Source organism: Pagrus pagrus, assembly GCF_965226575.1.
Source record: "Pagrus pagrus genome assembly, chromosome: 14".
Classification (NCBI taxonomy): Eukaryota; Metazoa; Chordata; class Actinopteri; order Spariformes; family Sparidae; genus Pagrus; species Pagrus pagrus.
In genome coordinates, this window is record NC_140198.1 from 1,429,311 (window position 1) to 1,490,258 (window position 60,948).

Sequence of the window (60,948 nt, forward strand, 5' to 3'; positions counted from 1 at the left end):
GCAGCTGGTGGTTGTCAGTAATGCTTGTTTTCATCTACCTCAACAGTTTTAAGTCTGACATCTCGTCACTACCGTCTAGTCTGTTACCGACATAAGGATGACGGTGCGTTATTTGCCTGATTTAAACCACCGACAACTGCGGTTTCACTTTTCTTTCTGATAGAAAGACACTTGGGGTCAGTGTGGGGGATGTTTGATAGACCTGAATCCTACTAATGAACCAACCTTCTCGGCATTTGTTTGGTAATAATTATAAACACCAGTGATTTCCTCACCGTGGCGTCGGTACTACCATCAAAATAGAGATGGACCGTTCATCTTAAACTGATGTTCTGTTGAGTTGTGGGCCCATATTTTTTATCGTCTTTTAGCTGCCCACCATGTCACAGTTTTTGTTCACTCTCACCGCTCTCATGGTGTTTTTTCAGTAGCAACAGGCATCAGTTTTCAGCAAAACATCTCTAAAAAGTCCCTGTAGACAACCTGGTGGCAGCGAAAGAGACAGATATTTCCCTCAGGAGGTGGTGGAGACCCAAAACAGAGCTAAAAGAGAGGGAATATTAGATTAACATCCACCAGGTGGGCAGAAACATGGTTAGCTAATTGTGTTTTCGGGCCTCTTTTTCGCTCCACATGGACTGTTTACCTGTGTTACACCACAGTCTGCCCACGTGATTGGTCAATACTACTTGAACGACACAACAGCAACCAGGACGTCACCAAAATCTGATACCAAGATCTCCTCAGTTGCCAACAGATTCTACATTCATAGACAGAAATCTGTTTAAATACTCACAGGACGATGAAATGTCAGTGTTTGTGTTCCTAACTTGTTTCTGTTGAATCCAACTGGCACAAAAATGATTTCTGCATATAATTGTTACTGCAGGTTTAAAGAGCGTGCAGCTCTGGCCATCGTTTCCATTCTGTTCAATAGAAATCAGCCAGGATTGGATTGGATTAGATTTTATGTACAACTACAAGTTTTGCCACATTAATCGTCCACCGTAAACATCCGTCACAGTTTAGACTTTCTGCTTCAACTTCGACCTGTTGTCACCTGTACACAGTTTTCCTGTGTAACCAGGGGTTACCATCGTTTCAGGTGTGATCCTGTGATCCTAATCCTGACTTTCTGACTTGTTTTCAACCTGCCTGTTTGTTGCCCAGTAGATTTCCTTGTAGCGAAGCCGCCGTGCTTCCAGATCTAAGCAGTTACCTTTTTAGTAAAATAATACCAGTTGAGCATGAGGCCCAAAGCTGCAATAAACCAGAATTTTCCTTAAATGAAGTTTGTTCCTGCAGCGTCAGTGGTCAGGTGAGAGCTTCTGGAAACAGTGAATGCTGCATCATTTTAACCACAAGAGAGAAAATCACATTACATTCATTTGCCTGATGCTTTTATCCAAAGCAACTTCCAATAAGTGCGTCCTACCTCAGAGGGAGGAAAGAAAGAGAAAACTGAAAGAGAAAGAACTGAAACGCAAACGAACGTTGAAACTTCGGATGTGATGAAGTCGCTGTAGACTCGGTACTGTAGAAGCTGCAGCAGAGCGAGCGGCAGCCTGCAGAGCCGAGCCCAGTGTGGAGGTGGGGGGTTGGTGATGATGTCTGCTGTGACCCCATGTACCCACACACACACACACACACATGCACGCACACTTCCCGACCCCACAGCCAGGCAGGGGGCTTCAGTGGGTCGCTGACCCCAGGCATGGGGCCTGGTTACTGGGAGAGAGGGGTCGATAGGCCCGGCTGCGTGGGGGAGAGGGTCAATAAGGGTGAAAGCCAGAGAAAACGTGATTTTCATTTGACTTATTGTCGTGTTTTACTTATATTCTTTAAAGAATAATGAAGCTTTCCAATCATTGAATACATTATGTGTAGTTTTACATCAGTTTGTCATTTAGTATTTTGCAACAATGGCCGCCATCCACAAGTGTAAATAAAGCATAACTCATCTCACTGCAGGGCTTTACATGGATTATTGTAAAATGTCTGTTTTCATGCATCAGTATTTCTCTAATGATTGATAAGGCAGGACACTTTTAGTGCATATCTGTTCCTTGTAGTATGAATGTGTCAAATTTTCTACAAATAGTTTCTTGTTCATCACTTTCGATCAGCAAAACAGCCTGAAACCAGGAGCCTGTCTGTGTGTTTGCATGCTGATGTAGCTCTAATTTAAATAAATAATTACACATATGCATGTTGGTTTGGTTAGTTGGTAAATCAGACAGGTGCTTGTTTTGATTTTTCTTTCTTCTAGTTGATGTTTCGCGACACGTCCTCAAGACTTAAACATTCTGATATTTGTACTTCTCTCTATTATTTGTTACAAAAAATAAGCAATGGCGTGAAAAGAAAAGAAAAGTTATCTTTATAATCAGTGTTTTTGCAGAGATGAGTGAAGTTATATCTGTTTTCTCTGGTTGTCAGGAAAACTCAAAGTTCAAACTCCAGCGGCCACGTCTCTTTGAGAGTCCGAGTTTTGATCCGATCTCCACGGGCTTCATCACACACTGGAGTGGTGGAGCGTCAGGCTGACTGATGAGGGTCAGTGGGCTTCATAGTTAAATGGTCTCAGTAAATGTGATTATTGCTATAACGACACCAAAACTACTTGGTTAGGTTTGGGGAAAGATGATGACTTGGGTTAAAATCAGTACACTAATATAAGTCTGATATGTAATTTAAAATTACTCAGTGTTGACTTTTGGTTTCACAGAGGAAACGAACAGCAGTCTCACTGGTCAAAGTCTGGGTCAGTCTGATTCATCCATCCATCCCTCTTTATTCTGCATCACCTGACTTCCTCCTTTGCTCCCGTCATAATAACTATGGCCACCAGAGGTCGTACAGCCGCTCGCACAGACGACCAAATGAAATGAACTCTCACGTCTCTAAGTATAATTTTAGGAGGTTGTTCAGACTTTAGAGCACAAACTGGTCTTTTCTGTGCGTTTCCACCTTTTGTTTTGCAGTTCTTTTTTTTTTTTTTTGCCAATATTAATATCATACTCCCATTCATGCCAATAAAGCATATTGATCTGATTAGAGAGAGAGAGGGAGAGAGAGGCAGAGGCAGACTGGAGTGCGTAATGGGGAAGCATTGATTATGGCTGTTAACTCTGGCTCTTTGATGTGGATAATGCAGTCTCTCTCTTCCTGCCTCTGCACTGCCTTTACACTCTAAAACCCCCGGGCCTCAGAGGATATTGGGTTTACAGAGAGAGTATACATCAGACGGGCTGCGTATGCTTGAATGTGACAGAAAGAAGCTGTACATGCTGGACAGAAAGATGGAGACACAGGGCCATGTGACCGTGGACGACGTGCAGATTAATGTGTGGACTCGTGTTTTTATGTAAAAGAGAAAAGTTGTCGGAGAGAAAGTTGGAGATATTCCTCCCGAGAGAAAAAACAGCATTTTTAGATTCAGAAAAAATTCCCAAAAGCAGAATATGTTTGGACTCGAGGGACGGCACATCGAGCGATCGTAGGAATTAGATTATGAGTCCATCGGGAGCAAAGAGGAAATAAAGTAACGTTATTAAAGAGTCCACAGAGAGAGAAGAGGCCGGGGTGGACGGGTCAACAGTGTCGGACTGAGTTCTGTTTACTTCCTGATCTCAACTGTTCATTTAACCTCCACGATTGTCCCATAACGTTAAACTGCTGAAACAAATGTGTCATACGTTATTATTTAGATATATATTAACAATAAACTGCTTATCAGCTGTTTTCATTAATATCAGAATGCAGACTGTTGGTTTGTAGCCCGTCTGTTCCCCTTTTCTTCCGATACCTTCATGTTTTTTAAAATCCCAATTGCGATTTGAAACCTCAACCTCCAGGCTAGCAACAAAGTTACTCTAACACTAGCCTGTTCGCTAACGGCATGAAAGCAAACAAGCTCGCAGCTTCTACCTTTTTATTTTGCAGGGATTTAGCAATGATAAGTTTCCCCTGACAGTATTTTACAGAGCCGCCGCCCAAGACAATTGTGATTTCTGATTGTTTAAAGACATAACAACAAAAAACACTGTTTTTCCCCCATATACCAGAATGAGACTCAGTGCAGCCACAGCTCTCTCCAGCGCCGACACATAAAACATAAAACCCTTCTGTTTCAAATGGGACAAGAGTTTAAAAGATGAACATCACGCTGTAAACTCATCAGGAAACTGTTACTGAGGTCATAAATCAGGTGAAGTAGGTTTATTTTCTACTTTTTTAAACCAGTGGAGTCGCCCCCTGTTGGACATTAGACAGAATGCAGCTTTAAGGCACTTCTGCATTGGCTTCCCTTTTCTCAGACCCTAAAGCTCCATTCATATTTTAAAAAAAATCAATGATTTAGAGGAAATAACTCACTTTCATATAAAAATGGCATGAAGCTTGAAATGAAGTGACCCCTTTTAGCTCATACTTGTATTGTTTGTATTATCTTATTTCTTCTCGACATCACACGACCTTCATGAGAACGTCCATCTGATGCTTCATCGCATCAGGTCCGACACGTCAGATCGAATTCAGAGTTCAGACAGTCGAAGCAAAACTTTTCTCCTTTCCAGCTTCTTCACTTTGCTTCTGTCATACAAATCATATCATCCTTTAACACTGCACAGTATTTAAAAACATCTGAGGTCATTTCACAATTTAATCCAGGTTTAAATAACTTAAAATATATTTTTGTTTGTGTTGTCTTTCAGTGCGAGTCCTCATATTTAATTCATGAGGCCGACATAGGACGAGCTGCACAATCGATTCAGTCAGAAATGTGTCGGTGAGGAGAAGAGACGTGAAGGAGGATTCAGACATCGTGAAGTTGTAATAATAACAGATTTTATCAGGACATGTTGTCGACATTTCGAAAGAAGAAACATGAAAATCTGTGAGGCACAAAGATAAAACAATACACAGGAAGTTTAACAAGACTGAAAGAAACAGGGCAGAAACGTCTTTAGGGACAAATGTAATGATCTGTTAACTATCTCAGTTTTTATTCATATAATCCAATCTGAGGAGTGAAACTATATTTTTATATTTTTACTCTTTCAAATCCACTTTTGTTCAGAGCTTCAAGTCATCACATTTTTATCCTCTGAAAACAAAACACACACAAAAAATCATCTTTCAGGATTTTAGAGCTCCGTACTTTTTGATATTTCCCCAAAATGTTCATCCTCAAATATGATTAATTTGTCGACAGTATGAATTAATTATTGATCAGATTCCTGTAATCCTTCTGCATGTAATCTGTTGTAATCTCATGTAATCTGTTACTCCCTGGCTGTATGACAGCACAGTGATGATGGTCTGTGGCCATGTGGGCTCTGAGAGCAGCGACTGAAGTCAAAATGGTTGACGAGCAGCCAACTGAGCCGAGCCCTACAGAGCTGCTATGACCTCATTCTGAGTCTCTGCTCCATCAGCTCCACTCAGTGACCCTGAGAGAGGAGGAGCAGCCGAGGAGCAGCTGAGGGGAGCTGCCTCCCTCTGCTGGACTCTCTGTAGAAGCACGAGTGGCTCGGTGACTGCAGCAGTAGACAGTTATGCAGACAACAAAGGTGTGGAGGTCCAGTGATCCCTCTTTTAGCTCCACCTTTAGTCTCCTCCATCTCCTGAGGGAAATATCTGGTTCTCCAGCTGCTAACTGCTCCGCTGTGTTAATCCCTAACAGCCAGACATGACTCCTCAGCATTGGGTCAGAACTGGGCTGCACCACGCATCATTCTGCTGCGGGGAAAAACTGTTTCGACTTGTTTGTATTTCTTTAAACCAATCAGTGACAGCCATCTTTTGCGGTGCAAAGCCCAGGATGCAGCGGTGGTGCTCCTGCAGAAGATGGCGACCGCGGGGGGAAACATGTTTGAGTTAACTTGGAGACTGCTCTGTGATTTACTCTCTACTGTAGCAGCCATGTTGGTGTTCAGGTAACTTGCCATTTTCACGTTATGTTTCTAGTTTGGAGGTTGAAGTCGAGACAGGGACTTTGAAAACAGTAGCAGGAAGTGTACGCTGGGTGTTTATGGTGTTTTGCAGAAAACAGCTGATGCTGTGGCTGAATAATGATGCTATGAAAGTAGAAACTCGGCTCTGTGTCCACTGAACAAGTGAATAAAGAGGAGAGAATGGAAGAATGAGGGATGACAGACAGATAAAATACAGAAAGCAAACATTTCAGCATTCATCAGTCAGTTCTTGACCTTTAACAACAGCTCAAAGGTCCATTTACTTCAGTGGAGATGAACTTTAAAATCTACAGAAGCTGCAAACTGAACCATTACATTATATTTGAAACACAAAAAGGAAAAAGAGACGAGAGTGAAGGATAAAAGTCCTCGAGCACGACTGTACTGTGTTAATCGTGCAGTTCTCATCACGCTTCAACTGTCAGTAAGTAAAACACAAAACAAGTGAACTTTTGTAAAGACACAGAACTGATTTTAATCAAATCTATCACAGCGGAAACATTTTATCATTGGATAATATTGGACCGGACCGAGGCGGCCCGAATCCTGTTGGAGCCGAAAACAGAGAAAACAGTTTGCATACGAAAAAATATATTTAGACTCTTTATCTGCAGATTAAAAAACTACAACCAGTTAATTTAGCTCGACATACATCTTATTCTCTGCTGACAAAGAAAGGCAGGACCTGCTCCCCTCAGATTATCACTGATAACAGGCTGATGTGACGGCCTCTGATGCTGCGAATGAAACAATCAGTTTCCAGATGAAGATATTCTGTCACCCAAACAGTGATGCCGGCCCAACACCAGCTAACAAGCTCACACAATAAGGCACCTGAGGTCCCGTCAACATATTTCTACAGGCTTCGAACAGAAACTCGGCTCCGTGTCCACCGGGCTGCTCTTTCCTCTCAGCAGTGTTCATCAGATGTTCAGGTGAAACTTTTCTCATGTTTTAAACATTTTAAAACCCTCTGGCGGTTTGGAGCTGCTGCTGCAGCCTGTTGAGCCTCTGACAGGACATGTAGCTGTGAAGCATCACTATTCTTCTGTAAAACTAAGTGACAAATTAAATCTCATCCTCTCGTCTACCAGCAGTACAATCCTGTGAGAGCTTTCAGCAAAATGTATGATTCAAAGCAACATGTCAGTGCAGCACTGAGCTGATGAGCTCCAGCAGCTTTCTCTGATCTGATGTTGCAGTGCATTAGCGTTAGCATTAGCATTAGCAAAGGTGTCCATGTATTGCAGCTTGACTTTAAAGTCAGGTGGGAACTGGAATCAAACAGTTTCTAAACACAGATGTGATGAAACGTTCGTCTGGTCAGAACAGAGACGGGTCACGATGACTAAACATTGAAAATGTTCAGGACTGTGTTGGAGGGGTTGTGTAGCTCTCTATATAAAATGGGCTTGTCCAAATCTGCAGGCGTATTCAGAGGATGTTAAAAAGGAGTCGGAACTTAAATGGATTTAAAATTAAATCTTGACCCAAATGTCTCCTACAGCTGCAGCCACGACCACAAAACATAAGGCAACTGCAGCAAAAGGTGGACGAGGAGGTCAAAGTTTAAACACAACTGAGAGGGGCATTTTTTGGATAAATGATACAAAAAGATGTCAAAAACAAAGAGATAAAAAAATTGAAAATTCTCAAAAGTCTCCAACTCTGTCTTCAGCAGGCTGAATAATAACAAACACCAGCGCAGCAGCAACAAGAGCCAGAAGCTTAAAACTCACAGCTGAAACTGTGTGTATGCACAAAGACAGAAATACGCTTCTTGTTGTCAGATGTATCATCTCGTGCGTACGCCTGAATCCTTCGTGGAAACATGTGCACGAGCTTCATTCCTCATTTATCCATAAATGGATGCACAAAAACACCCTTAAACATCTTTTTGCACGTTGATATCTGCGCCCTCTGCAACATTCATCAGACCTGGAGACCAGAAAATAAGAAGCGTAACGCAGCTGAACTGATTCAACAGCAGAGCAGCTGCTGTCGTTACGCCCACATGTGCCTGTCAACCATCGTCGCTGTCATATCTCAATAATCATTATGAAACGTAGGAGAGCTGATCAATGACTCATCTACAGAGCTGAAACACTCTTTACAAAGTGGGTCACAATTCAGGATCAATACAAATATCATTAACAGGAAGTAATGTGATAAAAATGATAAATAATTTAAAATTAAGATTATAAAACGCACAACTGAGTGTTATTTTACTGACCTCAACAAACTAACGTTACGTCCCTCAGCTGATCGTCCGTCCTCTTAATCACCTGCAGTTATCTCTCGAAAAAAACATGTCCGCTGCTCTGAAACGTGTGTGACGTGCACACATCCACATTCTTCAGTTATTGATACCAGTTCATGTACGTGTGGTCTTTGTGCATACACATCTGTCCCCTGGTCTGCAGGAGGGTTTCATGTTGAAGCTGCAGTTTCTTTAAAATAGAAAGAAATCTGTAATAACTCAGGAAGGTGAAAGTGTCTTTACGTACAACTAGTTCAACTCTTTGGCGACACGGAGCAACAATAAATAAAGAGGCAGCTGTAAACTTTCTACTCTGAACTTTAATCAGACTGCAGGTCAGTGAAACAGGCTGCAGCGCGTTGAGACGAGCACCCGCTGGACACGAAGCCGTCGACACGCAGCTTTAAAATAAAACACTTGAACAGAGAAAACTCAGAGAAGAACTCAAGAAACAGTTTAACATTATTATTATTATTATCATTGTGCTTTAAAATCTCTTCCACCATCATAAAACCCACAACATCATGCTCCAGGTCCAAACATCCACCCCTCAACCCCACCCGCCCACCCGCCCACCCACAATGCATCACACCCCCAGGAGTCAGAGTCAAATACAAACATGTGAACAGGATGTACCCATGCACCTGTGAGACTAACAAAATAAAAGCTTTTAAAGACAATAACACACAAAATCTACCAAAACAAAAGCGAAAGCAAAAACTCCCCTTTCAGAACATTTTTGTCAAATGTTCTTCTGAACTGTGTCGCAGGACGGCTGCTCTGCAGTCACACGTTCACTGAGCATGCCCAGATTACAAACACATATTTATAAATATTAACATGCGAGTAGCGATCAGAGTCCTCGTCCCCGGGGCTACCGTGGCTGTGGTGGCTTTCTGGAGGATCTCATGCTAAACGCTGGATGGCACCGGGCTCGTCTAAACGTGACAACTGGAAGCTGAGGCGGCGACTTTAGCAGTGTTCGGCTCCACGTGAGCACGTCGTCTTTCCTGCAGCGAGCCCTCGACTCGACTCTGCTTCAAAGTGTTTGTCTTTTGACCACAACTTCTCCTCAGTGTGACGTTGATCAGATAATGAGCAGTTAAGAACTGACACGAGTCAAACTACAGTGAGAGAGTAGCACTGACTGTTTGCTCACGTGTGAAATCTTGTTAACTTCTTTAATTCCTTGTCAGATGGAGGTGAAGCAGAGGTGTGACTCTGATTCATGTGCTCACTATTGTTCTTGACTCTTGCGTTCACCTGCTCCTGAGAGGTCGTTCATGTCAGATTGTTGGAGCAACATGGACGCCAACAAGAAGTTGTTTTGCATTTTATCACTCAGAGCGTTTAAACGACATGTTCAACACTGTTTCCAGTATTTCAGTGACAAAGAAATGGATCATGTGAGCCGTGAAATATATTTCACAAATGTATTACCATCAAGCCGATGTTTACTTTCATCCACCAACTCGGCATCTCGTGTACCGTAATTTTCTACGACTGTCCGAGTTGTTGTTGTGACTAAAGAGCGCATCATGTGAATTTTACTGGTCAGAAAAACGTCTTGACGATTATTCTGACATCATACGAATGGCTTCATTTGGTCACTTGTAGTACAGCAGCACAGTTTGGACCTGAGACAGCCCGTCAGTTTCACCGTCTCCTCAGAGATTCACACTTTTGATTGGAGGGAAGACGACGTCCACGTGGAGCTCGATCTGCTTCACTGTTACTGTTTAATCTGCACAGCTGCCAGGTAGAGATGAGACAGAACTGATACAGCAATATATCACAACACAACCTCCTGTGATACTGAGATGGTCTTTAAACTAGACTTTAAAGCTGAAATCTTCTCATGATCATAGACTTTCCACATATTCAGCCATGTTTGTGCTGTTCACCCTCTGTAATGTATCACAGGTGACTGTGTTGCAGTATATGACAGAAATGCAGTGTATCATGACTTCCCATCCCTACAGCAGAGCGCATTGTGAGCCGTGTTTCAGTGTTAATGTACGAGTCAGACTGACAGTAAGTGTTGAATTTAGTATGTTAGAGTAGAACATACTTTTATTTTAATGATTTCTCAGATGACATTTAGCCAATCACAGGCTGGTACGGGACACAGACGGTGTTTTTCTTAGTTAATTGTGACATTTATTGAACTTTAATTAATCAAGCAGAATTCAGTTCTGAAGGTGAGACTTCTGTTCGGACCGTCTCAGCTCTGAAGACGGTCCGCCGCTCAGCCCAGTTCCCAGTTGTCATGATTGTTTCGACACAGCCACCTTAATCCACTGCACAACCAAGAGGCTGCAGCGCTCTGAACAGATTTGGTTTTTGATTATTTGTTTCATAAAAAGCCCAAATAAAAAAACCCAAACAAGCTCAATTTGTTCAAACCCAGGATTTGAACCAATGATCCCAAATTTAGGGAGGGAGAGGGGGGACCTGAACCACCACCGACCCCTGGGAGCCCTGAGGGGGAGGAGGGAGGGGAGGGACATGCAAGCAGGGGGGAGGGGAGGGGGTGACGTCTGGCTCTTCTTGTCATTTCAGTCATTCCTGTCGGAGAGAAGCAGTGTGTCTTTAAGGTGTTGTAATGATTTCCTGTTCCGAAATAAACAGAACACAGACGCAGTCGTTACAGCGTGCGAGCCAAACGTTCAGCAGGTGAAGAACACAACAGGAGATGAAGATGAAGATGAAGATGACTGGATGCAACATGAACAACTTTTCATTTTTTAACAATTTAGTTTGATGTCGACTCAAAGAGAAATCAGAGGTTAATGTTGAACGTTCAGTACTCACCGTACACGTGTGCACTTTTATGACAGTTTGAATATTATTTGCAAGTGAAAAAAATCTTTTCACCACATTTGAGTGTGTTTACAGTTTACGACTGCATACGTGAAAAATGTAGTATAAAGTCTTTAGTGGCTCCAGAGGAAGCTGCATGTAATCTGATAAAGAAAAAGTGGCTACGTTGCATTGTGGGTAACGTAGGCTCCAGATTTTGTCGCTGGACTCGTTATGGAGAGTTTTAATTATTCTTCCACACATTCTTCTTCACTTTCGAAAACCTTGAGCCTACATTACCCACAATGCAACTGAGTGACATCACTCGACATAATTCATCAAAACATTGAATTGCAAGTTTCTACATGAAACCTGCAGCAGCACCTTTTTTACCACAAGGTGGCGCCAGATCATCTGATTACAAGTCAGATGCATCGAACAGGTTTCTCCTTCACTGACCAACAAACAGCTCAACACAAGTCTGAATACTAATATCACTGTCGTCGACCTACAGACCCAGCACCACTATGAAAAACTAAATTAACCTCATTAAATCTACAAGTACAGATGTAATCTCTGAATGTAATCGTACTGCAAAATGTTCTTTCTTTCAAGCGTCGTGTTTCATGTGGTGCCACAAACCCGTCGCCTTCACTGCGACCTTCATCATGTACGTGTTGAATTTGTCGAGACTTGGTGAGAGAGTTTAACACGACGCCTCGAAGCCGACTGAATTAATCTGCTCAGCATCACGAGACAAACACTCACAGCTGCAGCAGGGCTGAATGTTGGTAATATGGAGGACGTGTGATGCGTTCAGGCCCACAGCGTGCTGAGCAGCAGCGAGCGGCTCATATTGATATCACCTTTTCTGCTGCTGTTACCTGTTTGATTATCTCTCCAGTTCTCTCGATGACGATGGTCTTGGCTTCTTTGACGGGCGAGGTGAGCTGGTAGTCGTCGCTCAGCAGGCCGAGGATGGGGTACTGGTTCCTGTACCTGCACACACAGACACACACACACAGATGTGTTGAGATGAGGCCTGGACAGACAGATGTTGGTGGACAGTTTTAATCCTGCAGGTGAGGTAATAATCTGTTAGGCTGATGTTTCTCCTTTTGTCGGTTCACCTCTTTACTGTTAAATCATGTGTTCAGTACGTTTCAAACAATTGTTGCTTCTCCAGTTTGTCATTTATGAACGACAATAGTTCCAGAAGTGCTTCTTCAGCTGTGTGGAAACATACTGAACATAAAGGTTCAGCAGCAGACGGGCGATTAATGCTGCAGAGAGGTTTGAGAAGTTTCTGTGGACACTTTGAGACGTTTGTGTCCATCTGAAGTTATCGTAACGCTGCGAATCCAAACTGACAGCAGCTGCTGAGCAACTACGTTCAAAACTTTCAGAGCCCCAAAATCAAAATCTGATATTTTTCCTCTTCATGTTTTTGTGTTTCACCGTGCAGGAGGAAGTTTGCATCATCTGGTGGACGGGAATGTTACAGCTGCTGAAGAGGACGACATTAATGTTTACAGCCCGTGCTGTCACGAGCGCCGTCCTCTCCTCCACGGGTGGATGCAGCTTCCTCCTGCACCGTGATACAGACAGAAAATAGTTCCTAGATGAAACTGTGGACAACGAGCTCTGTGGATTATCTTCAGTAACCTAACCCTTCGTCTTTAAAATATCAAAATACTAAAAAATGTCCATGGCAACATCTAAAAACGTCTTCTGTTGTTCAGAGTGTAAAGATATTTAGGACGAGGACGAAGTACAGTCAGCAGCAGGAACCATCACATATTTGACATTAATGCTTGAAAAATGGCCTGAATACTTAATTTGATATGAAAAAAGTAAATGTTGCGTTGTCTCCGCTCTGCAGCAGAACAGCATGTGATCCAGTCCGGACCGGTTCTGTGGTTTCGTACCTCTTGGTGATGATGGTCTTGGTGACGTTCTTGGAGCTGTCGTTCCTCTCCTGCATCAGCTTCCTGATCTCCTGAGGGTCCCAAGAGGTCAAAGGTCAGCAGGCTCACAAACTCAACGACAGTCGGTGACTTTGTATTCAGGCTCATTAACACTAAACATCTGGATGTTCGTTTGTGTTTGATCTGAGGCCCAAGTGCAGCGTCTGTCTCTCCTCCTCAGGTTTTTATCATCACGTCTTTAGACTGCAAACCAACTTCAACCTGAACTCTGTGTGTGTGTGTCTGTGAGTGTGTGTCTGTGTGTGTCTGTGTGTGTGTGTCTGTGAGTGTGTGTGTGTGTGTGTGTGTGAGTGTGAGTGTGTGTGTGTGTGTGTGTGTGTGTGAGAGAAAGTCAAACAGCAGGTCGTCACAGCAGCAGCCTCAGGTGACACAAACATTCCTGAGGTAAAGTTAACTGACAGCTCGCTTCAAGTGAAACACACAAAAAAGAGAAGAATGCAGTCGGACCTGAGGGGTGAACACTAGTCAGTGTGTGTGTGTGTGTGTGTGTGTTGTGTTTTATGTGTTTGTTTTGTGTATGTGTGTGTGTGTGTGTGTGTGTGTGTGATGTGTTTGTTTTGTGTGTGTGTGTGTGTGTGTGTGTTGTGTTTTATGTGTTTGTTTTGTGTATGTGTGTGTGTGTGTGTGTGTGTGTGTTGTGTTTTATGTGTTTGTTTTGTGTGTGTGTGTGTGTGTGTGTGTGTGTGAGTGATGTGTTTGTTTTGTGTGTGTGTGTAAACAGATCAGAATTCTGAAGAAGAAGCCAGTCAGCTTGATTTGCATGATTTATGTGTCCTTCCAGGTAAGTCACGCACTTTGTTTCTGCATGACCACACACACACACACACACACACACACACACACACACACACACACACACACACACAGACAGAGGATAATTCTGTGGCTCTTATTTCACAGTTTTGTCTGTCGGGTCAGAACACCCACTCTGTGCCAACAGAACCTCACTGTCTCCCTGGATGATGTTAGTGTCTGCGTGTCGGTGTGTTTGTCAGACCTCCTCCTGTCGGGTGATGGTGGTCTGTCGCTGCTCCATCGTGGAGAGCAGCTCGGAGATCTTCAGCTGGAGGCTTTTCTCTGACGACGACTTGGTGGTGGTGACCTCCGTCTGCATCGTCGTTATCTGGGTCTGCAGGCGGACGGAGAGAGGCGAGGGACAAACAAGTGAAAAGACAGCGCAGGTATGTAAATGACAATATTTTACATGAAGACACATTACAAGAACCTGTTCTGCAGGATTTTATCTTCCATGAGAGTATTTATAATGTTTTGGTCTTTGAATCTTCAGTTTATAACAGAATGTACGTCGCACATCACAAGAAGCCGTGAAGGGTCCGACATATTACTTCCTCCGTTCTCCTGCGATAACAACTTAAATTGTATTCATTTTCAAGACATCACACGTGTTGTTTCCCAAGATAACGAGATCATTAATGATGAGAAAATGACTTCTCATAAGAAAGGACAAAGACGCACACACTGCTCTGTGGGCTGGGTTTGGACCGGAGCCACGACCCTAAGGGCTTCTGTGGAAACAGTCTTTTCTAGTTTTTTCATCAGAGCCTGATGAAGACGGTACCAGCCTGCCTGTCTTGTCCAGTCTCCATCAGAGGGTGGTGCAGCCCTGATGCCGACCGGCTAACAGGCAGGCTGGTGCCGTCTTCACAGATACAGAAACTCTTTGCATATTCATGCTTTACATCGGCCGACTGGACAAGAGCTGTTCAACTTGTTTTAGAGAGTCAGAGTGCTGTTAGGCTCCTCTATACGCTCATGTGCTCACAATGACGAAGCATTAGCATGCTAACGTTTGCTAATTAACACTGAACAAAAAGTACAGCTGAGGCTCATGGGAGTGTCGTTAGATGGCTCCAGATAAAATTCCTCAGATTTTCCAGATATTTGGACGTGAATGTTTGATTCTCACCCGCAGCCTCTGAATCTCCAGGTCTTTCTCTTTTCTCATGGAGCCGAGCTGGTCCTGGTACTGACGGGACAGCTCCTCCGTCTTGATCTGCAGGGTGGAGCTGCTGGCCTGGCCCGCCAGCTGAGGGACAGACGGAGGAGAAAGAAAATCATCATTCCTGTTGCAGAGTTGACATCGCTCAACAAGGGCAGAAAACACAAACAACTGAGATGTTCTGGTCCGGATGGATGTGCTCATATGTTCTGGTCCTGGTGCTTCACCTTCTGTCGCAGCATGTCGTTCTCCTTCTCCAGCACTCTCATCCTTCCCTCCACCTCTTTGAGCTTGAACTCGCGGCTTGAGTCGGTGTTTTTGGTGCTCATCAGCTGACTCTCCAGAGAGCGCTGGGCCGAGGTGGTTTCCTTCAGAGACAGCTGGAGGGAGAGCACGCACACGCACACGCACACGCACACGCACACGCACACACACACACACACACACACACAGATCAACAATCCTGCAGTAATGACCTGTTGTTTTAATACTGGAGTCTTATTTGTCCACAGATTTATCAGTTTGTCTGAACCTCTCACCTGTCTCTCTCTCTCACCTCTTGCTCGCCCTCACCTGTCTCGCTCTCTCACCTCTCGCTCACCCTCTTGCTCGCCCTCACCTGTCTCGCTCTCTCACCTCTCGCTCACCCTCTTGCTCGCCCTCACCTGTCTCCCTCTCTCACCTCTTGCTCGCCCTCACCTGTCTCGCTCTCTCTCACCTCTCTCACCCTCTCATCTCTTGCTCGCCCTCACCTGTCTCGCTCTCTCACCTCTTGCTCGCCCTCACCTGTCTCCTTTACCTCTCGCTCACCCTCTTGCTCGCCCTCACCTGTCTCGCCCTCTCATCTCTTGCTCGCCCTCACCTGTCTCGCTCTCTCTCACCTCGCGCTCGCCCTCACCTCTCGCTCGCCCTCACCTGTCTCGCTCTCTCTCACCTCGCGCTCGCCCTCACCTCTTGCTCGCCCTCACCTGTCTCGCTCTCTCACCTCTCGCTCGCCCTCACCTGTCTCGCTCTCTCACCTCTCGCTCGCCCTCACCTGTCTCGCTCTCTCTCACCTCGCACTCGCCCTCACCTCTCGCTCGCCCTCTCATCTCTTGCTCGCCCTCACCTGTCTCGCTCTCTCACCTCTCGCTCGCCCTCACCTGTCTCGCTCTCTCACCTCTCGCTCGCCCTCACCTGTCTCGCTCTCACCTCGCGCTCGCCCTCACCTGTCGCTCTCTCTCACCTCTCGCTCGCCCTCTCATCTCTTGCTCGCCCTCACCTGTCTCGCTCTCTCACCTCTCGCTCGCCCTCACTTGTCTCGCTCTCTCACCTCTCGCTCGCCCTCTCATCTCTTGCTCGCCCTCACCTGTCGCTCTCTCTCACCTCTCGCTCGCCCTCTCATCTCTTGCTCGCCCTCACCTCTCTCTCACCCTCTTGCTCACCCTCACCTGTCTCGCTCTCTCACCTCGCGCTCGCCCTCACTTGTCTCGCTCTCTCTCGCCCTCTCATCTCTTGCTCGCCCTCACTTGTCTCGCTCTCTCTCACCTCTCGCTCGCCCTCACTTGTCTCGCTCTCTCACCCTCTTGCTCGCCTTCTCATCTCTTGCTCGCCCTCACCTCTCTCTCACCCTCTTGCTCACCCTCACCTGTCTCGCTCTCTCACCTCTCGCTCGCCCTCTCATCTCTTGCTCGCCCTCACCTGTCTCTCTCACCTCGCGCTCACCTCTCTCTCACCCTCTTGCTCGCCCTCACCTGTCTCGCTCTCTCTCACCTCTCGCTCGCCCTCTCATCTCTTGCTTCCCCTCACCTGTCTCTCACGCCCCTACCCCTCATACTCGCGCACACACACACACACACACACAGTAGAGTTGCGTTGTTGTCGTACCTGCAGCTGTCTGTTGTTGTCTCTGACGGCCTCCAGCAGACTGTCGTACTGTTTGGCCTGGTCTGCTTTGAAACTCAGATCTCTCTCCAGAGTTTCCTTCTCGGCCTCCAGACGCTGAAACATCACACGTCTTCATGTTAGCAGACACAACAACAACAACAACAACACAACAACACGGAGCTTCTTTTTCCTCTGGACACGACTCTCCTGTTTCAATTGTTCCTGTTTTTCTTATCTGATTAAAAGAAAACTTTAATAAAACAACAACACATCTTTACGTTTGTTCATTAGTCTGAGATGATGATTGTAAACCTGCCTGAGTCAAACACTGGTGACAGTCAGCTGCCATCATCTGACCCGACGCCGGCTATTTAAACATGTCTGTGTCCTCTGTGGGGACGAACTGTTCTGGATCGACATGTCGGTCTGTGTGCAAATGTTTTATTTATATAACTAATCAGTCGGCTGCTTTGTTCACATGCATTCAGCTAAAAACTGCAGGAGTGGAAGATTTCTTACTTTCACAATGTTTTAAAAATATCAAATCAAACGAAAGTAAGAGTCATTCTACTTAACCCAGACATTTACTTGACAGCTTCAGTTATTAGTTAAAAATCTATAATATATAAAAAATCACCTATTTTATTTTGCTGTAGCTGAAATCATCCACCATCGAGGACAGAATCTGCTAAAATCCTGATCAATACAATAAATTATTTATTTATTTATTGGCAGTTTGAGGCCTCCGTATCCACCACAATGTAAAATGATTCATTACTTACAGTTCATGCTTCAGTCATAATAATCCAATAAGTTACTTGATGTGATTTTATTACTTTAGTAAATCATCTGAATCCTTCATGCACCACGACATTAGATGAATATAATAAAGGATTTTCTTTGTTCTGTTGGGTCGTTGTCTTTAGTCGACCGGTCTCATGTTTGTTTGTTTGTTTCCTGTCATGATGGATTTAACCTGGAGGCTCCACAGAGCTGAACGCTCATCTGTAATCATCCAGATGTGGAGGTCACCTCGTGTTGGAGGCCTCAGACTGATGTTCTTACCCTCAGGTCCTCAGACATGTGCAGCAGCTCCTCTCTCAGACTGCTGAAGGTGGACAGCAGCAGACGCATGCTCTTATCTGCAGTGAGACGGGTCTGAAACAGAACCACCCAGAAGAATCAACACCAGAGTCAGACGGACCGAACTGAGATCACCGAGGAATAATACAGATGAAGCTCATCACGTTACGAGCCTCAACAAACCACTTCTTCCTTCATTTTCACCCTCCTTCTGTTTAGTATTCATTAGCAGCATATAAGGAATTATTAAAATGTTTATAAAACAATATAACGTTGCTGTAAACGGTTAATAATGTGTCAAAGGTCGTCTGTGTGTACGCTGGTATCACTATACACATCTGCAGTGTGTCGGACCAACAGTCCACTACTGCTTGTACACCAGTTATTATTGTTGACAAATACATTATGAACATTTTAACTACACAACACTGTGATAATGTTTATCATCACCTGTGTTTTTATATCGAGGGGTTGGTGTGTTACCAGATATAAAGACAAACCAGTTATAGAAAAAGCAGCTGAATAAAAAAATGTGAAATACTAAATGGAGGATTTAAAAAAACAAAACAAAGGTTGGAAAATCTTGTGTTTTCTTGTAATTTAATGTGAGTGAAGTGTTTGTCAAATAAAAACATCCATCACCTGTTGATTAAATGTGACAAGAACAGAACGAAGCCCAGCGGTAAGAATACAAACGTATACAACGTGCAGGACACCAGAGAGAAACACATGATGAGTGTTACAGTCACAACATCTGATCCAGTGATGTTTCTCTAGAGCAACGATCAGAAACTCACCTGCAGCAGGTAGCGGATCTGTTGTTTGGTCAGTTCAGTGGCTCCTTTAGGAAGCAGAGCCTCCACCTCCTCTCTCTCCACCTGGACACACACACACGGACACACACACGAACACACACAGGAACACACACACACGAACACACACAGATAAAATGGAAAGAAATTAATAAAATTGTCACTTGAAAACTAAAGAATTGAAAAATTTCCTCAGATTTTGTTGTAATTACTTTTGGAACTGACAGAAAAACAACGTAAACAGTCTGAATCACGTTTAAGATGTTTCATCTCATATTCTTGATCAAACGTCAGTTTGAATTCAGACTAAGTTTCTCTCTGACCACAGAGGAAGTCGTGTCTGCTGACCTCACATCAGATTTATTTATCAGACGTGTCGGTGTCTCACCTTGTAGTCGCTGCTGGGATCCAGCTGGTGTTTCCTGTAACACACAGAGAGGAAGACGAACAATGAGGACGGCAGCGTGACTGTGTGTGTGTGTGTGTGTGTGTGTGTGTGTGTGTGTGTGTGTGTGTGTGCGTGCGTGCGCTCAGTGACTCAGCTCCTGTCTGCAGACACGTGGGCAGCAGAAGTTACAGGATTTATTTTAGGGTTAAGACGGATTATAAAGAAATATTAAATACTGTTCGTGATCTCGTCTTAATAATTCCTTTAGTCCAAAAAGATTTTGTTAGACTGTTTGACTTTTCCTCTCCTGTGATGAGTAAAAGTAGAACATGATTCATAGCATTATTATTAATTATATGAATATCAAGTAGATATTAAAACAGAGTTTACAAAGTCGTCAGGTCTGAGGTTCAAACAAGAAGGCAGAACAACACATGTAAAAACACAGAAGGTCAATATGAGTCAAACAAATAAAAGTGATGAAACAGGCAAAATCACAGAAAATCAAGAGAAGAAAAATAAATACAAAAATAGAAATAAAAGAATAAAAACGAAGACGATTAGAGACATTAGGTGACATCACATCAGAGGAATTAAGAACATAAAGAGATTATGAGCAGTAAAATGAATAAATAGATTAAAGATAACGAATAAAAACAGTAAAGAAGAAGGCATCACAAGGGAGGAATTAAAAACAGAAATAGTCTAAGAGCAGTAAAAGTTATGAAATTCAGGTAAAAAAGGACGAGTTCATCTATAAAGTAGAATAAAAGTGAGTCGGCAGGACGGTGTCGTTGTGTCGTGTTTGTTCAGCTCCTCGTCCTGAACATGGATTTCTGTCTAAGTTCTCTCACAGTTTGTATGAAACACTGACTCAGTAAACCAGCTGATGTTCGCTGAGCGGAGAAACGTACGTCACTACGCATCTACGTCAGGACGGAGGTCATGTGTAGAGAGAAAATCAGGTGTAATTATTTTGATTGGTTTATAAAAAGGTTGAAACTGCTCTTCTCCAACTGTTTGGTTCTGACTGAGGTGTTTTGGAGCATTTTTGTTCTGTTTGGGCTTTTAAACAGATTATAATCAGAACGTTAAGCTCCATGTAAACACGGACAGTGTTTTTAATCTGATTGCTGATATAAATTAATTTAGAAATGTTCCACTTTGGCTCTGATGCTGCATGAGATCTGTAAAGTAACCATCAAATAAATGTATTGGAGGTATAAAGTAGCAGCATCTGGAAATACTCGAGTATAAATACCATTTTATTGCATCAAAGAAATCTACAAATCTACTTTTTCAGACGTTAAGAAACTGGTGTCAGGTTTTCATACGGTGAAATCTGAATCTCTTGACTTCAGAACACAGTTCAGCAGTCGAGCTCCATGTTTCCACCCGCTGCGTCTGCAGGAGGAGACGAAGTGAAGCAACATCGATGGAAACAAACCAACCGAAACCCGTCGCTCGCCTGTCGCAGCACGCCGCTCATGGTGCTGATCCAAGACGCCAAACCCAGCGTCTGTCTCCATGACAACCTCCCACTAACCTACTGTACACAGCAGGATCGTGACCCCAGACTGAGTGATGTCATCACATAAAGACTGTTCAGTTTAATGACAGCGTGATGGAAACTGTTTGTAGGAGGATCAGAGTCTGAGTCATGAGATCTAAACTGCCAGCTGATGGTTTATTACTTACATCTGATGGTTTAATGCGACGTCTGCAGGACGTCTGGAGGAGTTTGAACTTACTTTCCGCGGATCTTGGTCACGTGCTCGGAGATGCAGGAGTGGATGTCGCAGTTCTTCCTGTAGACGTCGGCCAGCAGCTCGCCGAAGTAACGCGTGTCCATCTTGGTGGGCTGCGGCGCCTCCCTCAGCTCCCTCACATCGATCCTGGAGATCTTCTCGATCGCCGGCTTCTGCTGGACGATGTTGACGATCTCCACCTCCTCCACCTCCACCGTTTCCTCCTCTTCCTCCTCCTCCTCCTCCTCCTCCACCTCTTCCTCCTGGAGGAACACAGCAGACACAGATTGTTAATGTAACTCGTTAACATGGTTGTTTTGTATTATGAGCTTTGTGTACAACACGTGTGATGAACATGTTTCAGTCACTGCTGACTCTAACGAATCTGTCAGGTGTTATTGATCCTGATAAACAAACTGGTCACAGACTTCATGGTGACTCATTAACAGAACAAGGAAGTCAAAACTTCCCCCACAGATCTCTTTCAAACCAAGATCATTAGTCTGAGTGTTTTCACAGCTAACGAACGAACAAAAGAATAAAAGAAAGAAAGAAAGACCACAGCTAACAAAGCATTTCACAGTGAGATTCAGGACAACAGATTCTTTTTCACTGTGTTTACAACGATTTCATTGAGATATTTAACGAAGGTCTCTGTTTTAAAAATGATATGTCTCAATGAGCAACAAAAAGGTAAATGGTGATGACAACATTTGAAAAAAAGAAGAAACTTATCTGGAAAATTTTGTTTGCAATCCACGTGATTAAAGACAACGAATGCAACAAGTCAAACTCCTGAAAAACTCCTGATGCAAGATAAAATTATAACCGATAAACTGCTTCAGTGTCTTAACGAGCGCAGCACGTTTACACTCCGGTACAGTAGGTGGCAGTGTGCTCATCACGTCAAACTGTGAATAAACTACAGATGAGGAACTTCTTTTAAAAATACAAAAATGTGCAATTATCGGTTGACTCATGGGCATCTGCCACGAGAAGCAGGTAATTTGTAGGTTGTTTCATAATCGCAGTAAAAAATAATGACAGACTTCCTTTAACAAATATTCAGATAATGACAGTTCAGACACAACAAACAACAAGCTGAACCTGAGTCAGACGTAAAGGACGACATGTTTGTTTGAGTGCTTTTACAAATGCACTTTAAACTATTTTATCCTTCTGGGTCGACGTTCCTCCAACATGCAAATAAAATGTCTTTCTTACTCGAGATCAGTCTCAGTGAACGTCTCGTCTCAGACAAAGGAATTTATTTTGAGACCAGTCACGACTGCAGAGATGTCAAGCTGCAGCTCTGCTCAGTGATGGTTTCTATAGAAAGACAGGAGTCACAAGATACGTGCACAAACGAAGGCAGTGTGTGTGTGTGTGTGTGTGTGTGTGTGTGTGTGTGTGTGTGTGTGTGTGTGTGTGTGTTTTAAAGAGGGAGTGTTTATTAAAGATGGTTACGTTGATTTCAGCTCCTTCGTGTTTGTACTTGTTGGCTTGTGGAAAACAAAGTTATTCCCACAATTCACGTCGTACACAAACACACACACACACACACACACACACACACACACACACACACACACAGTATGTATATATATATATAAATAAAAGAGGAGGACGAAGATGAATTTCCAGAGACATTTCAGGATTTCACACTCCGGTCTTGGTCGTGACTCTGTCTCAGTTTAGGTGGTCTTGACTGAAACACTGATCTTTATTCATAAGCAGTTAAGTTTTATATCAAAGAAATGAAAGGAAGCTTTGACAATTTAAAGCCTCAAACATTATCGCCTCCAGGAGAGTAAGATCACACAGATATAACAGACACGGTTCCCACAGGAGGGAGGACGTCGTGTTGAGACAAGACGGGGACGTCCCCACAATGTGCCACACAGTTACAAACACACTATTATCTAAAGTATCATTGAATGCTGGAGCATTGAAGAGTGTCAATAATCTGAATGGAGGGATTAAAACCAGGAACAGGCTGAGATTAAGTAGAAGTGCAAAAAAATATGTGGCGAGCTGCGTCCACATACTTTTGGCCACATCGTTAACATTGATAAAGGTGTAAACTACCTTAATAATCAATACAGGATGTCCACACACACACACACACACACACACACACACACACACACACACACCCTCTCTTATCTGCATGTAGCAACAGAGTCAAACAGATGTTGTGTAACCTGTTATCATCCGACGCCACGCTGCTGAGTGTGTGTGTGTGTGTGTGTGTGTGTGTGTGTGTGTGTGTGTCACTTTCACTGTGTGTAAACAGCCCTCAGTCACTGACACCTCACACACACTGGTGGTCCACACCGACATGATTTATTATATTTCTGCTGTTCAGCTGGTGTGATGAGGTCTGGCTGTGACTCAGTTTCCTGTCGGTTCCACCCAGCAGAGCTCGAGCGCCAACACGACCTCACCTGCAGCTTATCAGCCGAGGCAAAGTCCTGATTAAATCTGAGACATGATGAATGAAGTTTGGCGCGTCGATGTTTGTGAACGACGGGCTGGTCGGGTGTTTTACGGCCTCATCTTTAACCCTCTCATGTAAAAGAGTGAAAGTTATCCAGCCTGCAGCTGAAGCTTTGTGTTTTATATCGTTATCGTGTCGTTACTTTGTTTTCTGCGTGTCACAGTCGAGCCGCTGTGTCCCAGCATGCACCTGGCTTCACACAGTGAGTGTGTCTTTGATCCCAACATGTTTTTATGATGCAGGATGCTTGGTGGAAGATAAACATGCAGGTAAGTGATTTTTGGGAACAATGCCAGAACTGATAACAGGAGGATGAACATAAACAACTTATTTTTTGTATGATGAACTCAAGTTTTCATATCAGCAAACATCAGAGAGCCAATATGACGATACTGATACATGTGATAGGCAAATATCAGTCAACAGATAAAGCAGTCGGGCTCTGATCTTACGTAGACGGTAACTATGGATGTTAACCAATCATTCATCACCATTGAGAGTTTTAACTATACAAACTGTGGCTGTGCAGAGCGGTCCAACCCGATTCCACACGAGCTCGAGTGGAGGATCAGGACCAGAATTTCCCAGCCAGTGAAGTTTACATTAATGAGACCCACATGGAGCCCAGCAGCATCTCAATGTCAGGTCAGCTTTTATAATCTTTAACATGCAACTAACTACAACCTGAAAAACAAACTGTTGAGTCAGCCTCTCTGTGCCAGAGTCAGCCGACCTGAACACGATGCGCTTCATATACACGACTCGCATCCTGAGAAACACTCAGGTGTTCCTGATAAACTGGTCGTTCAGACTTACAGGAAGAGAAACACTTCAGATGCCAGCGCTCTCCGTCTGTGTTGACTCAAAGTGTCTCAGCACCTCGCCACCGTGCCCACGCACAAGAACCAACTGGTGAAAGACTCGAGAATGACGCCATCATCCCGGCAGACACAGGAGCTGAGGTTCATTTTGCAATAAAACAATCATGAACTCCACAAACGGGAAGAACAACAAAGGAGGCTAAAAGGCCGCAAAGATCTCAGCTCTGATTTCACTGAACTCCAACAAGCTCAGTGATTGTGAAACTGTCTCTGCAGAGCTTTGTGAGCAGAGCCCGACCCAAACAGGCGGAGAGGAATCTGATTCCTGCAGCGAGCCGGTTCTGTCTCTCAGGACCTTCTGCCCTTAAGGAAAACTGTGTTCACTCGTCCAAAGCCTGAATCGAAACTGCAGAGTCGCCTCAATTATCCAAAATCTACCTTTAATTTTCACGAAGAGCAGTCGTTACCGTTTCTGGTAATGAATGTATAATTACGCCTGAATGTTTTCATGCAATAATCAGCCTGCAGATCAGCTGTTACTGCCCCTATAAGCTGGAGCACACACTGGGTCCACGTCACAAGTTCAAATTTAATCACAATATGACTGGAAGTGAACACTCATCATGTTTTTCTGAGGAAATATTCAGACACCTGTGACCTCAAAATCCCCGTCTGAGAATAACGGAGGAAAACTCATATTTCCTTATTTACACTAACAGCAGATAAAATAGTCAAAAATAAGTGCTGCGATGGAAAAACTGCTCAGGCTCAGTGAGTCTCCTGTTTATTAAAACACTCATTGGCTGTTTCAGGCCACAGGACGGGCATAGAAGATCCTAACTGGTCAAATGAGGTGTCGATCAATAGTTCAGAGGTCGGCAGCCATCTTAGGGACCTCTGTGCTGCAGTTTAATGTCGTTCTTTGAGCGACAAAAGAATGAAAAATCATCCACGATCGCATTTTGTCGCCATTTCATCACCATTTTTACATGAAACTGTGTTTTGGACTCAATATTTTACAGACATGGAACTTTACATTTTTCAAATAAGGGAAGACGGTGGTTGTCAGACTCACTGACGCACTACTGAAACACATTGATCGGTGAGTTGCCAAAAATGTGTTTGGCTGATGAGCTTTTATCTTGAAATGGTCGGACGAACAAGGATCAAATATTTTATACACTATACGTGACACACCTGTGGAGGTCACAGATCCAGGTGTCACAGTGCTTCAGTCAGGGACTTGGCAATAAAACCAATAACTGAAATGACACATGACTCTGGTATCTGACAGAGCGAGGCTGTGCAGTCAAACCCTGTCTGGCTGCAGTAAAAACGATATAAATTAACCTTGAGTTTGGTTTACGATCCTGCAGAGCTCAAAGGTGACGGCAGGACAATAATTTCTGCGGTTACACATTAAATGCAGCAGACAGGTGGAGGGTGGAGAGCGCGATGTTAACGTGGAGGAGTGTACGTATGTGATGTATGGAGGTGGGTGTGCCAGCGCTGCAGGGCTGAGGCTGGTACACAAACATGCTTCTCATTCCTGCAGAGAAACAGAGAGTAGAGACGACAGACAGACATACCTGAACCAGTCCGGACACAAAACAGGTCCAAGACAATCAGCTCGCTATCACCAGACACATGCACACGTCAGCCACGATGCTGGTGCTGCTCAGTGACATTTACGAAATAATCAGGATTTGTCGTCTATCAACACAAAGTTCTGGACGAACAGATGAACCGAAGAACAAACTGAACAACATCAGAACATGTGTGTTCACAGTCCAAACTAAATCATCATGAAATCATGTCCCCAGGTTGTGTTTCCACAGGGTGGTTGTTGTCGGTGGTGCTTTTCATTTTCAGGGCTCACTAAAATACCTCAGGTCGACTCTGACTCAGTTTAATATGCAGCTGATCTGCAGACGCCACATTCCTGCAGAGATCCACTGAGCTCGTCCTGCTGCTGTGTCGAGTGTGTGGGAAGATAACAGCAACCTCATGACGACAGGTCAGTGGGTTAGAGAGTGTGTGTGTGTGTGTGTGTGTGTGTGTGTGTGTGTGTGTGTGTGTGTGTGTGTGTGTGTGTGTGTGTGTGTGTGTGTGTGTCTCACGCTGACCTAGAACAGTGTGTGAGCACTGTGAGAACTGAACCGCTGGTCAAAGGAAAGACCATCAAAACTCTTCCATCTTATCAAGTCGTCTCCAAACTGAGTCCTGAAAACCTGATTTTCTTAAAGCAGGTCAGAAAGACCTTTGTGTTCGAGCTGCACTGGGACTTTTATTCTTTAGTCTCGTCTCTGTTGAACCTTCTGTTTTAGCTTACTTTACTACTTGCTGCTGCTGGAGTTTGGACTGTTGGTCCGTGACTTTATTTAAAAGTCAAGAATGTTCTGACCGATCAAAACAAATAAATCGATACATTACATCACGATGAATGTAATCATTAACACAGGCTCAGTACAGGGTTGTTTACATGCTGCTTTCAGCCTTCTTCACCGTGAGAAGTGGAGACAAGATTTCCATCTCTCCGCCTGGAGGGGAAACTTTCTCCAACTGTGATCTTACACTTTTCTTTACTCCAAAAGGCCCAAAAGAGCCGAAACCCAAAACTCAATACATCATCATCACCTCTTCACCGTGTCTGACCCTCCGGTGTGTGTGTGTGTGTGTGTGTGTGTGTGTGTGTGTGTGTGTGTGTGTGTGTGTGTGTGTGTGTGTGTGTGTGTGTGTGTGTGTGTGTGTGTGTGTGAATGTAGGTCAGTGTGTGAGCCGGCTCTCACGACTCTGTAACACTAGATGTTGTTATTGGAGAGAGAAGAGTCATTTTACCACACAGGCTCTTTGTGTGAGTCTGTGTGTGAGTCTGTGTGTGTGTGTGTGTGTGTGTGTGTGTACTACAGAACACCTCATCAAGTCATTTTGTGTGTAATTAGTCTGTCAGTGCAGTAACAGTATTTTCTGCTGCCTCATGTATCTCGAGCTGTTTCTTCTTTAACAGTTTCATTGCACTGTCAAGAGTTTTTCTCTTGTTTGAAGTGGGAATGAAGGATCATGTGATAAGATTAAGATTTCTGTAGAAGAAGAACAGGATTAAGAAAAAGGAAAGAAACACCAGCACGACACGACACGACACGACACGACACATCCAACCGCAGCCTGGACTCAAACGTTGAGGTTAAACTTCATATTCTGGACATTAAATCTCTCTCACTCATCACAGCGCGTCATCAGACATCAGAAAACCAAAGCATAAAACCCAGCAGGAACTGTGGTGCAGGTGTCTCCTTCTCCGTTTGCCTGCAGCAAATTCATTACATCTGAGGTCACACTGAAACTGTCATTTTATTCCAGGTAAGATCTGCTCAGCGCTGGATGTCGTCCAGAAGTCACCACAGAAACAAAATCCAGCACCAAACACATCAGTTAAGTGAAAATGTGCACAGCTGAAGGTCAGACATGTGTCACAGCCGTCTCTGATCTCAAGTACAAAACAAGTAAGAGAAGCAGTGACGTTACTTTATTCCCATTTTACTGAAGTACTCTCGATCGTAGGCTATTTGTAGACATGCTGTCATCTCCCTCTGCTCGTTCTCTGTATGATCCACAGTTATGATCATTAAACAGTCCACATATCGATGGGATTTTCTCTTCTGACTCTCGACCAGAAGTCTAAATAATCCTTCATTATGATTCATTTTCATTAACAACAGTTTACAGTGACATTCATGTTTTACACCTGCAGCTTCGTGTTTTTCTCCTGATGTAAAATGTAAAAACAAGAGGTGTATCTCATGCAGCCAGTGTAGTTACATGATCCCAACATGATTTTGAGTCAATTGATCACATGACCTGGAAGCTATTGAGCTAAAATGCTAATATTTGCTAAAAATGCTAATATTTGCTAATAAAAATTAATAAAAATTATGAACAGATGTAAAATGTAAAAACAAGAGGCGTATCTCATGCAGCCAGTGTAGTTACATGATCCGACACTGATTTTGAGTCAATTGATCACATGACCTGGAAGCTATTGAGCTAACATGCTAATATTTACATATAAAAATAAAAAAAAATAACAAAAATTAAAGCTGCAAGCAGCGATGAACGGGCCCTCGCAGTCCACGCGCGTCGGGGTGTGCTGCTGTCTGGGCATGCTGCTTACCCGGCCCCATTGCCCAATTGTTGTGTCATTACTGTATCATTTAGCAATAAAAGCGCCACCTATTGGCCGACTGGCACCAAATTTTGCAGAAACTGTCACCGGGCCATGGAACACAATTAGCAAAAGTTTGGTGGTAATGAGACCGTATTTCACCAAGATATGGAAGACTGTCTGTGTGACCACAATGTGCAGGAAGTTGTTGTTTCATATTTTGGCCGTTCTTTGGACTCACAATTCTTTTAATAGATTTTTGTCAGGAGGGTCCACAGATGCTGTGTGCAAAGTTTGGTGCAAATCGGAGAAACTGGGTGGGAGGAGTTTCCGGAAGTTGCAAATGGAAATGTACCACGAAAGTGGGCGTGGCCTACATCACACAATCCAGCTGAATGCAGGTAACAGGTAGATATAAGGTTTAACAATGTGCTCCATGTTATGTGGGAGTTATTAGGCAAAAACGGTTTTGTGTTGATAACAGCGCCACCTGCTGGTCATTTTTGGTGTGTGAGTTACAGGGGCCAGTCTATAGCACCCCAATCAATTTCATATCCATAAGTGTTATGGTGTGGGCACAGTGCCAAATATAAAATGAAACTGCCACCAGAGCGCCACCTAGTGTCGGATCGGTAAGACCTTCGTCAGCTATCCTCTTTTTCATGTTAATGCGACAAATGGATGTGGAGATATAAATTACTTCAATTTAAAGAGCACTTGTAGTGGTCGTCGGGCCTGAGGGGCTCATGGGGAAGTAGCAACAACGACAAGAGATTAGAACATTTTTCGCCAGGTCTGATCTATATTTCGAGTTTGGTGAGTTTTGGGGTATGTTCAGGCAGTGAAAAATGCGATCATTTGCAACAAAGAAAAAAAAAATAATAATAATAATAATAATAATTTGAAAAACAATAGGGTCCTTGCAGGTTCCCTGCTCGGGCCCTAATAATTATGCAACAGCAATTTTTTAAATTAGTAACATAATCCATCGGAATATAAAAACTGGCATCACGGAGGAGACACAGACGAACAGTGTCTGACTGACTGATGACGCAGAGTCAAAACAGAAAAACAGACTCGGTACCAGGCTCAGACTTTCACAACCAACAGCCACAACTAAATTAGAAATCAACCAACAAACTGAAGAGATGTCCCAACTCTACAGCACCGTGAGCAGATGCACAGGGATCACACCAGCAGGCTGTAACTCAGTCACTCCACCAGCTGACAGCTTCACAGTCAGCAGGAGCAGGTGGAGCAGATGGAGCACAGATGAGTCTGAGCTGCAGGAAACTGAATGAAAACAAGTCAGCAGGCTCAGACGACTGTGAGTGTACTCGTTGTGATCGCAGCGTACTTTGTCGTATGACATAATTCCTTACGTTTATCGTTTATTGTGCTTTAATAACCTGCGTAACCTTTAAGTTTAGGTTGTACACATTTTAAGGGTATGAAGCACCTGAACACTTCCTGTCTTGATTACAGCTGTTTGCAGGATGCATGTTGATGAGGTAATGAATCTACTTGTGACCGTGTCAGATTAATAACTGTTATGACGATGGTGAAACACTTGGAGTGCTGTGCCACCAGTGCACAGAGCAGCTTCTCTCCTCAGGCTGAGCCATAAAAACAGTTTTGACTTTATGACTTCTCGAACCCGGAGACGTTGGAATCCGACCCGGTGAGTCAGCCTTCTCACTCGAGGTTTTATGTACAGTAGGTGATATTATATTGAGACTGTTTCATAACAAACTGCTGCACTATGTTTAAAACTGCAGAATCAACTCTGAAGATTTCCTCATAGTAAACATTAAATACACGTTTGGTGTCCTCATGTCACCACAGTGAGACGCCCTCCTTCACTGGCCTATAATTATGAGAATACTTCACACACACCCTGCAGCGGTGTTGAGCGTGTGAGGCCTCTCACGAAGAAGCTGAACGAGAAACCAAGAACTACTCTGCAAGAAACGCTCTCACGTTCGTGTGTCAGAGATCGTCTGCAGAGTCACGCTGGTCGTGTGAGACGAGCAGGTGGAGAGAAAATCTCAAGAATTTCACGCTCACAGTAGCGAAACATGTCCGTCAACAACCGTCCTGTTGGATCACACTTGAACCTCAACCTGCTCCAGAGATACGACACGCTTATCACTCAGCTCCTCCGACTCTGCTGTCACCACAGCGCTTTGACCTGCGACCTGCTGGAGGCTGATGGTTTACACGCTGTCACACATGGAGAGTTATTCCTGCTGAAAACTGTTGGAAATCTGGGATCTGAATACTTGCTGCACTGCTGGCTCAGACAATTAACCAATTCATTCATTGGTTGTCAACTATTACATCAATCACCAACTATTTGGATAATCGATTAATCTTTAATTTAAAGAAACACAGTCCGTCTCTGCTGTCAGCTCGTTCAGCAACAAGATCATTCGAGACATCCAACCCTGATGTTGGATGATAACTCTGCATCCATCTAGACGAACGTTTTTCCAACTTGGATAAGTCGGAACAACAACTCGGAAAGTTGCCAAGTTGACATCATACGACGCTGAAACATGACGGATGATGGTGAGATCACTATTATAAGTCATGTTGTAACTGTTAAACGCGTCTTGTTGGCGTCCATGTTGCTCCAACATGAACAAAACGAAGTCGGAAGAATTTCTTCCTGACTCTTGGAGCAGGACCATCCGAGGAGCAGACCAGCCAACACAGTCGAACAATGACAGGACATTAATGAGCCACTCATTTGATTAATGATTTAATTATTTATCACGCAAAGCTTCCCAGCATGCTCTGTTCCCAGCTCCTCCAATGTGACGATCTGCTGCCTTTCACTTCATTATCATCGATGAAAAATAAACATCTCTGGGTTTTGAACTGTCAGCCGGTCAAATTCTTCCAAACCAAACTGGAAAAAAATAAATTTCAAAACAGGAAGAGGACTTCCCCAATCCGTCACCACAGAGCTGAGACCAGCCTGCCGTCTCAAACCTCAGTCTGCTGCGACATTAACATTTCCCCACATGGAACAACAGGAAGCCAAAAATATTTAAAGGTCTGTGGCTGACTGCGTCATGAAAACCAGAGAAAGCAGGCTGATGATCAGTTGTGTTGTTGTTTTGCTGCTGGTGCTGTTTTTAATATTTCATAATGGAGGAAATTAAAAGTAACAAACCACAAGCTGAGCCGAGTCGTTTCATCTGTTCTTATGTGAAACATACAGCCGAGTCTGGCCTGTACAGACCTGTACACCTGAGATCACACCTGAGATCACACCTGCAGCCACAGCTACAGCTTTACCTACTGTATAACATACAGTCTGTGCCGTCCAATCACTGAAGAGGCTGACTGGTTAACTGTAGCTGCTGACGTTCCTGTGATCGACCTCGTTAACGACGGGTGGTTTCATACAGATTTAACTGTGTCTTCATCTCTTTTGGCCTCTGGTACGACTCCGATCTATAAAATCACCCTGAGAACGAGTCTCAGGAGAATCAGAACCAGTTTCTGGTTTATTTATTTGACCACGCCTTCCACCCCGACACTGAACCTCTTTGTTGATCCATCACGCTGTGTTGGTTTTGTCATCGCTGTCAGAAGACGGTGAAAAGCTCCAAACATAACAGAATGAGAACAAACTTGGCGCTGACGTCTCGCTGCCGTGATCAAACAAGACCGAACGTGTGAATCTGGATTCTCTGATTCTGCTTTAATGATCCAACAAAACCATCTTTACTCTCATAAATGAGACGTACGCCTAGAAATCAGCCTGCGGCACATCGTGCTTCGTACACAACATTTAAAGTTTAGTGCCAACATTTTGAATATGGAATCATTTATTTCTGCAAAGTATAATTTCATGTTCTGCTCCTTTAAACTTCCAATCCGCTACATTTATTTGATAACTTTCGTTACTTTGCACATTCAGATTATTTAGTATTGACAGATTATTTGTGACCTGTAACCAATCAGATGGGGTTGTGGGCGGGACATTGAGAGTTGACAACAGACGGAGGGCGACTGCATCAGAGCCAAAAGTGGCTGCATTTTTTAATTCATTGATTTTATTGGCAATCAGAACAAAAAACCACAGACACAGATGACTAAAGTTAACATATACTGAAACTAAACTAAAGAGAGCTCTCTGGAATTTAATTAGATTTGACTTTCAGGTTTGTTTCAGTTAGTTTCCAAACTATTCTGACGTTGGGAACAAGAACACACAGTGCATGTTACTCTGCATGTGACCTCAGTCATCTGAAACCCACCTGTGGTCTGAACCGGGTCTGTGACAGAACAAGACATGAACTCTTGCTCTTGATGTATAATCGCTGCTTCACATGATCTCATCGATCAATTAGCTGTTTTATAATCACACTTCACACTCTGACACCCGGCTACCTCCTCCCCCGTCAACTCCCGACCGAGCAAAGACTGTGCTCAGTTAAGTCAAGAACACACACCCCTCAGTCAGTCACGTGTGTGTGTGTGTGTGTGTGTGTGTGTGTGTGTGTGTGTGTGTGTGTGTGTGTGTGTGTGTGTGTGTGTGTGTGTACACATTTTTCAGCAGTTCAGCCCCTCAGCTTCACCTGCGGCTCTGTTTTTATTACAAACTCATGTCGTGAGACGAGAAAATTCAAATCTTCTCAAGACACTTAAATGTCTGAGGACAGAAAACATGTCACACTGAGCTACTCAAACACTGAGCTGTAAAATAGCTCCTGACGCCTTCAACAATTAATAAATGTATAAAAGAGAAATATAAATGGCGGAGAGCCTCTCCTCCTCCACTCCCACAGAGACAGAGGGTGTGGTAGTTTCATCTGACTTCGACTTCGACGAGCCACAAAACCATCAGAGGAAAGTTTTGTTGAGAAAAGCAGATCAACGGATTCTTCTCTGACAGCTCGAATCTTTTTCTGAAGACGTTTTCTGACACAAGACTGAAGACGCACTGAGTGAGCTGCAGAGAAAACAGATTAGTGACTGCAGGCGACGTCGGGGAAATGAAGAAGCTCAGTGTTGGTACAAGACTTAACCTCTCTTAACCTGCGTCTTTTAGGTTGTTTCTGGACAAAGAAATATGATATAACTGCAGCTTCATGACCACAAAGCTCCACTGACATCGATGAAGTGGCTCACACCACAAACAAATGTCAGAGTCTGGTTGCATCAGAGAAGTGCAGTGTAACAGGTTTAAATTTTAATTCATTTCATATACAATAACTGCACTGAATTCAAATAACTCAGCCCGTCTCTTTCTCTGATCCTGACTCTTATTGTTCGCATTGTTAAAACATGTTTTATTGTCTGATTCTCCTGTTTGAGGACAATAAAGAGTAAAACTGGACAAACTGGATCTTGAACTCTAACCAGTCAGAAAACCTCAGAGAATCCAAACAGGGATTATTAAAACAATAACAGACAAACAGCTGAAATCATCTGTGGCAGCTGACAACAAGTCGCTCATAACCAGCTACAATCGCAGGCTCGTGGGTGTTCGGACCAGACAAGTTGTTCCTGAGCTGCGGCGGTGAATAACGACCAGAGCGTTTGTTGCAGGATGTCATGATGTCACAGTGAAGCTGACCTTTGACCTTCTGGATGTAAAATGACATCACTTCATCCTTTTCTTACAGGTCATTCATGCAAAAAATGTTGTCACACTTGTTTCTGATTCAAACATCTCAAATGTGACAAAATGCTGCTTCTCTGTTTTATAACAGCAAAATGATATTAAATTATATTTTGGGACGTGGACTGTCGGCCTGGAACGGTCCAGTCAGACAGAACAAAGTTTTTGATGCGAGAGTCGACATTTTACTTTTTTCTATGATCTCTGCGCACCTCACATTTTAGCAAGAGTGCTCTGAACGCCTCAATCTGAAAAAACTTAGACTCAGCAGTCCCCAACTCATCCTGAAATAAACATAATATTCAGTCTTGAACTGATCATCATCCAGTTAAAGCTCCTGGACCAGCAGCTGGTCTCCTTCATCTCTGTTTGACTGCGGACGATGTGGCAGCAGCCCCGAGCAGACAGGTCCGACTCTTTGAGGAGATCTCTGTCCTGACTGGATCAGGGACACCAGAAAACGTCTTTTACTCTTTTTCTGCATGAGCAGGAGTTACATGGGTTACTGACCCAACTCTCTGTAGCAGTGATTGAGTGAACTGTTGGAATAAAGAGCTATTTAACACTTATTTTCATAAATAATAGTGAATTTATCATCTAATGATGCTCATCACAGTTTCTCAGAGCCCAGAGTGACGTCTTCTAATCGCTTATTTTGTCCAACCAACAGTCTAAAACCCAAAAACTCTTTGTTTACTGTCAAAGAAAAGGCAGCAAATGTGGAGCTAAAACTAAAATCATCACAGAAACAAAACTAATTAATCAATTTGCAGGCACTGACGACTTTCTCCCTTCCTGCCAACACAAATGGCATCAAAGTGGCGTCAATCAGCCGCCATAAATCAGAGAACCTCCCTGTTTTGACAACAGTCGTATACATGACGCTGCAGGTTCAAATCAAAGGAATGCACCCGCCCACAGCCGAGGCCTCTGGGAAGTGTCCGACACACCCCGATCCAACACCCACCCCGAATGGTTTTGTCAGCACTGCGACAGTTGAAGGTCCTGTGATTATGAACAAAGTGCTGTTGTTACAGTGTGTGTGTGGAGGCAGGGCGATGTGTGTGTGTGTGTGTGTGTGCGTGTGTGCAGTTAATCTCTCGAGGTGAAGTAAAGAAAAAAACACACTTGTTGAGCTGCTGCCATTCACACACCGACATGTTCCCATGTCGAGTTTCATGCCGATGGGTGTGTCTGCAGGGAGCCAACAGATGGACGCCACACGCCCTCCTGCATTTTTTCACTTCTTTTTGTTTCTCGTTTTCTTACTGCAACACTTTACCTCAAACCGTTAATCACTGGGAGAGTTGGCTCGAGGGCTCAAACCACAAACCTGCAGGCTCGGTCTGATTGATTTGAACCAGAGGAGTCAGAAGCTGTGACGTCTCACTCGGAGGCTCGTCGGAGTTTAATCAAGTTCACAGAAACGTCTCAGCTCGTCCACAGGAGCATGTTTTTGTTTATTTACAGTACAGCTGCACGATTAATCCAAATATTATCAAAATCACAAAATATAGTCGCGTGCAAAGAGCTGCAATTATCTGATTGAGGTTAAATGTCAACACGTATCAGAACAAATGAGGCAGTGTGCTGCCACAGAGAAGCCTCAGCCTACATAACAACCATATCATCCATCCAAACATGTGGAGGGAAAACAGCCTCACAGCTTCTCTCGGGACATTTTACAGTACAGTCAGCTGTGAACAGCAGAGGAAGTCACCAGACTCGCCATTTCTCAATGGCTCAATTTCTGTGTTGAGCTCGGAGTAGGGATGCAGATTTAAAGCAATTCCTTTAATTGATGGTCGGATACCTGAACAATCAATTATCAGTTAATCACTGCTTTAATGATCTGTGCTCGATGCCAACACAGAGGACGCTGCATCAGGAGTAAAGAGCAGATAAAGGAAATCTCAGTTTGTCTCTATTTTAAAATGACAAATTACTTATTTTTGAATTAAACTTGCTTTTTTATGTACTCGTGTACATCTCTGATTGTCGATTAATACATTTTTAAATCGGTTACATTCTTAACAGCGATTAATCATTCATCATTAACATCCCCGGTTAGGAGAAACTTTATCAACTAGAAGTGTTTCCCACACATAGTTCACCTGGGAGGGCCACTCAGGTATATTAACACCTGTCCGAGTATGTTGGACCCCATTTAAGCATTTAACAGGATACTATATTGTTTTTTAATCCGTAGGAGAGCAACGATTTAACTCTCCACAGCATCAGACATGTTTTCACAGCAGCTGCTTCACATCAGCTCAAAGATGTAGTTTTAATGGATGTGTCCCCTTCACTGCAGTGCAGACGCACTCTTATCATCTCCAGAGACACTTTCACACAATGGGATTAGCTACAACTTGTCTCGACAGGTAACAGACTCATTTTCTTGTAAATGTGTTGTGTTTGCCGAGGTGACTGACCTGCAGCGTCGGTGCCAGTCGAGTTTCTGCTTCATGTGTCAGAATATTTGCTTTTGTCGAGGTTAAAAGTTTGATTTCTCATGCTTATCCTCACGTCTCTGTGCATCTATTGTTTGTGTTTGTTACAAAGAATAATTGATGAGAAAACCCGAACTGAAGGCAAGACTTAACTCGGCTTCACTCCAGTAGGTTTACACTGAATGAAGGACATACTTGTGTGGCTACCAGACTTCTGCTTCACTGACGCTTTCATAGGGAGGTGAGTGTGTACTTTTGTGTGTTCAGTGTGTGTTTAGTGCGTGTTTAGTGCATGTGCATGTGTGTGTGTGTACGTGTGTGTGTTTACCTCCTCCTCAGCACTCGGCGCGGGGCTCTTGACGGGACTGGACGACTGGCTGAAGACTGAAGAGAGAGACTGACCGCTCTGAGACAGAGACTGTCGGATGAGAACGGGAGATAATAAACGTCGGTTCTCGGACACAGAAAACATGGCGTCCTCATCAAAAGCACGAGCAAGCAAATCAATAACAATGTTTGCATTTGACTTGCATATCAAATATTAACATCGGGTCAAGTCCATCAGCCGGAAGCAAACCTGTGAGACCGCCTAAACAAATGAATGGTTTGAACCTGTTGGCACTTTCAATTCAAATTAAAATACTTTATTGGTTTTAAAATGGGTAATGTGAGGCGAGCGAGCTTAAAATTAATCTGGACGCATTAAACACAGGTACAATTATGACAATGTAGGAGAGACAATGTAAGGAAGAAGTGAAATACACAAGGATTTATGAGCGTGGCCGACAGTTTTCAACACCACAGAGGCACAAAGAGTCAAAAACTGTCAGGAGAGAAAGTTAAATCATCTGTAAACTGAGTATTTCTTGTGAAGCGGCACATGAAGCTCTCGGTGCAGATAAACTGTGACTCCTCCGGTTTCAGAGCTGCAGTGTTTCACACAGGACGGATGTTGAAATGTTCTCACTTACTTCCTAGCGAGTGATGATTCAGAAATACCAGTAAAAACATGCGTAGCACTCCTGAATCAGGGCGCTGGAGACGCCCGAAAAGGTGGAGCCCTCTCAAAGGTGCATCATGTAGGATGATGAAGGCCGACGTAGCTCAAGTGACACAGTGACGTCGCAGATGAAGACTCAACTCTGATTTGTGTTCATGATCTGACGCACCTGCTATGTTGTGACAGCTGTAGAGTTCAGTGCTAACATGCTAACATGTTTCAGTTGTGACAGGCAGGCCTCTGAGACTTGACCTCAAGTATTCCTGATTGACTTGATACTCGGGTGACTCAAGTCTCGACTTGGACTCATCATGAATAACTCAGACTTTTCTGGAATAACTTGAGCTTTAAAAAGGTCCAATCTGTAAGAAAGTCTTTTTGAGTCTCGTTTCAAACTCGTCAATTACTGACGCTTTGAGATTGGAGGTCGGGTCGGCCGCCATCCAAAACTTTAACTTGGACTTGTCTCGAATGACTTGAGATCTGACTTGAAACTGCCACTGACAGACTCGTGAACTGCAGACCTGACCTGGACTGGTCATGACGTACTTCAGACTTCACTCGATCTTCTCTGAAGGCACTTGAGGCCTGACTTGGACTCGTCTTCAAGACTGAATCTGAGACTTTCTGTCTGGAGTTGACTTTGACTCCTCTTGAACTCCTCAGGACTTCCTCTGATGGACACTCGCCTCTGACTTGTTTTGAATCACTCAGGACCAGACCGAAGACTTCCTCTGACTTGAACTCGTCTGAGGTGAGCTGAGACTTAAAATAGTCTGCGGTTGTTCCTGATTCTTCCTTGAAGCTCCAGACAGAAACACAACAAGACCTCAGAGGATGTGACTGTCGACGTCTCTGACACTCAGATCCGTTTATGTCGTCTTTCACTCATCACATCATCACAACAAACACACTCAGTACGATGCGGGTTTCATTTGTTGTAAGATGACGGTGTTTGTCAGCCAGGTCATTTCTGACTCTTGTATCAAACTAAAATTTTGATTGATGAGCTCAAGTTGCAGTACAACTTCCTGACGGTGTGAAGACAATGTTGGTACTTGTCCTCCTGTCCTGATGTCACTCTGAGGGAATTAGCAAAATCGAAAACTGAAGCAGTGCCAACAACAGTCGAAATACTTTCTGATGAGGTAAGAGGTGTGTGAGCGCCAAGTGAAATGCACCAAAAACCAGTCGAGCTCTGTGGCTCAAAAGTCTCCTCAAAGAAATCTGCTCAATTTATCTTCAATTACTTTTCTACAAACTCATGTAAAATGAAAAATCACTCAAAAGTCTCTGCAGGTTGAGGTTACGTCCTCAGATCGTGCGTTCTGTCCGGCTAACGAAGAAAAACACAGAAAACTGGAGAAAAAAGTTCATTTTCTGTCAATAAATAATGTTTTGTCATCATCTTAAAACCTGCTGAAGTTTAACACGTGTCACAACACTTGTTGCATGTAGCAACTTTAAAGTGTCTCCACAGGAACAGATTTTACTGGTGATGATCTAGCTGAGCTCAGGTGATCCGACCAGGTAGAAGAATGTGTTTGTCTTTAAAAGTGAGGGTGTGCCGCGTCAGCACAGTCAGACCGGGTGTGGCGACGCCTCGCTATCAAACACGCCGTGAGAATTTAGCTCAGAGTGCAGGGACTCAAACAGGACAGTGATCCTGAAGGAGACAGCGATCCGGACAACAAGCACAGAAAGTAAAGACAGAAGAGAAGAATATTTTAACAGACACACAGAGAGGAGCAGATATCATTCAGATGTGTTCAGCCTACAGTGGAGACTTTGTGTAAAACATCTCGAGGGCGAAGGCCAAAGAATTCAGGAAGTGATTATCTGCAGGAGCAGACCGGTGCCTCCTACAGGGTCAGCGATGAGGAGGAAGTCAGATAAACCAGAGCTGTTAGCGAAGGTGCTAACAGGTGACAGACTGAGTCCTGCAGCACAGTTTGATCTGTGCAACTACACAATTAAAATTAATACTAATCCTGGCAGGGACACAGCGTCTGTGGTTATTTAATCAGCCCGCAAGAGTTTCATGTTCTTCAAAAGTGGCACAGCTCCTCCTGCCAGAAACGATTAACAATAATCGAGTCTTCAGGTTTTGGACCGTTGGGTTGGACAGAAGAAGCGATTTGAAGTGAGACATTTAGGGACATTTTGAGCCGTTTGTGACGACTGAACCAGTTATTTTTCACAGAACGTCTCCATTCATGATCGTGGCGACTAAAGCGGGCATTTTAATCCAAACCATGATGTTTTCTAACTGAACCAAGTGGCTTCGTGTCCTAAAGCTAACCAGAGCAGCAGCACAGCGCTGTGAGGAGAAAATAGGAAACTCAACCTAAATAAACGTAAAGCAGCAACATGAGGAAACATGAACTTATCTGTGGTTACCAAACTTTGTATTGAAGATTTTAAAGGGTTTATTTTCACTACCAAACCTGTTTTTCTGCTTTACTTGTCAACTGCATGAGTGTTTAAACAAAGCAGACATGTATGAAACTAACAGAGACACAGTGTCTTAAATGATGAGTTTAATCAGGAGATATCTGATTAAAGATGAAGGAAACAAGGCAGTGGGTGTCAACACATGATACCTGACAGCTGCAGACTGACAGAGTTCAGGTTTTATACCATTTATAAACCTTTTTTGGTGTTTTCAGCTGTTAAACTTGACAGGAAACAGAAGAGAGAGAGAGAGAGAGAGAGAGAGGAGATGGCCTCGGGCTGCTGCACCTGATGATTATCTTTGATTTCAGGTTAATCTCTCTTTTATTTTCCTTCTACAAAATGTCACATAACAGCATCTCTTCTAACATCCGACGCCCCGAGGTAACGTCTTCTAGTAACTTGTTTTTTCAGACCAACAGACCAAAAACATGCTCGACAAACCAAACAGCAAACCATCTGATTAAAACGAAGCTCACATGTCTGTGTAACACTTCCTGTCCATCACGTTCACATATTCATCTGTGATCACAGGCTGTGAAAACTCGGAGCGCAGTGTGACAGTTGATAAGTCATCGCTATGTTGGAAACATGCTTACACTGCTGATGTGATCAACACTTTCCTGCTCCGACTCTCAAACTGATTCTGACCGACCGACTCATGAAACATCGACGATGAGACAGACGCCGACGTTTAACAAGAGTCATGTTAAATCTGCACTGAAGCTCAGAATCACCTGTTTAATAATGTTGTTTACATCTCTAATGAAGAGAGCAGCTGACGTGTCGGGGGCTGGAATCTGGTCTCAGACTTTCACAGCCGCTCACCAAACTCTGTTCAGTAAACAAGCCATTTAATGAGTCCATGATGATGAAAGTCACGTGAAGTCTCGTAGTCCACAAAACATTTCTGGAGCTTCACAGTAAAACAGAGTTGCAGCGTTCTGCTAAACAACTGAAGCAGCTGGGGACTTGATTTAAAACGGAGAAAGCAAGAAAACAAACATCAAATGGCTCCAAACTTTAATATGAAGCCCCAGAAACTACGAGACTTCACCTGACTTTCATCAGCATGGAGAGAGGAGATGATGACTCCATATATCTGCTTAGAAATCCTTTAAAAAGACGCTCCTTACATGTGCAGAACCTGCCTGAGAAACATCATGTTTTTAAGGTTTCTCAGTATCAAAGTAATCCAGTGTGAGTTGTCTGTACATGAACAGGTTCACTGCTAACAGGAAGTGCTAACAGCTAATTCAGCAAAGTTTTAATTAAGTTTTAATGGAGTTTTGGTTGTTTCTCCATTTTAAATCAAGTCTCCAGCTGCTTCAGGTGTTCAGCAGAACGCTGCAACTCTGTTTTACTGTGAAGCTCCAGAAATGTTCTGTGGACTACGAGACTTCACCTGACTTTCATCAGCATGGAGGAGGAGATGATGACTGAGCCTGACTTTATATCATCAAGAGGAGATGATGACTGAGCCTGACTTTATATCATCAGGAGGAGAAGATGGCTGAGCCTGACTTTATATCATCAGGAGGAGACGATGACTGAGCCTGACTTTATATCATCAGGAGGAGACGATGGCTGAGCCTGACTTTATATCATCAGGAGGAGACGATGGCTGAGCCTGACTTTATATCATCAGGAGGAGAAGATGGCTGAGCCTGACTTTATATCATCAGGAGGAGACGATGACTGAGCCTGACTTTATATCATCAGGAGGAGACGATGGCTGAGCCTGACTTTATATCATCAGGAGGAGACGATGACTGAGCCTGACTTTATATCATCAGGAGGAGACGATGGCTGAGCCTGACTTTATATCATCAGGAGGAGAAGATGGCTGAGCCTGACTTTATATCATCAGGAGGAGACGATGGCTGAGCCTGACTTTATATCATCAGGAGGAGACGATGACTGAGCCTGACTTTATATCATCAGGAGGAGATGATGACTGGATTAACATTGTTGGGTGAACTGTTCCTTTAACTTTACATTGGAGTCCAGATCAAGATGCAGGATTAAATCTGGTTATCATTTTAAAACCAGGCTCGTAGGATTAGAATAATAAGAAGGAAATCTGAACAATACACTTGTTGAAGCGTGGCTGACTGTTGGTGAGCTGATAAATGAATTATTGTAGGAAATTAAACTCTGGCCGTGACCAAATAAAATGAGCTGCAGGTATTTAACAATCTGCTCGGGGTCCCACAAACATCGGTGCCAGACCCCCTTTAAAAAACAGCGGTTTTAAGAAGCAGCTGCCGCCGGGGCTCACCTCCATCATGTGGTGCTGCTGGTACATGCTGTCGGACTCCTGGCTGCTGACGCTCAGGTGCTGCAGGCCCTGCACACCCTGCAGGTACACCGGGGACACCACCTGCTGCATCATGGGCTGCTGGATCATAGCCTGCTGCATCATAGGCTGCTGCATGAAGACGTAGGACTGCTGCTGCATTGGCTGCTGCATCGGGACCAGGTACCGCACCGTCTCGTAGCCGTTCGCTGCGTACGGCACCGTGGACTGGACCGTGGTCGGCAGCGGGGACGGCAGCGGGGACACCGTCCTGGCAGAGAACACCGTGGACTGCACCGTGGCCGGCAGCGGGGACGGCAGCGGGGACACCGTCTTGGTAGCGAACACCGTGCTGGCCACCGGCTCCGGGGACGCCACTTTGACGGTCCGGTAGGTCGTCGTCGTGTTCCGGCTCGTACGCGTGGACATGTTGACGCGTGGATCGGTTCAGACCCTCCAACAAACCGAGAGAGAAACCAAACACGACCGCGGGAAGTCTTCTCGAAGCGCGCAGGTAGACTTCCTGAGAGAGCGGAGAGCAGAACCGCCCCTGTTCACTTCCTCCTCTGCTGGACGGACTGGAGAGGAAAGTCCGGTTGGAGGAGTCCTTCGTGGGGAGGCAGACCGACCCGCCCTGCTGCTCTGTATGCAAATACTGATCTGAGAGCAGCGGCAGGAGGGAGGGAGGGCTCAGGGACCGGCACCAGCATCCACCTGGTGACGTAACAGTGAGCTCACAGCCTCAGGTGTGCTGACAGCCCGGCTCACCTGTCTCAGTGTGTGTGTGTGTGTGTGTGTGTGTGTGTGTCTGATACTGCAGCTACTCTTTTGCCGTGACCTGCAGGTGAATCCAACACCTTTAACTACATGTAGGTGTCCTGCCCCTTTAATAGACTTCTGCCAGGGGTTAACACACCTGCACAGTGAGGAGGAAACCTGTAGGAGCAGGTGAGTGAAGGTGAGGTGAAGGTGAAGAAGCTGCTGAACCTGGAGCCGCCGCTAGAGGGAGACAAACCGCCTCTACTGACACATTATTTATTTATTAATGTATTTAATTGTTTATTTCTACATTTATTCATATGTGTGTTCTTGTCCTTCATGTGCAACACTGCACTGATGTCCTCTGGTTTTAAAAAAATATCTTTGTTGTTTTTATATACTTATATATAGATTTATAACCGTACATAGTACTAAAATGATTCTAAAAAATGAAGTACAAGTACCTCAAAATTGTAATTAAGTACAGGACTTGAGTAAATTAATTTAGTTACTTTCCACCGCCATGGCAGGAAGAACTTGCCCATTAGATATAGTGGCTTATAACTTAAGTTGAGATATGTTGTAAACATTTATTGATAAATACAAAGAGTTTGTAATATGTGGTCAGCAAATCCCTTTTTTTTTTATTATTTGTTGTGAAAAATATGGAGAGCAAAGGTGTTCATTATTAAATACTAAATGAAATAATAAAGGCTATGAATAAATAACAACAGTTAGATATAATACAGTCATTGAACTGTTAAAAAATCCAATAATTTTCTATTTCGCTTTTAATAATAAAGTTTATTTTCGGCACTTTTATTTATTTCAGTTTACAGATTGTTTGATTTCATGACGTCACTTAAAAAGCAGGATGAAATAGAGTTCGTGAGTTTAATAAATTGATTGGATCACTTTAAATATTTCATATTGTGTCTGTTTTTATTAATATTATATTTGTAGTAACGTTTACATGTTTTCATGTTGTGTCTGCTGCTTTTACCAAAATAAAATAGATTACTGATATTATCATGAATGACTGTTAAACCTGTCTTTTTCTCGCTCTGATACATTCAATATGTGTCTTTATTGATTGTAATGCTCTTGGTTATATCTGAGGCTCGTACACGTGGCTGTGTGCGTGTTTCAACTCAACTCTCGCGATACGCAGCGAGAACAGCCAACGTCCGTCACATTCCACAGAGGAAGCGTCGCTTTTCATCCATCGGACACAATAATGGCTGCGACCCGACGCCCCGGCTGCTCTCCGCTCTTCGCCCCGGTCGACATTAGAGGGTCACGGAAGCTTCAGTCGTCGTCCTGAAGCCTCCATCAGCTCCGGTGAGATAAATGAAGCAGACAACACGGTGCCGTCAGTCGGTGTTAGCCGCCAACTGCTCAGCATCTCGTTGCCCTTCAGCTCCGACTGGTTCCGCTATCTTTAGCGGGCGATCCTACAAGCTCAAACCAAACTCCATTCATAAAATATATAGTTGAACGACGCAGCGCTTTTCTGTGGATGGATGTAAATGTTAAAACTCAATTTCAGACATTTTGCGAATGTGCAGCAGCCATTGTCCAATTCGGAATGAGTTAAAATACACCAATACACCTGTTTTTTTTTAAATGTACGTTTTAATTCTGAGTCCTCTGTTTCCCTCTATCAACGTAACGTATGTTAACGAACAATCCGTGGGAATTACTTGAAAATTAATGTTCTTGGCGGATACGGGGATTTTCTGATTTCATCAGATCATGTGAAAACCAAAGGCATCACACAGTTATATACCTGCTACCCTCCCTGTGGATTGTCTTAAAATGCTGCATTTCTGAATGGAGTTTTGCGAGGACGAGCCTGTGGCCTCTGTCGTGGTGATGCTGGCAGGATTTGTGACATTAATCTGGGATGTGTTTGTACTAAACGACTCATTTTATAATGTTAACGACATAAACAATATATTCATGTCTTTACAGAGGTCGCAGCTTGTTCAGCTCATCAAAAAACATCTGACCTCATCTCTCCAGCATCCATTCATATTTATAACATCCAGACATGATGGTGTAGCTAACATGTTGCTTGAGTCGATCCTAATCAGAAAAAAACAGTAGCTTGTTCTTATATTCATCATTTAATCGTCAGTAAGTCTGACTGTATAGTAGCAGGGCTCGCTTGATAAAAAGAGCTTTTATTTTGAAGAGCCTCTGTGTGTGTGTGTGTGTGTGTGTGTGTGTGTGTGTGTGTGTGTGTGTGTGTGTGTGTGTGTCAGTGGCGGTGCTGCTCTCTGAGGCTGCAGCAGCAGTTATGTAATCAGCCTGTCTGCCATCATCCTCTGGAGTAATCCTGCTGGCTAACACAGGATCACATCCCACATGTCTGCTCTGCAACACATTTATAACAACTATCATCACAGTGATGCATTTGTTCTCATTCAAACATTAGTTACCAGTTATTTGACTGTAAACAAGCAACGAAAGGCTTCTTGAATCATTTATTAAGCAGCTGTAAAGGTTCATTATCATCCAAATAATCTTTATAGATGAACTACACAGTGTTTATTAACCATTTGTAAAGTATTATAGCAACTTTACAATAAACAATGTCTTAATAAATGGGTTATAAGGCATTTAATTGTTTGTTAACAGTGAAATAATGACAAACTAAAGTTTAATTCACTATAACTTATTGATGATGGTTATTATAAAATGTCTTTCTCTCTCTATTATCATCAATATTCATTCCTAACCTGCACTTATCCCTTTTTTTTTTATTTTTGTTGCTTTATTTTTTTGGAAATGACCAAAACAAAATCTATAGTTAAATTCTTTTGTTCGGACATTATAAAAGTATACAAGACCAAGTATTGTTCAAGCCCACAGAATGTCTCTTTTCATAATTTTAGTGAAACTAAAAATATCAAAAATGTATGACTGACGTTTGGAGAAATGTTATCTAGGTGTTTGTCTCTGTTTTTGGATAAATCTGCCAAGCAACAAAAAAGAGCAGCTGACTGGCTCTATTTAACACAATGTAGGAAAAACAAAATGTGTCAGGTGCTCATGGAAAACGGGAGAAAAGGGTGTTTCCAAAAACAATCCAGGCGCTCAAAAAAAGAAAACATCAAGAAACGAGGAAGGAAATTTAAAAACACTCTATACTTTTGATTAAATACCTCAATATCAATATTGTCGGGATGGTTTTGTTGTCACGATGAGATTTCTGATTAATAACCTTTTGTGATGTGGACATAATGACCGAGTACATTAAATGGATGAGATCCTCACACAGTTGTCCTCTGTCCTTAGTTCCTTCCCCGGCCTGGCTGCTTACCCACAATGCACTGCCAGAGGGTTTTGTGTGTCTCAGACAGACCAATGTAACCAGTGCTGCTGCCGCCGCCTCACCAGCCAGTCCACATCACAACAACACAGCAGAAAGGTCGGAGCGAGTTCACCTTCTGTCTGATTCACCTCTGTTTGTATCTGCACTGTTCCTGTAGTCTGAGGGATGTTCAGTAGGTGGATGTGCTGGATGAGGAGGGCTGGTGTGTAACTCACTCTGTACGTAGATGTGATAAAACAGAAACCTCTCCGTCTCTTGTTTCCAGCTCCTGTCCTGGTTGATCTCATTCATTGTCTTACTGAAATCATGTCTGGCCCAGGAGACCTACCAGGTGAGTGTGTCCTGCAGCAGAAGTCATTTTCATTTTGTCACATGATTTGGAGAATGCATTTTGTTTTAGACAATAGCTGGTCTCTAACTTCGTGGGAAGGCCTCTTCCTGTTTCAACACAATACCTCCTGGCTCAAAGCCAGGTCCAGGAACAAGTGGTTTCCACTCCAGTGACTCTGTGATACATTAGTTAGGCTGACTGTGAGCCAGACCTTATCAGCCAACATCAGCGCTGACCTCACTGACACTCCGGTCGATGAATGGGAGCCAAACCTTCAGCCAGTCCTCAAAATCTGTTGGTCAGCTTCAAACCAGGAGAGTGGCAGCAGATTAATGTCTGTGGATGATTAATGAAACGTTGAGCAATCACATAAGGGTGTAATAATCAGGTGTCCACATACTGAACATAATCATGCCCCGCCTCACTTTTCTTCCTGTTTCTGAGATTTATATCGTATCTTTTCACTGAAGCCTTCAGTTTGTTTTCTGTAAGTTTGGACTGGAAGGCAGCGTTCTGGTTTCAGCTGGAAGCAGACGGAGAAAAACACTGATTATCATGTTGCATCACACGTGTAACAGATGATTACCACACAATAGCACACATTCATTACACTGAATCACACGTTGTTTATCCGTATCTATTCGCATCTGTAAAAACATCCCAAACTAAACGAGCAGAACCTTCAGTCCCGACAGGAACGTTGCGTGAAATCGGAGCCTTGAGCAGGAGCAGAAATTTCACAACAACAAACTGATGACAGAGTAGAGAAAAATAAATGTTAACCCAGTGTAGCACGTTCCAGGTGTCAGGTATCAGCCAGTTCTTCCACTGTTAACAGTTTCCTCCTTCGTATTGTCAAATAAGCAGATTATATCAGATTTCTTCTTTTGTCCAAAACCCAAAGACTCGTCACTAATGGAACCAGACGACAAGTGAAATGATTAATCGATTATCCAAATAGTTGGAGATTAATTTAACTTTGATTGACTCATCCAGTGCAGTTGACTCGAGACTTAACAGGCGAGTCAGTTAATGACTCTTCCACCTAATGTGAGTCAACAGCAACAATTTGATGATGAATTAATTAGAACTAGATCTCATTAAAGACCAAAAACAAACGTGTTGTGCCTCTCTGAGTACTTTGTGTGATGTGATACACACACAATACTTGATGGTAGAAACAACAAAGACTATTGACAAACCTGATTGCACGTGTTCGTTTGCTCTGATGAGTAGTTCGATGAATTAACTGTTTAACTGGAGGCTCAGAGCGCCGTCAGTACCAGGAAGCTGTTGTTCAGTCGTCTTCGTCGTTTGTGTCCGCAGCCATCGAGGGTTCTGGGATGGGCGGGATGAAGCTTCCCATCGGGATGACCCGACGGGCCCTCAGCTACGACGACAACCTGGAGGCCCCCATGTCCACGCCCCCTCATGACATCAGCATCAACAACCTGTGGAGACGACCAATCATACCGGAGAGGAAGTTCTCTCATCTGGCTGAGGTGAGACGCAGCCACCTAATATTAAAGTGTGGAGCAGTGTGTAGATGACGGTGATGATGATGATGATGATGATGATGATGATGTGTTTGTACCAGGAGGATGAGAGCGGTGCTGCGAGTCACCCTACATTGGCTGACATCGCCCCCTCCAGGTCACCAACGGTAGTGAAAGCCAAGGCCTCGTCCGTCATCATGAGTTCTCTCATCACCAGTACGTTACAGATCATATATCATATATTTAATATATTCTATATTTAAGTTCTCTTTATTTTATGAAATACAGCAAAGAAATGAGAAATGAATAATGTCACAAAGGTAAGAATTAGCTTAAATTGAGAAAACATGAGTCTTTGAAACCTGTTTTTATTCACCGTGACGTGGTTGACCATGAGTTCCCACAACCTTTTTTAAAGCTGCTGTCTAAAGCTGTGTGGTTTGAATGTTTGAATAGATATTTAACAGTTATTTAAACTTGTTTTTCTCTCTCCGTCTCTCAGAGCAGACTCAGGACAGTGTGTACAAGTTCGAGCAGACGGCGGGGCTTTCAGACGCCAGCTACACGCCACACAAAGGCCTCACTGCTGAGGAGACGAGACACCACCACCGCCTCCCCGAGTCCCGCCATGTAAGACTTCAACACACTGACCCCACACACACTGTCTGTACAATGTGGTTTATGAGAACTTGATGTCATTTTACGGTCATGTGTTTTATCAAACAGCACTACTGTCAGAGGTCACAAGACACTGATTCCTTCTTGTTGTTACTCTGAAGTTGTTGCTACGTGTGACATCACTTGTTGTGAAAGATGGAGAAAATCAGTCTTTGTACAAATGTAATAAGTGGCCAGGGTTTCTCAAAGGTTTGGAGTTTGATATTAACTTCCAGGTCTGGAGAAGAATGAAAAGAAAAGAGACTAAAACAAGTATTTCTTCATTCTTTTATTCTGAATCTCTAAAAATAAATTGATCATAAAATTGAAGATAAAGAAAAAATAGACTGTGTATAGAAATGTATTTATCAGATGATTTGACAGGGACGATACATGTCGGCATCATTACGTCTAATTAAAATGCAACCGATTAAATGAATATAGAAACTTCTAGTAGTTTCAAATTTTCAGTCCTCGTCCTTGATACAACTAAACTCTAAGATAGACATTAAACTACGACTGAAACAGACAAGCAGCCGCTGAAGACAGCGATTATAACAACGACTAAGAACAAAAGAAAAAAGAGCTGTAAAAAACACGTCACACAGCAAATGTAGAGAGAGCAACACGTTTTAAAACAGAATAAATAACAAATAAAAAGATGCAAATACATTAATTAATCTGAGTCCTCGCACGTCGGAGGTTTGACTTCAGACTGACGTCTGTTTTTGTTGGTTTTCAGAAGCTGCAGATTCAAAGTCTGGAGTCCAGAGAGGAGCGGCTGAACTCCTCCACCCAGTCCACTCCATCCAGCACCCCACACAGCTCCCCCAAACTACAGCGCAGGTGCACACACAGACACACACACACACACACACACACACACACACACACACACCAAACCTACAAACTGGGATAAACACTGGCAGATGTGTTTACTCTCTGTTTGTGTGTTTGCAGGACCTGGTTCAACAGCACCGGTTCAGAGGTCAGCATCAGCTCCTCCAACAGCAGCATGGACCTGGCAGACTCCGCAGCAGGAGCCGTCGAACGCTGGAGCGTGTTCGGGCCGCGGCCGGTCGTCCAGAAGTCGACCTCTGACCTGGGATCAGACCCTTCGACTCCCGGTACAGACACATAATCACATAACTGAACTGTGGTGTGTCACAGAAATGTCTCCCCCTTCCCACGCCAAAAAAATCCACTATAATTCTCTTTGTAGTTTAAGGATTTAGTGTATTTGTTGTCACCATCTTCTGTACTGAACTGTACTGAACATCGAAGAACCCAAACTGACAGAGGACGCGCTTCATAAGTCCCTGTGGACTCTGTTTTAAACCCTCCTGCTGTCTCATGTGGCGTAAACAAAAAACTGGTGAGAGTTGAGTTAAACAACGAGCACACACACACTCATGGATTTGGGTTAATAGGCGAGCGGATGACCTTCAGACTGACAGTAAATATTGACCCACTACGTTTGAGCCCACGCCCCCCTCAGTCTCTTCACTTATTGGCCTTTTTAAGCCGCGTTTTTCTTGGTGCCGGGGGTATAAAAGTGGATCAGACAGGTTTACATTTACATCGCTGTCTGCTGCTGAGAAACGACTTTTAGATTTTCACATGTGGAACGATTCAGCCTGTTCTGAAACGAGAAGAATCTTTTTCCCCGGATGACTTTAGGTAAGAGAAGTGATACGAGTTTGTTTTGAGAAGTGAAGTTATAGAAAACAGCTTCAGACAGGAGTCGCTCATGTCGAGGCTCAGAAACAGTTTGTAGACTTTAAAACAAATCAAATAACTGCTTGATGTCATCACAACATGGCAGGAGACTCATTAACCCGTGTAGTTGTTGTTTAGTCGACATTGTCTACATTATCATGTATAAATGGTTAGATATTGACATTTACAATAGAGGCAGCTGCAGTGATGTAACACACTGACTGACTTGTCTTGAAAACAGTTTAACAGAAGATGTTAATTATTAGCAGGAAGGCTTCACTCCAACTATCATACACAGACTGAAACCTCAGATTGTTTGAAAACGTCCTTTGTTACTGAAAAACTTGACAGAATTATTAACGTTCACTAAAACCTTTGACTTCTCAGCCGCTGACGCAGATACAAACTTCAGTTTCAGTGTTCATTCACAAATTACACCTCATTTCTTCAGTCACACAAAACACGCTCACGTCGCACGAGGCTCTAAAGGGACCTGCTCTTAATGGGTTAAATCATTTCATTTGTTGTTTTGGGTTTTGTTTTCTGACTAATTCATGTTTTAAAAAACCAAAGAAAGTAACTGAGAGTCGGCAGACTGCAGAAACTGCTGTGAACAACCTGATGGGTGCAGTCAGACATCTGATTGTGTTATTTATTGAAATCCTTTCAGACTTTTGCATTTTCTTTTTCCACACTCTGAGAATTTATCGTCTTTGCTCTTTTCCCAGCAGGCTTTGCGCTGCAGGCGTATCGCGGCGCCCAGAAGCCGACCCCCATGGAGGTGATGAAGTCACAGGCCACGCGGCTGGCCGACACCCCCGCAGCTCAGGCGGTGGCCCCGCCCAAGATGGAGATCCCCACGGTGGAGGGTCGACGTCAGGGAGCGAGACCGCACAAGCTCAAACCCAGAGACATGAACATCCTGACGCCCTCCGGCTTCTGAGCGGAGACACGACGTCCAAGCTGCACGTCGCTCGAAAGCTGAAGGTCCCCTGAAATGAAAATGTCTCTCACACGACCTACTGCTACTTTTAACATGTGTTTCATTCATCTTTGAGTCAAAACCCTTCGATTTTCTGTTAGCATCTTGCACAGGATGACATTTCCATCCAATAATATATAATAATCCTAAATATGAATTTTTATTTGAATTCAGATGCGACATCATAAATATTGTTCACTCATTAATCTTCTGACAAAGATTTCACTCTGCTGGTCCTGACATTTCCCTCATTCTTGTCAGTTTTGGAGGCGAGCAGCTTTTATCAGTGTCCATTTTTTATGCAAAACAAAAAAAAGAAAAACAAATTTCACCACACTCAGAGTCATTTCATGGGACCTTGAACAGCAGCTCAACAGACAGATAACCACTGTTCAGTCCTGCATCTGAAACAATTCTGTATAAAAGAAGACTGAAGACATTTTCCCCGTCTGTGTTGCGTGGCTGTAAACCTTCACCCTGTTGACCGTGACATCCAGCTGCAGCACGCCGACTCCCACATGGACTCGACACATTCAGCATGAATCAACCACTGACTGATCTGGAGACCTGTGATCATCTGAAGGTGAAGAAGACGATGATTCTGGTTTGAAACGATCCCTTGTAAATGCACTTTATCCCCACGGAGACGAGCTCCATGATCCAATCTGTAATTTTTCTTAAAGTGGCATTTCACTGAGCAGAGAGGGAACAAGAAGTCCGACTCATTCATGAAGTGTAGATAACACGAATCGACAGAACAAAAAAAAGAAATCCGTGATACATTGTACTAATTTTGTCTCAGGAAATGTTAGAAATTGTTCTCCTGCTCACTGAAACGTTCACTCGTTTGTTTTGTGTTACGCGTTTCTTTTAATATGTTTTAATGTTTATTGAGATTTTGTAACCTGCTCCTGTAGCAACAGATCTGATGAAGAAAGAAACGCCCACCTGGTGTGTTTGCGTTTGTGTGTGTGGGAGTCAGAGCTACATGTGAGCACGACTCGCACACTGACACAAAGTGTTTTAATATTAGTGTGTGAGCTCTGTTAGCGTGTCCACCTCTGTTTTTATGTTCAGATATGAAGGACTCCTGTTCGTGTTTCTGTTCTGGTGCTTCACTGTCGACTGAAGAGACGGCGGCTGAGCACAGCGGCCGGCCACATCCTGCAGAAACCTTGTGAACGAGCTTTTCAAAGACACACTTTTGCTTTTGACATTTGAAGACGCATGCAGTCGTCACAGTGCGGAGGAAACATGTTGCCTTACAGTAACAGAAAATGAAATTAAACACAGGTTTCATTTTAGAAACTGCAACAAGTTCAGAGTTTCAGACATTCCTACAACACTAGCTCACTGCTAATTCATGTCTTTGCATACAAGTTTCCTGCAAGATGATTGAGCTGTTAAATGAGATGTAGCACCTGGCACATTGTTGTTGTTTATTATTATTATTATTATTATTGCACTTTTGTTATTAAGTGGAAACTCCCACAGTGTTTACTGGTAATAGATTACATGTGTAATGTGACACAGCGGTGGAGTCTGTTTTATGGAGTGAACATTTCAAATCCAAGTCGTTTCCCACCTGTGACTCTGCTGTGGTGTCAGTCAGATGTTGTCAGAAAACACGCCGTCAGCAGCTGTAAATATGAAATGAATATGACTGTTTCTGGTCTGTTATGTTCCAAGTGTGACGCTGTTCCCTTTAAATCTCTCAAGTATCACATCTGTATGTTGGTGTGACTCTGTGGTCTGAATGAATTGTGTTTCTGTTCCACTTTTTTTTCCCAGTTAATGTTCAGAGACACTCTCCTTGATTTATACGATGTCTCTGTGATTTATTCTTCTTTGAAAAGACGGAGAATAAATACTACATTCTCATTAGAAAAACGAGTCGGTGCTTCTTTATTTTTCGTGTGAAAACAGATTTTTGAAGGACAGTTTGACAAAGCAAGGTTAACTTTAAAGGAATAGATCACCTAAAAAAAAGTAAAGTCCAGTCATCATCTCCTCCCTCCGTGTTGATGGAAAGTCGGGTGAAGTTTCGTAGTCCACAAAACATTTCTGGAGTTTCTCCTGAACAACTGAAGTAGCTGGTGATTTTAAAGTCAATCTGAGGAGATGATATTTACGCCCTTTTAAATGCTGAAATCCTGAAATTGTGATGGTGTAAAAAAACGTCTATACAGATCAATTTTGGATCTCAGTCTCTGGAGACTTGGATTATGTTGGACTTTTGGGTAAACTGTTCCTTTAACTGCTAATTCCCATAAACGTACTCTCTGTGGATCTGTAGTGATTTATTTCAGCCTCTAGAGAGCATCGGTTCACCATCCAGTGACAACAGTTTCATCTTCTGTTGAGTCACTTCAACAGGCGGTGAGGAGTAAAGAACAACACGAGGTTAGTTTTAAACAAATAAACCAAAATGTTTACACGCTGAACGGATCTGATTTGTCTCTTCACTCCTCCGTCATCGGTCAGAGAGGAGCTTGTCCTCTGAGTCCTGAGCAGTCACCTTTAACAGGACTAACAATTTAAAACCAGGTTAAAATCAGGTTGTATTTCCCACCAGCTGACCTCACTGATCACCAATTTAAAGCAGATTATCTGTGATTTTATGGTCAACCAGCCTCCTGAACACACGCATGTTAGAAACACGGAAAAGATTCTTTCATTAAATCATCTGCCGACGAGGAGTTTGACTTTATTTTCCAGGTGAAGTACAAAGTATAGTGTTTTATTGGAAAAGTGTCTTCATGCAGAGCGAACAGGACTTCTTCTGACACATTCAGTCATTTTGATGTCTGATATTCAAACTGTCAGCGCAGCGACAACGAGTCGGTCTGGTTCCTGACAAAACTAATCATTTAGTGAAGCATTCCAGTCAATATGTTAGTGAAAAACACCTTCAAAGTAAACCAGATTGCACCAATAACACCATTCAATTCATTTGTTTTTTTAAAGTCCTCCATTGACACGATGCTGCATTCAGTCCGAAGCCAGGATTCCCTGTGACTTTGGTCCGAAGCTGTAAAAAAAACACACAGATTTTCGAAGCGTGGAAGTATTTCCCTGTTTTGTTTTTCAGAAAATGTAACGTCTGTATTCTGAGTCAACAAATATGTAAAAAGACTTCACAGTGTCTGCTGCCTTGATGAGATGAGTCAGGCAAATCTTTGAGACCTGAGGATTCAGAAACCTCGATGGTTTGTCCTTTCCATGAGTAGAAACTCAAAAACTCCACCTCGGACATCTCTGGAGGACACACTTTAACACACTTTTCCTCTAAAGTCTAATGCAGTCGACACAACTTTATTTTTCTTGTCACAGATACATTTTTTTAAATCTGAGACTAAAATCCTCGTGTTGGTTGTGAGTTTATTGAGAACGATTTGTCCCGAACACAACGACAACAAACATGTTTGATTTTATTGTGATGAGCTTGTTGTTGGAGTTTCTTGGAGATCTTGGATAAGATTGTCAGGAAGTCAACAGGCAAAAACCAGCACTTGTGTTCTGTATGTGGAAAACAATCGCTGGACTGACTCTGGGCAGGAATCATGACATCATGCACACCAGTCTCAGGTCTTTCCAACTTCAACAATCTTGTAAAACTCATCTGGGATCGATCGTGAGCCCTGAAACAACATGACACAAGTCTTGAAGTGTGAGTAGGACATCAGTTCTGACACATTGAAAGTCTTGTAGTCTGGACAAGCTTTTAGTTTCCAGCATGCTTCTAGAGAGGAGAGCGAGGTCCATGTTGATTGATACCGACCTCAGGCTTCGTAGAAGACACAGTTTGGTGATCGGTTTGCATAACGCAGACAGACACTGAGTCTCCACCAGCTGCTCCGGAGAACAAATCCAGCTGCGTCCTTCCAGACATTTACTGCACAGGTCAAGAAACCGCTCCAAACTTTCTTGCCATCTTCTGGAAACCGTGAAGTTATCCAACTCAACCTGAGGCTACCTGCTTGAAACCATCTTGATTGTCTTCTGGATCAGACGACAACTTGTTTAATTTCTCGCCCTGACTGATTTCCTTCAGGGTTTGATGCCTTCGAGGGTCTGCTTATCTCCTGTCGAGATCACCTTCATTCATACACTCCATCTTTCTCTCTCTATCTTCATAGACTCGCTCCTCCTCTTCCTCCGTCGTCTCCTCTTCTTCTGTACTCTCCATACATCTGGAAGAACAGCTCCATCTCTCTCTGCAGCGTGGTGTTTCGGAGGTCGGCGTCAGCTTTCGCTCGCTCCATGTTGCGGATCTTGATCTCGGCGACGCTTTGGCTTCGCTTCTGCTGCTCCAGACTGACCCGCAGCACGGCCACCTGACGCTTGAGGACGTCGTTACAGCGCTCCAACCTGCAGAACACACACATTACAGCAGATACACAGGCTTACAGACTAATACTAGCTACATGATACAGTTGTGTTTAAATGGGGACACTTTGGCTATTGATGTTTTCTAAGTTTATCATTTAAGTCCAATGCTGAAAGACGGATCTGCCTCGTTCCTCCTTGTACTGGTGTCTCACCTCTGTATCCTGGCCTGGTACTCGACCCTCTGCTGGGCCATCTGCTGCCGAAGCTCAACCAGGACAGAGTGAGCGTCCCTGGGCTGGGACTGAGGCTCAGGTCCCTGGAGGTCTGAAGGACCAGAGGGGAGGAAGACCTCTGAGCTGCCTGTACTCAGAGGGCTGTCACTGAGGACAGAACCGGAGGCTGGGGAGTTTGGGGGGTGGATGTCATCATCATCATCCTCGTCGTGGTGGATGTCGTCATCATCATCCTCGCCGTCCTCATCATCATCATTGCCATTGTTGTTGTCTTCGTGTTTGTCACTATCAACGTTTTCCTCTTCTGCTACCTGACTTGAAGGTAACTTTTCCGGTTTCTTTGGTGACACGTCAGGAGGACTAACCTCACCGGCAGCATCACCGCTCTTATCCAATGGTAGAACATCGCAGGAAGACCATGAAGAGGAGGAGTCCTTTCTCTGACCCGCCTCCTCCACCTCCGCCTGCTCTCCACATGATCCACTATGGCCCCCGGGATCGTTTGTTTCAGGATAACCACCAGCGACAGCATCATCCATCCTCTGATGTTCAGATACTTTGTCCAGGTTGTCGTAAGTAGAAAAGGTGCTGCCCCCACTGGCTGATTCTGGTACTGCACCCTCTTTCTCTGCAGCACCAGAGCTCCAGAAACCAGCGCTTGTCTCTCCTGGACCTGGCCAGGCCTTTGCCCAGCCTGTGAGCGTCGGTCTGGGCTTGGAGATGTCTGTCAGGGGGTCTTGCAGCTGCAGGCTGGTTGTAGAGGCTTGAATATTTGCAGGGGAAGGTCCTTGATGATCTGAGTTGTGTTGATGGTGCTGAACAGGCTGACTAGAGGAGGGTCGGGGGTAGAAGCAGTTCTCTGGGTGGGAGGAGGTGTAGCGATGGCCGAGACGTCTCTTCTGGTCTGAGGACGATTTGGCAGCAGCAGAGTAGATACAGCTACAGGGAAGGAAGGAAAGGGAGGTTAGACTGTCAATTATTTTTACATGTAACATTATTTCACTCAGAGCAGTATGTGATGTAAGGCAGGTCTGGGACAGACGGTGGTCCTTGTCTCTTCTTCCTCTGTGTGAATGTTGTCACTGAGTTTTGCCTAATGTCTGTAATTGTAGTCCATCCTCTTGACACTCCTTTATGGTGGAGAGGAGGTTGTGTTGCTACCTGTTTCTGTGGGCGCCTGGAAGCACCAGAATCTAACGTGAGTATGGTGAAGTTTTGTCTCTGGTACCTGGGGTTCTGTGCGTCTGAGGCGGGCTGTCCTGGCTCTCTGGAGCGCTCTGCGATGAGAGGCAGAGACAGCTGGCGGAGGCAGGGTGACGGGTGGAGGTGAGGCTGCCTCAGAGCACTCGGTGATGCACGTGCACCTCCTGCTGGACGGGCGGCGATGGACGGGGGGATTTTAGCAAATAGAGTCTCATGTTCTCTGATCAGCTCCAACATCAACACCTGGACCAGCGCTGCACCTGGGACGGAGAAAGAGAGGTTAACATAAACAAACATTCACATTCATACGATGCTGTGAGCCAGTTTGTCTGTTTACCTCCCATGATGCTTTGTGGGTCTTCAGCTTTGGCTCGGAGGATGTTTGGCCCGAACACAGTGGCCAAGTTCTGGCAGCTCATCTTGTTAACGCTGGCGTAACTCTGGACCTCGTTTAGAAACCTGCACACATTTATCCCAAAGAAGTCAGAAGTTCCTCCTGTGACGGTTGAAAAGGTTACTGTCCCTCCCTCAGCAAACAAGACAGATACTCAATCCATCTTAAATGAAAACCTGGAAACAGACCGTCAGTGTGTGGGAGGGGACTTACTGGCAGATAAAGTTGAGTAGGTTGAAGTTTGCAACTGGCAACTCATGAAGAAGATTTCTCAACCGCCCCAAACCCTGATCGAGGAAGAAGAGAGGGACAGTAAGACGGTGGAAGTCAAGAAGGAAGAATCAAATGTAATGAAATCAGAGGCACGACTCTTCTGACTGTGGTGTAGACGGCTGCAGTTACCAGCGTGCGGTCAGTCGACAGCTTCTGACCGCAGAGCAGGAACTCCTGGTAGCGTCTGTAAGGAACCAGAGGCTCCGGCAGCTGTCTGAGGTAAAGCTTCAGCAGTGACGCCACCGTGTGGACGTCGGTGCTGCTGCAGGCAACACACACACTGACATTTTCAGAAAACCCTTTAAAGAACATGTGATTAAAGGAGGAGAGGGACTGTACCTGTCGAAAGATGGTCTCTCCCCTGCATCAAAAGCCTCCTGCAGCTCTTTGACCAGACTGGCCTGCCCTGAGTGGCGAAACAAGCCCACCTCATGAAGGCCACGCTCCCGGATGAAGGTCACACACTGCTCCACCACCAGAGGAACCAAGCGCACCCCATAACGTCGCTCGTACAGCACCGTCTCCTCCAGACGCTGACCAAAGACCCCTGAAAGCATTTTGAGAGATCCACCTCATCCAACCACAAACAGGATGACTGGCCTCCGCTTCATGTGTGATGTTTCCAGGTAGGGCTGAACGATTTATCGATTTCTGACCGAAATTGCGATTTCAGACATCGCGATCATGTGATCGCCAAAGCTGCGGTTTTTGCAGCGCTCCTGACTGACCCAGGATCTGTTGTGTCAACTATTTTACACATACATGCCGTCTCTCTACCATCCTGCCAAGCTCACCACTCAGAAGCGGCATGCTACTCGTGGACAGGTCACGCTAACCAATCAGTATTGTCCTCCTTCCTTAATGGCTTCAGCTGGACCAGAAGCAGAGTTTAAGGGATTTAATCCCCAAGAAAAACAGCACGTCGGTCATTTGGGAGTATTTCGGGTTTGAGGCTGCAGGCGTGCACCAGAAACAGGTACTTTGCAAAACCTGTCGTGCTAAAGTTGCAACATCCAGCGGAAACACAACCAATTTATACCGGCACTTGAAAAATCACCACAGGCATTTGCATGACGAGTGCATGACGAGAAAGTCCGGTTGAAAATGATACTCAGGCCCACTGCAGCAAACATACAATCACAGCATCTTCTGCCAGTGTAACTCCGTATATAAATATCTAATATATAATATCCGTTAATAAAAACATTTGGAAGCAATTTTTAACTTTAGTTTTCATCCTTGCATTAATAACATTTAATGTTTTAATGTTACTGTACATTGTGAATTTTGCACTGAAGCTTGATTTGAAGGAAATCGTGCATCTAATCAATATTTGCCAGAAAAATCGCAATTAGATCTTTTCCTAAAATCGTTCAGCCCTATTTCCAGGATCAGAAAATAAGATGTTAGTAATGATCATTTCTCCATGAAGGCAGAAGAAACTTCCAGACACACTGCTGCTTCATGTTATCACCTCATAATGTGTGTGTACCTGTGAAAGGGATCCAGACTCCCTTGTTGAGGCTCTTCAGCCACTCGTCACCCTGACCGGCGCTGTTGGACAGGAAGAAATACGAGCCTGGGCTGGCCAGCACGTCTCTGTTACCTGCACATACAAACATGGTTTGTTTTTGGGAGTTAAGTCTCAAGTTAAAACCGGGTCAAGATGTGAGTTTATCACCACCAATACAATGACGCAGTGCTTTTGAAGTATACTTCAGGTGCAGTTGGACATTTCTGTACCACTGTAATACAATAATCTTTTATTTAATCTTCTCCAGACATGCACCTTTAAATGTGCCCATGCTATTTTCTGACATACCGCGCTATTCGTAAGAGACTCCACTCATCTAGTATTTTAATGCACGTCTGTAAAATTTACAGTTTTTAAAAAAACTTATTAAATCGATGCAGCAGAACCGGGGACGTACTCTTTCCAACACCTGCACTACCGGACTGTTTAGTATGCTGAGAAGACACAGTATGCCAAGAAATACCAGGATGTCCGATTTGCATCAGGTTTCACTGTGCAGTATGAAGCCAGCCGGCTTTTCTGGTTATTCTGACCCACAATCCTCTGCACAGCTGCAAGAGCACACACAGACGTCAGCTCACCACAGCTTATTGTTAACTATCAAGTGCAACAGATGGATGAGCAGAGGTCAAAGGTCAAAGTGTGATGGTCGTACCTCAACAAGGGACAAAAAAATTAACATGGGAACATCCAACATGTCTAAGATGCACTAACACACACTCACCCACCATCAGCACACACACACACACACACACACACACACACACTCACCATCAGCACACACACACACACACACACACACACACACACACACAGTCTCTCCCTACTCCAGCTCTAAATGGTGCATGGACTCGTTAACACACATTCCTCTCCTCTCCCTCGTGTCCCATCATGCCTCACTGTCTGTCCTCCTCAAAGTCACATCAAACACACACACACACACACACACACATATGTATGAAACACACACACACACACACGTATGTATGAAACACACACATACACACACACAATGTCACCTCAGTTAGAAGCTCAAAGACTCTGACTCAGCGTTTAACATATGTCACTTAAGAGCAACACACACAGCTGAGGTGTGGAGGGATTAACAGGTAATATGTTGATGGTGTGTGTGTGTGTGTGTGTGTGTGTGTGTGTGTGTGTGTGTGTGTGTGTGTGTGTCTCACCTTTGTGGCCTGTACTGTCATGTTTCCAGGACTTGAAGCAGCTGAGTCCCATGCTGCAGCGCTCAGCTCCGGTCGCTTCAGTCGCAGATGATCGGTGCAAAATCACACACGACGATATGAAGGTTTTTTATTCGCAGACTTGTGAAACTGCATCGCTCATGATCAGTCTGATCGTCTGAGGCCTCCGTCACCAACTACAGTCCCAGTTTTTTTAGCTTGTGGAACTGCAGAGTCTGGAAATCTCACAGTAGACGTACTGTACCGGGGGAAAAGCTTTAAAAAAAGATGTGTTTGCT

General features: G+C 43.9%; 3 protein-coding genes across 6 annotated transcripts; 1 reads left to right on the plus strand and 2 right to left on the minus strand.

The window, feature by feature from the left end:
• Window positions 1-10,678: 10,678 nt before the first annotated feature.
• On the minus strand, window positions 10,679-42,965 carry pof1b (POF1B actin binding protein). 2 transcript variants are annotated; one of them, XM_084374224.1, is made up of 13 exons: window positions 42,198-42,965; window positions 36,791-36,880; window positions 20,889-21,148; window positions 19,138-19,171; window positions 18,735-18,815; window positions 17,920-18,012; window positions 16,855-16,968; window positions 15,216-15,368; window positions 14,956-15,075; window positions 14,026-14,157; window positions 12,969-13,039; window positions 11,925-12,039; window positions 10,679-10,806 (listed from the first exon to the last, which is right to left on the minus strand). In XM_084374224.1, the coding sequence occupies exons 1-13, from the start codon at window positions 42,642-42,644 to the stop codon at window positions 10,801-10,803; spliced, it is 1,716 nt and encodes a 571-aa protein (XP_084230350.1). In that variant the 5' UTR covers window positions 42,645-42,965; the 3' UTR covers window positions 10,679-10,800. The 2 variants fall into 2 exon arrangements, with proteins under 2 accessions (XP_084230350.1, XP_084230349.1); XM_084374223.1 differs by having other exon boundaries at window positions 10,720-10,851.
• Window positions 42,966-44,160: 1,195 nt separating this feature from the next.
• LOC311269665 (putative monooxygenase p33MONOX) lies at window positions 44,161-51,941 on the plus strand. 3 transcript variants are annotated; one of them, XM_084373986.1, is made up of 9 exons: window positions 44,161-44,315; window positions 46,278-46,410; window positions 46,580-46,645; window positions 47,972-48,147; window positions 48,243-48,357; window positions 48,644-48,771; window positions 49,541-49,644; window positions 49,759-49,925; window positions 51,246-51,941. In XM_084373986.1, the coding sequence occupies exons 3-9, from the start codon at window positions 46,621-46,623 to the stop codon at window positions 51,458-51,460; spliced, it is 930 nt and encodes a 309-aa protein (XP_084230112.1). In that variant the 5' UTR covers window positions 44,161-44,315; window positions 46,278-46,410; window positions 46,580-46,620; the 3' UTR covers window positions 51,461-51,941. The 3 variants fall into 3 exon arrangements, with proteins under 3 accessions (XP_084230112.1, XP_084230114.1, XP_084230113.1); XM_084373988.1 differs by having other exon boundaries at window positions 51,249-51,941; XM_084373987.1 differs by lacking the exon at window positions 46,278-46,410.
• Window positions 51,942-55,383: 3,442 nt separating this feature from the next.
• On the minus strand, window positions 55,384-60,704 carry LOC311269214 (rho GTPase-activating protein 24; the record flags this gene model as incomplete). The annotated part of the gene is made up of 9 exons (XM_084373245.1): window positions 55,384-55,870; window positions 56,044-57,003; window positions 57,293-57,527; window positions 57,605-57,726; window positions 57,875-57,948; window positions 58,064-58,196; window positions 58,274-58,481; window positions 59,427-59,540; window positions 60,653-60,704. The coding sequence occupies 9 exons, from the start codon at window positions 60,702-60,704 to the stop codon at window positions 55,633-55,635; spliced, it is 2,136 nt and encodes a 711-aa protein (XP_084229371.1). The 3' UTR covers window positions 55,384-55,632.
• Between the last annotated feature and the right edge of the window lie 244 nt (window positions 60,705-60,948).

Excerpts from the sequence above, each read along its gene's own strand:
- LOC311269665 (XM_084373986.1), top strand. The coding sequence starts at position 46,621 with ATGTCTGGCCCAGGAGACCTACCAG. Across the intron at positions 48,358-48,643 it reads CATGAGTTCTCTCATCACCA|AGCAGACTCAGGACAGTGTG; the intron begins GTACGTTACAGA and ends TCCGTCTCTCAG. Across the intron at positions 49,926-51,245 it reads ATCAGACCCTTCGACTCCCG|CAGGCTTTGCGCTGCAGGCG; the intron begins GTACAGACACAT and ends CTCTTTTCCCAG.
- pof1b (XM_084374223.1), bottom strand. The coding sequence starts at position 42,644 with ATGTCCACGCGTACGAGCCGGAACACGACGACGACCTACCGGACCGTC. Across the intron at positions 18,013-18,734 it reads AGATCCGCTACCTGCTGCAG|ACCCGTCTCACTGCAGATAA; the intron begins GTGAGTTTCTGA and ends GTTCTGTTTCAG. Across the intron at positions 14,158-14,955 it reads TGGAGATTCAGAGGCTGCGG|ACCCAGATAACGACGATGCA; the intron begins GTGAGAATCAAA and ends GTCCGCCTGCAG.